Raw genomic sequence first — 71,626 nt, 5'->3', positions numbered from 1 at the left:
GCTGCTGCTGCTGCGTCTTCTTATTCTGCGTCGTCTTCTTAGTCATCTGCTGCTTCTGCTTCTACTCCCCCCCCCTCCTCCACCTCCCCCCGCCGCCTCCTCGTCGTGTCTCGACGCAGCTCACGGAGGCGAGCGCGCCGACAACTTCAGATGGTGGCTTCATCTCGGTGGGAAGCCTTTAGATGGTGACCCCCCCCCCCCCTCCAAGGCTCACAGCAAGTAGCCACCGGCTCTGTGCTGCTCTGACACGCGCGTAGCCTGAGCAGGCAGCGGCAAGTCCATCAACAAGAAGCCCTACTCCGCCGATGAGACCCAGGGCGGTGGAAACCGGTCCCGAGTGTGGCTTGCTTCATGCCAGAGGTCGCAACCGGGTACCCGATACCCGTACCCTACCCTATACCCGGCTACCCGTACCCGGCCGGGTACCGGGTAGCCGTTTGCGACCCTGGTGCGGCCGGGTACGGGTAGGCGGTTAGTCACTGGTGAGTAGCCGTTTGTCACTCATTTCGGGTAGGGTACGGGTACGGGTAGGCCGTTAGTCACTGGTGAGTAGCCGTTTTTCACTCATTTCGGGTAGGGTACGGGTACGGGTAGGCCGTTAGTCACTGGTGAGTAGCTGTTTTTCACTCATTTCGGGTAGGGTATGGGTATGGAACGGGTACCCGTACCCGGCCGGGTACGGGTACCCATTTGCGACCCTGGTGCGGCCGGGTACGGGTACGGGTAAGGAATCAAAACCCGTTTGCGACGTCTGCTTCATGCGTCTGAATGATATCGGTGCGCGAAGCCAACAGGCTTGACGGACCGTGACCCTCTTTTACTTTGCCGCTTGGCCTCACCCGCAGTGAGCTGTGACCGTGCGTGTGGAGACCCACCAATAGGGCAGAGGAGCGACGCTCACAACAACGAGTGGAGCGCCAGGCGTATAAAATGATGAATCCCTGCAGTCACGAAAGCTTTAAATGGGCAATATTGGTGATGGTCCTGGCTGGCTTCCTCGCCTGTGTGTGGTGTCCCGCGCATCTGAATCATTCTCTCATCTCTCTCTCACTCTCTGATTCATTCTTTCTCTCTCTGAATCGTTATCTACTCTCTCTCAAAATTATTCTGTAATCTTTTTTCTGAATCATTCTCTCTCTCCGAATAATTATTTACTCTGTCTCTCTGAATCATTCTCTCTCTTTGAATCATTCTCTCATCTCTCTCTCTGAATCATTATCTCTCTGAATCATTCTCTCTCTGAATCATTCTCTCTCATCTCTCTCTGAATCATTCTCTCTCTGAATCATTCTCTCTCTGAATCATTCTCTCTCATCTCTCTCTGAATCATTCTCTCTCTGAATCATTCTCTCTCATCTCTCTCTGAATCATTCTCTCTCTGAATCATTCTCTCTCTGAATCATTCTCTCATCTCATCCTCTCTGAATCATTCTCTCTCTGAATCATTCTCTCTCTTTGAATCATTCTCTCTCTGAATCATTCTCTCTCTGAATCATTCTCTCTCTGAATCATTCTCTCTCTGAATCATTCTCTCTCTGAATCATTCTCTCTCTGAATCATTCTCTCTCATCTCTCTCTGAATCATTCTCTCTCTTTGAATCATTCTCTCTCTGAATCATTCTCTCTCTGAATCATTCTCTCTCTGAATCATTCTCTCTCATCTCTCTCTGAATCATTCTCTCTCTGAATCATTCTCTCTCTGAATCATTCTCTCTCTGAATCATTCTCTCTCTGAATCATTCTCTCTCTGAATCATTCTCTCTCTGAATCATTCTCTCTCTGAATCATTCTCTCTCTTTGAATCATTCTCTCATCTCTCTCTCTGAATCATTCTCTCTCTGAATCATTCTCTCTCTGAATCATTCTCTCTCTGAATCATTCTCTCTCTGAATCATTCTCTCTCTGAATCATTCTCTCTCTTTGAATCATTCTCTCATCTCTCTCTCTGAATCATTCTCTCTCTGAATCATTTTCTCTCTGAATCATTCTCTCTCTGAATCATTCTCTCTCTGAATCATTCTCTCTCTGAATCATTCTCTCTTTGAATCATTCTCTCTCTGAATCATTCTCTCTCTGAATCATTCTCTCTCTGAATCATTCTCTCTCTGAATCATTCTCTCTCTGAATCATTCTCTCTCTTTGAATCATTCTCTCATCTCTCTCTCTGAATCATTCTCTCTCTGAATCATTCTCTCTCTGAATCATTTTCTCTCTGAATCATTCTCTCTCTGAATCATTCTCTCTCTGAATCATTCTCTCTCTGAATCATTCTCTCTCTGAATCATTCTCTCTCTGAATCATTCTCTCTCTTTGAATCATTCTCTCTCTGAATCATTCTCTCTCTGAATCATTTTCTCTCTGAATCATTCTCTCTCTGAATCATTCTCTCTCTGTGAATAATTCTCTCATCTCTCTCTCTGAATCATTCTCTCTCTGTGAATAATTGTCTCTCATATCTCTCTGAATCATTCTCTCATCTCTCTCTCTGAATCATTCTCTCTCTGAATCATTCTCTCTCTGAATCATTCTCTCTCTGAATCATTCTCTCTCTGAATCATTCTCTCTCTGAATCATTCTCTCTCTGAATCGTTCTCTCTCATCTCTCTCTCTGAATCATGATCTACTATGTCTCTCTGAATAATTCTCTCTCTCTCTGTGAGCATTTATGGAAAACTGTAACCGTTACAAATGGTAAACTATTGTCCATTATTATGATCTATATAATTTTTATTGAGACAATCAGTAGTTGGGGTGGTGGGAGGGAAGGAGGGGAGGGGTTGGGTGGTGGGCACCGATGTGGTGCTGTCACTTCCTTCCAAGCTATCCCCCCCACCCCCTTCCCCGCGAGCATCAAATCCGAGCCGGGGAACGGCGGCGTGAGCGTGCGAGGCCCACGCAACACGTGGGAAGCGAGAGGCGGCTTGCTCGGGGACAATGAAGTGTGAATTGCGTTATTTGTGGGCCCCGCGCCTCCGACTCCTTCCCCATTAACCGGTGCGCGTCAGGTCGTGTGTCCCTTCCGAAAACAAAAAATAAATAAAAATAATGCGACACTACAGAATTGTGAAGCGGATTGGAAGATGTGTGGGGGGGGGGGCGGGGAGGGGGGGGGGGTTGCTGGAGAATTGTCTGTGGTTGCCACCTGTCCGGGTTTTCCCAGGATTGTCTAAGAACTTTTTCATCCCCGCAAGGTGATGAGAGAATCGGTGGGGGGCAGCGAACGGCTCGGAGTTCAGGATCACAATATTGACTCATACCGGAGGAATCCGATGAGCTATAACGCTCTTCTTCTTGGTTCTTTCGGTAAAGTCACGTAGAAGAGAAATAATAAAATAATACAAATAAAACATAATAAAATTCTCACGATGTTTCGGCCACAACGCAAACAGTCGTCCTCAGGTGAAGACACGGAGCTGTCGGGAAGATTGGAGCGTTGTCTTTGCGATGGGTTCCACGGTGGGTACCACGGTGGGTGTCACGGTGGGTGTCACGGTGGGTACCACGGTGGGTGTCACGGTGGGTGTCACGGTGGGTGTCACGGTGGGTACCACGGTGGGTACCACGGTGGGTACCACGGTGGGTGTCACGGTGGGTGTCACGGTGGGTGTCACGGTGGGTGTCACGGTGGGTGTCACGGTGGGTACCACGGTGGGTACCACGGTGGGTGTCACGGTGGGTGTCACGGTGGGTGTCACGGTGGGTGTCACGGTGGGTACCACGGTGGGTTCCACGGTGGGTACCACGGTGGGTGTCACGGTGGGTGTCACGGTGGGTACCACGGTGGGTACCACGGTGGGTGTCACGGTGGGTGTCACGGTGGGTGTCACGGTGGGTGCCACGTTGGGTGTCACGGTGGGTGTCACGGTGGGTGTCACTGTGGGTGCCACGTTGGGTGTCACGGTGGGTGCCACGGTGGGTGCCACGTTGGGTGTCACGGTGGGTGTCACGGTGGGTGTCACGGTGGGTGTCACGGTGGGTGCCACGGTGGGTGCCACGTTGGGTGTCACGGTGGGTGCCACGGTGGGTGCCACGTTGGGTGTCACGGTGGGTGTCACGGTGGGTGTCACGGTGGGTGCCACGGTGGGTGCCACGGTGGGTGTCACGGTGGGTGTCACGGTGGGTGCCACGGTGGGTGCCACGTTGGGTGTCACGGTGGGTGCCACGGTGGGTGCCACGTTGGGTGTCACGGTGGGTGTCACGGTGGGTGCCACGGTGGGTACCACGGTGGGTGTCACGGTGGGTGCCACGGTGGGTGCCACGTTGGGTGTCACGGTGGGTGTCACGGTGGGTGTCACGGTAGGTGTCACGGTGGGTGTCACGGTGGGTGTCACGGTGGGTGTCACGGTAGGTGTCACGGTGGGTGTCACGGTGGGTGTCACGGTGGGTGTCACGGTGGGTGCCACGGTGGGTGCCACGGTGGGTGTCACGGTGGGTGTCACGGTGGTTGTCACGGTGGGTGCCACGGTGGGTGTCACGGTGGGTGTCACGGTGGGTGTCACGGTGGGTGCCACGGTGGGTACCACGGTGGGTGCCACGGTGGGTGTCACGGTGGGTGCCACGGTGGGTGCCACGGTGGGTGTCACGGTGGGTGTCACGGTGGGTGTCACGGTGGGTTCCACGGTGGGTGTCACGGTGGGTGTCACGGTGGGTGTCACGGTGGGTGTCACGGTGGGTGCCACGGTGGGTGTCACGGTGGGTGCCACGGTGGGTGTCACGGTGGGTGTCACGGTGGGCGTCACGGTGGGCGTCACGGTGGGTGTCACGGTGGGTGTCACGGTGGGTGCCACGGTGGGTACCACGGTGGGTGTCACGGTGGGTACCACGGTGGGTGTCACGGTGGGTGCCACGGTGGGTACCACGGTGGGTACCACGGTGGGTACCACGGTGGGTGTCACGGTGGGTGCCACGGTGGGTACCACGGTGGGTGTCACGGTGGGTTCCACGGTGGGTCCCACGGTGGGTATCCACGGTGGGTCCCACGGTGGGTGTCACGGTGGGTGTCACGGTGGGTGTCACGGTGGGTGCCACGGTGGGTACCACGGTGGGTGTCACGGTGGGTGTCACGGTGGGTGTCACGATGGGTGTCACGGTGGGTGCCACGGTGGGTACCACGGTGGGTACCACGGTGGGTGTCACGGTGGGTGCCACGGTGGGTGTCACGGTGGGTGCCACGGTGGGTGCCACGTTGGGTGTCACGGTGGGTGTCACGGTGGGTGTCACGGTGGGTGTCACGGTGGGTGTCACGGTGGGTGTCACGGTGGGTGCCAAGGTGGGTGTCACGGTGGGTGTCACGGTGGGTGTCACGGAGGGTGCCACGGTGGGTGCCACGGTGGGTCCCACGGTGGGTTCCACGGTGGGTGTCACGGTGGGTGTCACGGTGGGTGTCACGGTGGGTGTCACGGTGGGTGTCACGGTGGGTCCCACGGTGGGTGTCACGGTGGGTGTCACGGTGGGTGTCACGGTGGGTGCCACGGTGGGTGTCACGGTGGGTCCCACGGTGGGTTCCACGGTGGGTGTCACGGTGGGTGTCACGGTGGGTGTCACGGTGGGTTCCACGGTGGGTACCACGGTGGGTACCACGGTGGGTACCACGGTGGGTGTCACGGTGGGTGTCACGGTGGGTGTCACGGTGGGTTCCACGGTGGGTGTCACGGTGGGTGTCACGGTGGGTGTCACGGTGGGTTCCACGGTGGCTACCACGGTGGGTACCACGGTGGGTACCACGGTGGGTGTCACGGTGGGTGTCACGGTGGGTGTCACGGTGGGTGTCACGGTGGGTTCCACGGTGGGTACCACGGTGGGTACCACGGTGGGTACCACGGTGGGTGTCACGGTGGGTGTCACGGTGGGTGTCACGGTGGGTTCCACGGTGGGTGTCACGGTGGGTGTCACGGTGGGTGTCACGGTGGGTTCCACGGTGGGTACCACGGTGGGTACCACGGTGGGTGTCACGGTGGGTGTCACGGTGGGTGTCACGGTGGGTGTCACGGTGGGTGTCACGGTGGGTGTCACGGTGGGTGCCACGGTGGGTGCCACGTTGGGTGTCACGGTGGGTGCCACGGTGGGTGCCACGTTGGGTGTCACGGTGGGTGTCACGGTGGGTGTCACGGTGGGTGCCACGGTGGGTGCCACGGTGGGTGTCACGGTGGGTGTCACGGTGGGTGCCACGGTGGGTGCCACGTTGGGTGTCACGGTGGGTGCCACGGTGGGTGCCACGTTGGGTGTCACGGTGGGTGTCACGGTGGGTGCCACGGTGGGTACCACGGTGGGTGTCACGGTGGGTGCCACGGTGGGTGCCACGTTGGGTGTCACGGTGGGTGTCACGGTGGGTGTCACGGTGGGTGTCACGGTGGGTGTCACGGTGGGTGTCACGGTGGGTGTCACGGTGGGTGCCACGGTGGGTGCCACGGTGGGTGTCACGGTGGGTGCCACGGTGGGTGCCACGGTGGGTATCACGGTGGGTGTCACGGTGGGTGTCACGGTGGGTGTCACGGTGGGTGCCACGGTGGGTGCCACGGTGGGTGCCACGGTGGGTGTCACGGTGGGTGCCACGGTGGGTGCCACGGTGGGTGTCACGGTGGGTGTCACGGTGGGTGTCACGGTGGGTTCCACGGTGGGTGTCACGGTGGGTGTCACGGTGGGTGTCACGGTGGGTGTCACGGTGGGTACCACGGTGGGTGTCACGGTGGGTGCCACGGTGGGTGTCACGGTGGGTGTCACGGTGGGCGTCACGGTGGGCGTCACGGTGGGTACCACGGTGGGTGTCACGGTGGGTGCCACGGTGGGTACCACGGTGGGTGTCACGGTGGGTACCACGGTGGGTGTCACGGTGGGTGCCACGGTGGGTACCACGGTGGGTACCACGGTGGGTACCACGGTGGGTGTCACGGTGGGTTCCACGGTGGGTCCCACGGTGGGTATCCACGGTGGGTCCCACGGTGGGTGTCACGGTGGGTGTCACGGTGGGTGTCACGGTGGGTGCCACGGTGGGTACCACGGTGGGTGTCACGGTGGGTGTCACGGTGGGTGTCACGATGGGTGTCACGGTGGGTGCCACGGTGGGTACCACGGTGGGTACCACGGTGGGTGTCACGGTGGGTGCCACGGTGGGTGTCACGGTGGGTGCCACGGTGGGTGCCACGGTGGGTGTCACGGTGGGTGTCACGGTGGGTGTCACGGTGGGTGTCACGGTGGGTGTCACGGTGGGTGTCACGGTGGGTGTCACGGTGGGTACCAAGGTGGGTGTCACGGTGGGTGTCACGGTGGGTGTCACGGTGGGTGCCACGGTGGGTGTCACGGTGGTTCCCACGGTGGGTTCCACGGTGGGTGTCACGGTGGGTGTCACGGTGGGTGTCACGGTGGGTGTCACGGTGGGTGTCACGGTGGGTCCCACGGTGGGTGTCACGGTGGGTGTCACGGTGGGTGTCACGGTGGGTGCCACGGTGGGTGTCACGGTGGGTCCCACGGTGGGTTCCACGGTGGGTGTCACGGTGGGTGTCACGGTGGGTGTCACGGTGGGTGCCACGGTGGGTGCCACGGTGGGTACCACGGTGGGTACCACGGTGGGTGTCACGGTGGGTGTCACGGTGGATGTCACGGTGGGTTCCACGGTGGGTGTCACGGTGGGTGTCACGGTGGGTGTCACGGTGGGTTCCACGGTGGCTACCACGGTGGGTACCACGGTGGGTACCACGGTGGGTGTCACGGTGGGTGTCACGGTGGGTGTCACGGTGGGTTCCACGGTGGGTACCACGGTGGGTACCACGGTGGGTACCACGGTGGGTGTCACGGTGGGTGTCACGGTGGGTGTCACGGTGGGTTCCACGGTGGGTGTCACGGTGGGTGTCACGGTGGGTGTCACGGTGGGTTCCACGGTGGGTACCACGGTGGGTGTCACGGTGGGTGTCACGGTGGGTGTCACGGTGGGTGTCACGGTGGGTTCCACGGTGGGTGTCACGGTGGGTGTCACGGTGGGTGTCACGGTGGGTTCCACGGTGGGTACCACGGTGGGTGTCACGGTGGGTTCCACGGTGGGTACCACGGTGGGTACCACGGTGGGTGTCACGGTGGGTACCACGGTGAGTCCCACGGGGTCACGTGGTTCCGTCCGGCCAGTGGTGCCCTCTCTCCACCCTGCCGATGTAACTCGCGGACCTCTTGTCGCCTGACTGACGGATGGAAAATTACATTTGCTGACTTCTCTCTTTGAGTGTCCGTTGACGTATTTTATTGTGCTAGGTTGCCAAAGGGGAAAAAAAACTCGCTGAACCTCAATATTATTTTTCGTGCCGTGTTTTTTTTTATTTGCACGAGGAGACAATGCCGCTGCTGTGGCATCTAATTGATATTCTTAGGTTTTTCGGTAAAGTCTAGTGACTTTACCGAAAAAATCTAAGAATATGAATCCTTGCAGTCACGAAAGCTTCAAATCTAGCATCTCATTGAGGTCATTGGCAGGTTTTTTTCAGTTTTTGCGTGGCAAAGACCACGTGCGTTTTAATGAACACGTCGGCTTTCGCGACTAATATAATCCATGATAAAAGTTTGTTTCGGTTGAGATCGTGTAAACATGAATGTCTCCTTAAACCCGCCAAATTATGGCTGATCGCCTAATGAAGCTGGTTGTTGTTGATGTTATTGTTATAATCACCAGCGAAACGTCACAGTAACTCGAATTGTAAATGTCGTAGTGGGATTACGATCCAAATCGTAACTAATTGGCACGTTTTGTTTTACGTGACAGACCTTACTCGTTGGCTGTGTCGGTGTGGCGGCGGTTTTAACGACACATTTCTTTAAACGCGATCTAACCCGCTCAAAATTAAAATAAAATTATGGACCAGGCACATTGTACGTTATGTTTACTATTGGAAAATCAGGAGGAAAATCATTGCAGAAAAGGGGTAGAACGTACACACTCTACACATATTATTGGTTCTTTCGGTAAAGTCACGTAGAAGGGAAATAATAAAATAATAAAAATGTAACATAATAAAATATTCTTATTTTATTATTTCCCTTCTACGTGCCTTTACCGAAAGAACCAAGAAGATGAATCCCTGCAGTCACGAAAGCTTTAAATCGAAATTTGAACTCTACACACATAAGTAGTGAATTGAACCCGTGCCCTGGGTTCAATTTGAGTCTCCTTTTTGCACGGCACTTGAAGAGCAACTGCAGCTGCCCGTTGAGTCCATTAGTGCCTTCGATGGCATTTCCAATTGCTTGATGTGCAGCGTTGACGCGTTCTCGGTGAGTGCGTAATGAGCAGTGTCGGGTTCTGTGGCGAACCGATTGCCCCATCGCCACGCTCACAATGGATAGGATGTCTCTTATCATTTCCCCCGTTGTAAAGGAGCGCTGTCCCTAATGTTGTTCTAACACAAACACCACGCCGCGCTAATGCTGCCCGAACACCAATTAGTTTAAGAACAGCGTCCTGCGTAAGTGGACGATGGGCAGTGGTCGTTGATGCGACGAACGGAATGCCCTTCAGGACACGTGCGCGATTGGGCTCGACTCTTTAATTGTGTTCTTAGGTTTTTTCGGTGAAGTCACGTAGTTCTAGATTTGAAGCTTTCGTGACTGCAAGGATTCATACTCTTAGTTCTTTGGGTAAAGTCACGTAGGTAAAAAATAAATTAAATAATACATATTAAAAAAAATCATTTATTATTAGTTATTTATTTATTATTTATTTCATTTTTTACCTACGTGACTTTACTGAAAAAACCTAAGAGTATGATAGAAATAAAAATGAAAGTTAAATTTTTATTATTATTATTTATTATTCTTTATTTTATTTTTTACTCACGTGACTTTACCGAAAAAACTTAAGAGTATAGAAAGTCACGTAGGTAAAAAATGTAAATAAAAAATCACGACGTTTCGGAGGCAACACAAGCTTCCGTCTTCAGGTGGAACCGTCACATCACGATGATGACAGCGAAATTTGGTCCTCTGGCTAGTACTGTTTTCAGATTGTCAGAAATTGGGATGTTACTCTGATTAAACGTCGCGAAAAAAACCTAAGAATATGACCTTGCAGTCACGGAAGCTTCAAATCTAGAATCTTGAATTGTGCTGTTCGAAACACGAGTCTCTGAGCTAGAGCCAAACTATTGTTTACACGCTTTCATTTAACTCACTCTGTCTGTTGTTGTTGTCGTTGTTGTATCCTCAAATCTCAATTTTAATCTACTTCCCAATGTGGTATCGACTGTAAACTTTGTATACTTATGTAATACTGATATCTATATATCTTCTTGGCTTCTTCTTGGTTCTTTCGGTAAAGTCACGTAGAAGGGAAATAATAAAATAATAAAAATAAGCCATTTTATTTTATTATTTCCCTTCTACGTGGCTTTACCGAAAGAACCAAGAAAACGAATAGTCTATACGAATAGGTTTTCACCCTTTCTGGCAATAAAACAGCTGTGTTAAGATGTTAAAACAGCAAACAAGAACATTTCGCAGGGAATCCTGCCTGCATTAACCGCACGTACATGCAAAGAAACAAACATATTAATATATTAATATATACAAATATATTTTAACACGTGGTCAGCTTTCGCGACCAATATCATCCATGATAGAGTTTTTTTTTTGGGTTAGATCGCGTAAATTTATAAATGTGTCGTTAAACCCCCCTCCCCCACACACACACATTGTGCAAGAGCGCAGAAGTGTGGTCACCACATCTACGCCTCTATATAAGGAACGAAGCAGGTGGACTTCTCCACAAATCTGGCTGTCGCCTGATGAAGCTAGTTGCTATTCTGGCGAAACGTCGTACTTAGATTGTAAATGTTGTGGCTTGGCTCTCCAACACACAACCGGTGTGCTGTACTAGTGACGAATTGTCCACTTTCTCTTTACGTGACAACCCCTTACTAGCTGGCTGTGTCGGATGGTGGCGGGTTTTAACGACACATTTATATATTTTTACGCGATCTAACCTAAAAAAACTCTTATGGGAAAAAAAAACCACGCAAAACAAAAAACAACAAATAGTCTGCCTTTTTGTTGTTGCTGTTACTGCTGATATTGTTGTTGTTGTTGTGTGCGCGCATGTGAGGGCAGCAGGTGCGGACCGAGACACGGACGAGAGCCGACACGAGGGCCAGATCGAGAACGCTGCAAGAGACAGCCCAGCTGCTGCTGCTGCTGCTTGCTGCTGTAGTGCCGTGGGCCTCACCTCTCTGCTCCTTCAGCGCATCCGCCCCGAGAGCTTGCACGACCCCGTTGCTAAATTCACATTTGAGGGCAGTGTTCCTCCCTTCTGAAGGAGCATTGCCCGAAACGTCGCATACTATACCCCCCCTCACCCTTTCTCCCCATCCAAAAAAAAAAAAATTAACTTTAAGGGCACCGACACGCAGCGTTATTAAAACTAAACTTTTAAACAACTGAACTATTTTATTTTAAATTTCGATTTAAAGCTTTCGTGACTGCAGAGATTCATCTTCTTGGTTCTTTCGGTAAAGTCACGTAGAAGGGAAATAATAAAATAATAAAAATAAAACATAATAAAATAATTCTCACGACGTTTCGGCCACAACGCAAGCAGCCGTCCTCAGGTGAAGAACAGGTCTGTCGGGGAGACAGTGCAGGCCACACTGAGCTGATGTTTATCTCTTTTTGAGACGCAACCTGGCCAATCACAAGTGACGGCTCAACGAAGCGGACTCATCAGCCTCGTCACGTGGAAATTTACTGCAGCCAAACACTCTGAACGCGTGGTGTTGATTCTAAACGTGGAGGGAGAAAGCCTGAAGACCCCGACAAAAATCCACGCGACCACGGGGAGAGAGACACCGCAAACTCCGAATATACAGCAGCAGGCGTCACGATCCAACCCACGACCTCATGTATACCAGGCGAAGTTGTGTATTTGGAGTTTGCGTGTCTCTCGCTCTCTCTCTCTGTGTTCGCGTGGAATTTTTCTCCGGGCGCCACCGATTTTCCACCTCCTCCACATTTAGAATCAACATCACGCGTTTAGAGTGTCGTTTGGATGCTGCTTACGCATTTCCACGTGATGGTGATGTTGACTTAAAACTTTCGTGACTGCAAGAATTCATATTCTTGGGTCTTTCGTAGCCTATCTACGTGTCTTTACCGAAAGACCCAATAATAATATGATGATGATGATGGTAAGCCATGATAATAGTTTTTTTACCCTTTTATCTGGCAACAAAACTGACACCTTTTTAGTCAGTTTTGTTACCAGGTAAAATGGTAAAAAACCAATTATTATATTTTGTTACTGGCAAATGAGGTTCCAATGGTGATGGTAAGCCATTTCGTTCGAACGATCATTTGCAATTGGCCATGCCTCTTCTCAGTGGGCATTAGCTGGTAAAATAAGAAAACAATGTGTTCACTTTAAGTTTTAATTGAGAACAAAAAAAACACGTGTTTCCTTTCGCGTGTCGCTTCGTGCGTGCGTACGACATCGGCCTCTTTGTGCAGTTACGGGGAGAGAGGAGGAGGAGGAGGGGGTGGTGGTGGTGGTGTAATGGAGGCATTCAACAGGCAAAGCAGGGGAGGAAGGGACATTCGCTCTCCTCCACGATTGTCAGCGGCGAATGATCCGATGTGACATTTCTCATTACGTTCCGCCGAGGCCTGTCTCGTCTATCTTCACGGCTTATCGTTTCCCCTCTGTCTGTCTGTCTCTGTCTCGCTCGCTCTCTCAGTCGCCTCGAGCAACAGAAGAACAGGCACGCACGCACGCACACGTGTGTGTGTGTCTTGTCGCATCCTAAGTGGCAGAGCAGAGGCGCGGAGCTTTTCCTCTTAACGATTGGCGGGGCACTCTGAGAAACAACAACAGAAACGAAACTAATTTTTTTTTAGATTTAAAGCTTCTTTCGTGACTGCAGGGATTCATCTTCTTGGTTCTTTCGGTAAAGTCACGTAGAAGGGAAGTAATAAAATAATAAAAATAAAACATATTTTATTATCTTCTTGGTTCTTTCGGTAAAGTCACGTAGAAGGGAAGTAATAAAATAATAAAAATAAAACATATTTTATTATCTTCTTGGTTCTTTCGGTAAAGTCACGTAGAAGGGAAGTAATAAAATAATAAAAATAAAACATAATAAAATTATTCTCACGACGTTTCGGCCACAACGCAAGCAGCCGTCCTTAGGTGAAAACCAGGTCCGTTGTGACCGAAACGTCGTGAGAATAATTTTATTATGTTTTATTTTTATTATTTTATTACTTCCCTTCTACGTGACTTTACCGAAAGAACCAAGAAGATGAATCCCTGCAGTCACGAAAGCTTTAAATCGAAATATTTTATTATGTTTTATTATTATTTTATTACTTATTTTATTATGTTTTTTTATTATTATTTTATTACTTCCCTTCTACGTGACTTTACCGAAAGAACCAAGAAGATGAAACTAATTTTGTGTTTATTTTACCAGGTAAGGGCCACGCTGAGCTGCTATGTAGCTCTGTTTCAGAAGCGATCTGGCTCGTCATCGTCATCATCATCACCACGTGAATTTTATGAGCAGCAGTGTCAAATACTAGAAACGCGTGACGTTGATTCTCAATCTAGAGGGAAACAACTCCCGGAGGACGTAAAAAAATCACGCGACCACGGGGAGCAGAGAGGGAAACGCGCAAGCTCCAACTACATATACAGCAGCCGTCGGTGGCGTGGGATCGAACCCACGACCTCCTGTGTACCGGGCGAGGTAGTCAACATCTCGCCCACTGTGGCAACTCGTCGGGGCGGATAGGCCGGCGGTGTTGACGATCTTCTTGCAGTGGAATTTAGAAGTCGCTGAAGATTTTCCTGCGTCTATTGTTGGCGTCGATTATCGGTGTCTATTTTAGTTTTTAGTTTTTGTGTCTAATTTTGGTGTCTGTTTTTGGGTGTATTTTTATATATATTTTGGTGTCTAATTTTGCGTCTTATTTTGGTGTCTTTTTTGGTTTCTATTTATTGGTGTCTATTTTCTGTGTCTGTTTTGGTGTCTTTTTTGGTGTCTATTTTTCGTGTCTATGTTTTTTCTCTATTTTTGGCGTCTATTTTTGTGTCTATTTCTCACGTCTATTTTTCGCGTCTATTTTCTGTGTCTGTTTTGGTGTTTATTTTGGTGCCTATTTTAGTGATGTTTTAGTATCTATTTTGTCGTCTATTTTTTGTGTCCATTTTGGTTCTTACATTTTTGGTGTCTATTTCGGTATATTTTTTCGGTGTCTTTTTTTGGTGTCTATTTTTCGTGTCTATGTTTTTTTTCTATTTTTGGCGTCTATTTTTCGTGTCTATTTCTCACGTTTATTTTTCGCGTCTATTTTTCGTGTCTATTTTTCGCGTCTATTTTTCGTGTCTATTTTTCGCGTCTATTTTGCTGAACTGCATCACAGGCTCAACGGGGGAAAATAAAAAAAACTACCGCGATGTTTACTCTTGTCGGTTCTTTCCCCACCAACCCGCCCCCCTCCCCATTTGTGTTTTAATTCAAATGTAGTTCCACGTGGCCCTGCTCCCAATCCCGGCTGCCAGGTGAGCTCCGATAAGCAGTCGTCAAATCCAATTGGGCACGGGCAGAGCGCGGGCGGAGAGCGAGAGACGAAAGAACGACTAAACGAATGCGCTCGCTCTCTCGCTCGCTCGCTCGCCGCTCAGTTAAATGCGAGAGAGAGCGAGCGAGGGATAGCGAGGAAAGAGAGAGAGAGAGTAAATTGTGGCACGTTATATATTTATCTACGCGAACGGGCCCCCCATTATCGCGCAATTGTGGTGTAGAATTGTCGGCAAATGAACACGGATAACTTCACCCCCCCCCCCCCCCCAATTCATCCTCCTGCTCCTCGTTCCGTGGCCACTTTACATACATTGTTGGCTCGGATCGTCTGCCCGGGGGCGCGCCTGGAAAATTATCTCCGTCTCGAGCACCGCAGTGACGGATGAGATCAGATGACCTCGGGCGACTTCAACCCAATTATGTGTGCACTCGCTCAGACGTCTCCTCGGCGTTGAGACATTGCCATTAATTTCGCGACGGCAGATTTGTTGTTGGTATCGTGGTGGTTGTTGTTGTTGTTGGTGGTGGTGGTGTTGTTTTAGAGCCAAATTACAGACGCATCCTACATTCATCATCGTCGTCGTCGTCATCATCGTCGTCGTGGTCGTCGTCATCGTCGTCATCATCATCATCGTCATCATCGTCGTCATCATCATCGTCGTCATCGTCGTCATCATTATCATCATCGTCATCATCGTCGTCATCGTCATCATCATCATCATCGTCGTCGTCATCATCGTCGTCATCGTCGTCGTCGTCATCGTCGTCATCATCAGCCGTGGTCTATCCACTGCTGGGTGAACGCCTCTCCACACGCTGCTTGCACAAGTATCTACATTATTGTTTTTGCCTCTCTGCATATAGTTTACGTTTGTGCAAGATTTTACATTTCTCACGTGACGCAGTGGGGTTTTTTCGTGACAATTTCGATTCACTTAATTTGGGGTTATATCGCGTAAATATAAGAATGTGTCGTTAAACCCGCCACCACCCGACACAGCCAATTAGTAAGGGTTTGTCACGTAAACAGAACGTGGCCAATTCGTCACTAGTACAGCACCACCGCTTGTGTGTTGGAGAGCCAAGCCACAACATTTAAAATCTGAGTGTACGACATTTCGTCAGTAATTACAACCAGCTTCATCAGGCGACAGCCAGATTTGTGGAGAAGTCCATCTGTTTCGTTCCTTATTTAGAGGCGTATATGTGGTGACCGTTTTTGTTGTTGATTTTTGTCAGTTCAAGCCGACCACACTTCTAATCGTAATTATTGTCACTGATGGAGTCATCATGAGTCACGGTCTATCATAATTCTAATTGTAGTTATTGTTACTGATAGAGTCATCATGAGTCACGGTCTATCATAATTCTAATTGTAGTTATTGTCACTGATAGAGTCATCATGAATCACGGTCTATCATAATTCTAATTGTAGTTATTGTCACTGATAGAGTCATCATGAGTCACGGTCTATCATAATTCTAATTGTAGTTATTGTCACTGATAGAGTCATCATGAGTCACGGTCTATCATAATTCTAATTGTAGTTATTGTCACTGATAGAGTCATCATGAGTCACGGTCTATCATAATTCTAATTGTAGTTATTGTCACTGATAGAGTCATAATGAGTCACGGTCTACCATAATTCTAATTGTAGTTATTGTTACTGATAGAGTCATCATGAGTCACGGTCTATCATAATTCTAATTGTAGTTATTGTCACTGATAGAGTCATCATGAGTCACGGTCTATCATATTTCTAATTGTAGTTATTGTCACTGATAGAGTCATCATGAGTCATTGTCTATCATAATTCTAATTGTAGTTATTGTCACTGATAGAGTCATCATGAGTCACGGTCTATCATAATTCTAATTGTAGTTATTGTCACTGATAGAGTCATCATGAGTCACGGTCTATTATAATTCTAATTGTTATTATTGTCACTGATAGAGTCATCATGAGTCTCAGTCTATCATAATTCTAATTGTAGTTATTGTCACTGATAGAGTCATCATGAGTCACGGTCTATCATAATTCTAATTGTAGTTATTGTTACTGATAGAGTCATCATGAGTCATTGTCTATCATAATTCTAATTGTAGTTATTGTTACTGATAGAGTCATCATGAGTCACGGTCTATCATAATTCTAATTGTAGTTATTGTCACTGATAGAGTCATCATGAGTTACGGTCTATCATAATTCTAATTGTAGTTATTGTTACTGATAGAGTCATCATGAGTCACAGTCTATCATAATTCTAATTGTAGTTATTGTCACTGATAGAGTCATCATGAGTCATGGTCTATCATAATTCTAATTGTAGTTATTGTTACTGATATAGTCATCATGAGTCACGGTCTATCCACTGCTATATAATAAACATATTGACTAAGAGCCTCTGTTTAGACTATTGGGGAAAGTAATATTAGTGAGCAGCCTCTCACTCCCGCTTACTCATCCGCCCACCCACTCACCCACCCACCCACTCACTCACTCACCCACTCATCCACCCACCCACCCACTCACTCACTCTCTCACCCACTCACTCACTCACTCACCCGCCTACCCACTCACCCACCTACCCACCCACCCACTCACCCGCCCACCCACTCACCCACCCACCCACCACACCGCAGGTCACATCACATTCACTCTCCTACTCATTTACTCACTCACCATTTACTCACCCATCCACTCACTCACCCACCCACCTACTCTCCCACCAACTTACTCACCATTTACTAACCCACCCACTCACCAACTCACCACATTGCAGGTTACATCACAGTCACTCTCCCACCCACCAACTCACTCACCCACCCCCTCACCCACCCACTCACCGACTCACCACACTGCAGGTTACATCACATTCACTCTCCCACCCACTCACTCACTCACCCGCCCACTCACTCACCCACTCACCCACCCACTCACTCACCCACCCAACCACCCACTCACCCACCCACTCACCACACTGCTGGTCACATCACATCCACTCTCCCACCCACTCACTCACCCACTCACCACACTGCAGGTCACATCATATCCACTCTCCCACCCACTCACTCACCCACCCACTCAGTCACTCACCCACCCACTCACTCACCCACCCACCCACTCACCCATCCACCCACCCACTCACCACACTTCAGGTCTCATCACATTCACTCTCCCACTCACTCACCCACTCACCACACTGCAGGTCACATTACATTCACTCTCCCACCCACTCACCCACTCGTGACTGCAGGGATTCATCTTTTTGGTTCTTTCGGTAAAGTCACGTAGAATGGAAATAATAAAATAATAAAAATAAAACATTATAAAATAATTCTCACGACGTTTCGGCCACAACGCAAGTAGCCGTCCTCAGGTGTCGAGGAGACAGACCTGTTCTCCACCTGAGGACGGCTACTTGCGTTGTGGCCGAAACGTCGTGATAATTATTTTATAATGTTTTATTTTTATTATTTCCATTCTACGTGACTTTACCGAAAGAACCAAGAAGATAACAACTTTGTTACGCAAGCAGGCTTTTGTCCGGATAAGCGCATCGTAAAATAAATAAATACGTTTTGAACCGAAGAAATAGTGTGTCTTGGTTCTTAATGAACGGAAGAATGCGGACAGCCAGGCTCTATGATGGTCACCAAATGGTACCCCCCCCTCCTCCTTTCTCTCTGCCGATCCATTGTCAATCCAAACAGGCCATTAGTCCACTCATGTCTGCTCTACCACCTGCCCCCGTGTCTCACCCCCAGCACTTGCGTACGACAGCCTCAAAAAAATGAAACGGAGAACAACAACAAATCCATGAGGGCTGAATGTTTATTCTGAGGTTTCTTCTCGATGTGCAGGTGCGGGGATGTCACTCTCTCTCGCTCTGTGTGTGTGTTTGTTGTGCTATTGTTCTCTCGTGATGGGATTGTCTGTCCCTTTGCCAGATTTCAAGGATGCCCTTCTGTTGTTTGGGAGATCAAATGAAGGGGGCTCCAATTACGGTACACCACATCTCACTCGTTCCCCATTCATTCCATCCATTCCATTCATTCATCGTTATTTACCGTAATTGATTTCGCTTTTACCGATTTAACGCACCGCAGAATGAGCCCCCATCGCTTCCTCTCATGTATTTAATTCACATCGTCTCGTGTTAATTCTCTGCAGACAAGGCAAGGCGTCACACACGGATTGCGCGTGGTAAACGCATTGCAATTGAATGGCTGGTACTTTGTTTAAAAAGTGAACCGGGCGAATATTTTATGATTGCTACGATCGGTGATTGGGTTTCAGCAATAAATGTTTTGGGAATTATTTTGGCCACGCCAAATCCATTCTCGAATTATTTTACCCTCCCTGTACCCTATAATCCGGTTTATATCAATAAGGGAATATAGACATGGTACAATAATACAGGGTACAATAACATGCATGGGTGTACCTTATACCTTATACTCTCGTGGTAGTGCCTTATGCCGATAACCCATCCTTACTCCAAGGCAGCCTTAGCAGCGTTGTGGAATATATTGAGTGATAAATTAGGACCTGGCTGCAATAATGAAATGAACAAAAATAATATACATTTTCTGCCGTTTGTATTCTTGGTTCTTTCGGTAAAGTCACGTAGTGAGAATTTTATTGTTTTATTGTTTGATATTTTTTTTATTTTATTATTTCCCTTCTACGTGACTTTACCGGAAGAACCAAGAATATGAATCGCTGCAGTCACGAAAGTTTTACATCAAAATTTTTTGCCGTTTGTTAAATTTATTTCTGGGCGAAACCTCCCGCATGGAATTGTGGTCAACGGGTCCTGCTTGGCCATCCTTCACCACGCTGGTCAGTGCACAGGTTGGTGCAAAATTTATTTTTGATAATGGTGGTCGTTAGCCGCGTCCAGGAATTGAACTATACCGGCTGGGTTCATGATGCAGGGCACTAATTTCTGGGCCAGCGCTCCCACCCCCCCGTCCAGCTTGCAACGACACGGTGAATCAGCGGTCGGGAACCTTTTTGACTGGGAGAGCCATAAAAGCCAAATATTTCTAAATATATTGCATTGAGAGCCATATAGTATTTTTAACGTATAATAAATTAAATATGTCTTACTTTTAATGCGACTTCTGGTGCTGCATGGTTTTGCTGATGGCCTTGTAGTCTGGTTCGTACGTGGTGAGGTTGAGCTTCATGCAGGCGTGACCCGTGAAATTTATCTTCAAAACTAATTTCTGTTTACTTTAAAATGACACAGTATTATTAAACAATATCACAAGTATTTTAAAATCAGTTCCAAACTGATTTTTTATTTTTTAATTATTATTTTTATTTTTTTCAACTCAAAATTGTCTGGGAGCCATATATGGCTCGCGAGCCATATATGGCTCGCGAGCCATATATGGCTCGCGAGCCATAGGTTCCCGACCGCTGCCGTAAATAAAAACACACCGCTTCTTGCACACACGCGCAATTCTTACGCATGTATCGTGAACTTAAAAGTCAATACGAATCGATACACCCTCACACCTCTAATGTGTCCTGTGTAGAAAATAGTACAAACCACAGATGCTGCCAACGTGCGATGATTTATACGCACACTGAACTTGCAATCACCGGTTTGATTCTAAACTTAAACTATATACTTCCATTTAAAGCTTTCGTGGCTGCAGGGATTCATCTTCTTTGTTCTTTCGGTAAAGTCACGTAGAAGGGAAATAATAAAATAATAAAAATAAAACATAATTAAATAATTCTCACGACGTTTCGGCCACAACGCAAGCAGCCGTCCTCAGGTCTGTCGGAAAGACGCTGTCTTTCCGACAGACCTGTTATTATGTTAACATTTTATTATTTTATTATTTCCCTTCTACGTGACTTTACCGAAAGAACCAAGAAGATTAAACTAAATACGTTTTAATTTTACCAGATAAGGCCAACTGAACTATACAATGTAGCTCTGTTTCAGAAGTGACCTGTCTATCACAAACGATAGCTTAACGAAGTGGCTTATCAACATCACGCGGAAATTTTCTAAGAAGCCAACTACTCGAAACGCGTGACGTTGATTTTAAAGTGTGGAGGGAAAAGCCCGGAGAACCCGGAGAAAAATGCACACGACCACGGGGAGAGAGCGAGAGACACACAAACTCCAAATATACAACAGGCGTCAGGGTCCAGATCGAACCCACGACCTCCTGTATACCGGGCGAGGTAGTTAACATCTCCTAGCCACCGTGATGATGATGAGAGAGACACGCAGACTCCAAATATACAACAACAGGCGTCAGGATCGATTTGAAGTTTCCGTGACTGCAGGAATCCATACTCTTTGGTTCTTTCGGTAAAGTCACGTGGGTATAAAATAAAACAAAATAAATTAAATCACCACGTTTCGGACGCAACACAAGCGTCCGTCATCAGGTGGGATAACCACAGCAATAGAAACAATTGCTGAAGTGGGCAAAAGGGCTGCTGTAACAAGAGGCTATATAGGTAAGAGAAGGGGGAGGAGCGATAGAGAGGGGGGTGTGGGGTAGGAGGAGGGGATTAGGAAACGAGCAAGGGAATGCTGGGGGGGAGTGGGCGAGGCTGGGAGTGGGCAGGCGACCGGACGGACCCCCTAGAGAACCCAGGCGCATCACGAACCCGTGCGCCAGGGAGCGACCCACACCACGGTACAAACACGCATTGATAGCTACCAGGGACAATGCCCCCCAACCCCTACCACCACCTATTTTGGGGCAGGGTGTACTCACGATTGTAAAATGTTGTGGATTTGCTCTCCAACACACAACCGGTGGTTCTGTACTAGTGACGAATTGGCCACGTTCTGTTCACGTGACAAACCTTTACTAGTTGGCTGTGTCGGGTGGTGGCGGGTTTAACGACACATTTATATATTTACACGCGACCTAACCCAAAAAAAACCTATAGGTTGTTGTTCGTTTGTTAACGCGTGGTACGAATTGAACGCCATGAATGAATGCAGCATTGCAACTTGAAGGAAGGGAGGAAGGAAGCAAGGGGTACATCGATTTATATTTGAATGAATGACCGTCACCCGGGTCGAACTCCATCAGCGCAGCGCGCGACACGAGGCCCGCTGAGAAGCATCAGGGCGGAAGGTGTGCGGCCGTTTGTCGACGCGTGCGTCCCCTCGCTAATGGCAACTTGGCCCCAACGAAGAGTCTGCATTGCCTACTACCTGGGAGATCTTTGTCCGTGTTTTGTGGGATGGAGCGGAAGCAAAGGTTGCCACCCGTCTCAGTTTGACCCGGACAGTCCGGCGTTAATTGGGCAACTGCATTCTTTCCGGAGGCGGTGATCGCTTTATACCAGCGGTTATAAAAGTGTGGTCCACACACCACCAGTGGTTCTCAGAGCGTGGTCCTCACACCACCAGAGGTTTGTGACGTCCTCCAGGGTAGCCCACGGTGGCTGTGATGCAAACGCAGCTTGATCCGGACAATAATGACAACGTTTATTTTATCTTCTGTTTCGGACCTCAATTAATATTTGAATCGTGATATTTAATAAACTACCACTGATTCAACTACCATAACCCTTGATTCAAAGCTTTCGTGACTGCAGGGATTCATATTCTTGGTTCTTTCGGTAAAGTCGCATAGAAGAGAAATAATAAAAGAATATTAATATAAAACAATAAAAATTCTCACGAATTGCCCGATGATGCTGGATGCAATTACCAGCGAAACGTCGTACTCAAATTGTAAATGTTGTGGTTTCACGCTTCAACACACCGGTGGGCTAAAGCAGTGAACTATTTGTCTTTTGTCAACGTGACACTTTTTTACTTATTGGCCGTGTCGGATGGTGGAGGGTTACGACACATTTATAAACAACGCGATCTAAACCCAAAAAGTTGATTATGAAATTGATAGCTTGAAAACATTTAGCGAGGGGCCCTTGAAAGTGCGGGGCCCGTAGCTACTACATATGTAGTAGCTACTACATATGTATCTACTACATATGTAGCTACTTGTGCAACTACGATAATCCGGCACGGTCGAAGAGTGCAATCACAATGATCTCTCAATCACCGACACGAACGAAACACCGCTCCCTCGCCGCTGAACCGTTTCGCACACAGAGCCGAGCGGAACAAAACCAATCAACCAACAAAAAACCCAACCGTGATCCTTCGCCGAAACTTCTGCCGTGTGACAGCAGGCGGTGAAAGGAAGAAGCGGTCCCGTCCCAAGTGTCACGCTGATTTAAAGGCGTCTCGTGAAGACTTTTGGCCCCGGGAGCTCGCGCGCGCGTGCGTCCGGCGGTCTGAAGTCCCCCTCAACTGTTTGTCGCGTCCGTTTGACGCCGACTAATTGTGACATCTTGTCGCGTTGCTTTTGTTTCGTTTGTTTTGTGGCGACGGAAAAAGCACCCCCTGGGATCCGTAGGGGGGGGGGACTTCAACCGAGGCCAGGGTGTGATGAGCTTGATGGGCGACACTGCAAAGGAGCGATCCTGTAGAATGTTTACTTTCTTTATTTCTATCTTATACTTCTCAACACCGAACAACTTTTTGTTCAAATTTGAAAAAAGGTATCAGTAATCCAAGCGTGGTTAGTAACTCTGTATCTATCATACCTTCAACAGAATATTTATTCTGGAGGAATCCGACGAGCTATAATGCTCTTTGTCAAAGATGCCCGGTAGATAGTGCTGTTTGTGGCTGGTTCGCTTGACGTCTGGATTCTTTGGGCCTGTGCTCAGCAACCTTGATAGAAGTACAAACGTATGAATAGTTGAAACATGGCTGAGATAAATCTGGTAGATGAGAGGGAGACAAGAGAGAGAATAACAGTCACGGTGACCGTGATATCAAAGGGAACTGGAAGGGTCTTTGAAATTCAAGACGTCTGCCTGTCTGGCGAAAGCAACTACGTGGTGACATGTTAACTACCTCGCCTGGTATACAGGAGGTCGTGGGTTCGATCCCGACTCTGCCTCCCGCTGTATATTTTTAGTTTGCGTGTCTCTCCGTGGTGAGATGTTAACTACCTCGCCTGGTATACAGGAGGTCGTGGGTTCGATGCCGACCCTGACTCCCGCTGTATATTTTTAGTTCGCGTGTGTCATTCTCTCTCTCCGTGGTGAGATGTTAACTACCTCGCCTGGTATACAGGAGGCCCTGGGTTCGATCCCGATCCTGCCTCCCGCTGTATATTTTTAGTTTGCGTGTCTCTCTCTCTCCGTGGTGAGATGTTAACGACCTCGCCTGGTATACAGGAGGTCGTGGATTCGATGCCGACCCTGCCTCCCGCTATTTATTGTAAGTTTGCGTGTCTCTCTCTCTCTCTGTGGTGAGATGTTAACTACCTCGCCTGGTATACAGGAGGTCGTGGGTTCGATTGCGACCCTGTCTCCCGCTGTATATTTTTAGTTTGCGTGTCTTTCTCTCTCCGTGGTGAGATGTTAACTACCTCTGGCAACAAAACTGACACCTTTTTAAAATGCTTACCCCGAGCTCTCATACTCTGATGGTGCATTGTCTTTGAGTTGTGTGCCTTTTGGCGTCATCTGGTCCAACACCATGTGAGACTCGGCTCTAAGAAAGCTGTCTCGGGTGTGGAACAATCAATTTCAAGGGCAGTGCATACATTATCAGAGTTGTCTTTTTTGTTTGCATTCCGACCGCAGGTATTGTGGTCAATGCAAACATGACTTCTTGACTGATGCTCCTGCTGTTGTGGAGTGACTCATGCAGCCAGCTACGTCGTTTATTGTGAAAATTCGGTCACAGTTCCTATGATCACTGTTTCATTGCTTTTATGGCTTTATTTTGGTGATTTTTAAAAAGTTTTTCGGTTTGGCCATGTTTGTTTGTTGTAGTACAGAGTTAGACTGATGGCCTTAATCTAAGTTGTCTTGTGGTTGTTGTTGTTTGACTTGCATCCCACTGGGATTTTTGCACACAGTGTTGGTGTACGGTGCTTTTTCTGCAATATTTTGCTGTCTTTTCTTGGATTTTCTGTTTGCACATAGTCACTTTAAGATGTTTTCTTGTTCATGTTTTTGTTTTTTTGTTTGTTGCGGTTGCACCCGATTCAAGAGCCGAATGGCTCACAGGGCTATACCTAATAAATGAAAAATGAAAAAAATTAAAAACTTGTAAAAAAGGTGTCAGTTTTGTATAAACATCGTCACTGCGGGAGACAAAGGCGGCCGGGCATGGTGCTGGCCACCGCACCCCCTTCGTCTACAGCGCCGGCCTCAATAGGTGCTGCTGCTCGCTGACAGCCCTTGCCCCAACAGTCTGTTAGAGGCTATACGGGGGATCTTTGTCTTTGCCGTGCCCGGGGCGACTTCAGCACATGGCACCGTGGGGCATCGCGAGTGATGAGTCGGAGTTTCATCGCCGCGGGCTGCAGCAGTGCGCTGTGTTTGACCTTTTCAGCAAGCACGGTCTGAAGACGGCCGTTTGCTGTCAGAAGGTGTCAACCTTCAAGGTACAGAGAGAGGAGGAAGGAGGAGGAGGTAGGATGTGGGGGAGGCTGACGCAGAAAGAGAGAGCAAGAAGATAGACCCAGGATTGATCTTCGCCGTGGAGAAGCACGTGACGTGTCTGTCTCTGCAAGCACGTGCGCGCATGCTCCGGCCGCCCTTGCAAATGTGTCTCAGTGCAGGGTGTATTATCATCTGGTTAGATACAGGATGCAGGCAGGCTGGCTGGCTGACACGTACAAATATATTTTTTTCAACGCGAGCATAATTTTTTCATGTCCCATTGGACGCGGGGTTGGCAAATCGTGGAGAGAGTAAGAGGAGCGATATTTTTGAATGGGAAATAAAAGCCACAGGCCACCGCCGTGCGATTGTGGCTTTGCAACGCCAACTATGGACCCAGAGAGTAAATCCACAGAGACACAGAGATGCATTGACAGAGACCCATAGAGATAAGGAGTAAACCCATAGAGACCCACAGAGATACAATGAAGACACAAGCGACAGCAGTGAATTGTGGCCTTGCAATCCAAACTATGGACCAATATAGTAAAGCCATAGAGACACAGAGATATATTGACACAGAGACCCATAGAGATACGGAGGAAGCCCATAGAGACCCATAGAGATACATTGAAGACAAGCCACAGCAGTGAATTGTGTCCTTGCAATCCAAACTATGGACCCATCGAGTAATCGGCTGTAGCATGCGCTGTCAGCAAGACTCCACGAACGGCGTCTCTCCCGAAGCCCTCTCGTCTTGGCTTGCAGACTTTAACAACGGGTCGCCGAGCTCCTGAACGCAGTTACTGCTGCCGTCACTGCACGAGAATACTAGTGTGGGTCCTCCCGACAGTACAGACAGTCCCCGGGTTACGGAAGGGATAGGTTTCCCGAGAATGATCCGTAACCCGAATTTTCCGTATGCCGGGAACTGGACAATTTCCCCCCAAAATCAAGATAAATTACATTAATCGTTAATCCTAGTGAGGCGTCAGGCTACCCGTCTTACGTCTCGCTCCACGGTTTTAATTCGCAACCTCACCACGATGCACTACTTGCGTTTACGTAACTAACGCAAACATGCTTTATGGGAGCATTTCCTTAGTCTCACCATTGCAGGGCCAGAGAACGCCGCAAAAAGGCGAACAATACAAAGACACAATGCACCATCAGGACATTTATAACTCGGGGTGAGCAGCTACAAAATGAGACTTATTTTTCCTGTATCAAAGTATGAAAAAAATAGGTTTTTATCCTTTCTAGCAAAAAAAACAGATGTTAAGATGTTCAAAGACTAAATAGAAACTTTTTGCAAGGAATCATGTGTAAAGAAGGCTGTCTCTGGTGTAGACCAATTAGTTTCAAAGTCAAATCTAATTTTATCGGAGCATATTTTGTTTGCATGTTCACCACAAGTACGTGTGATTAACGCAGACATTATTTGTTGTTTGAACATATTAACACCTGTTTGATTGCCTCTTGATGTTATAGAACTGGCAAAAAAGGTCCTATTTATTTGTAGCATTTCCATAAGGTCGGGCTTCCGTAGGTCGGACTTCCGTAAGTCGGGTCTCTCGTAACCCGGGGACCGTCAGGATGCTGTTCGCTATTTTACAATCGCGTTCCGCGTGGGTCTCCCCCCCACCCACTCCCCTTCCGACGCGCCGTACACAGCGTGGTAACCACGCTGCTCAACACAGCAGGCGCTGTTTCTCCCGGCTCCTGTTGCCGCCACGACTTCTTCTACTTATCCTCTTCCTCCTCCTCGCTCCTCTTCCTCCACCTCGTCCACCCTCCTCGTCTCTTCCTCTCAATCTCGTCGCAGGAGCAGAAACGCCCCCGTTGGTACGCGGGCCGCGCTCGCATGGGCCTGGTGCAGGCTTCGCTCGGCAACGGTTTCCGCCAAATCGCTCCACCACAAGGATCGGGTTGTTGTAAACAATTAGAGTTATTTTTTTAAGCACACGCTACGGCTTATGGTTAATGTACAAGCCCCGGGGGGTTTGTGGGTTTAAACATAAATACAAAATCAATCCACTGCTGTGTGAAAGGGGGCTTCCGTACGGCCTGAGGGTGGTGGTGTTGTTTGACAGCAAACTCCACTGCGCTGGTCAGTGGTGCGCGGTTTGGTGAATGTGTTTACTTACGGACGAGTGTAGATCGATGTTATTCTTTGGTTCTTTCGGTAAAGTCACGTATAAAGAAAAAATAATAAATTAAATAATAGCATTCGACGTTTCGATTGCAACACGTGCTATTATTTAATTTATTATTTTTTCTTTATACGTGACTTTACCGAAAGAACCAAAGAATAATTCCTGCAGTCACGAAAGCTCCAAAGTTAAGATTGTAGATCGATGTTTGATTCCTTACCCGTACCCGGCCGCACCAGGGTACGGGTACCCGTATTCTACCCGTGCCCTACCCGAAATGATTGACAAACGGTGACTCACCAGTGACTCGGGGCCTACCCGTACCCGGCCGCACCAGGGTACGGGTAGGACCTCATACCCGCACCAGGGTATGGGTATCGGGTACCCGGTAGCGACCTCTGCACGGTAGGCTACGTACGGTGCGAAAGAAGTTCAACATACATCCGCAACTTTGCTGACACTTTGCGCCCGTTTCTCCATTTGTTTTCCATATATTTGCCATTTTTTTTACTTTGTAACCTTTCACTACCTTTTTATGTTTCCATACATCACCCCTTCCCACGTGTGATACATTTCGAATTTTTTACCATGCATTATATGGTGCTATATTATACCGTTCTTACATTATACAACCCAGTATTGCACAATTATTCATTGAATTTTGTGGACAGGCTTGTGTTGCTATTGTGTTATATGAATGGCTAGCACCGGCCATAGAAATATGGAATTCACAAACGAGAGACTGTTACCCAAGAGGCCTCTTGATGTTATAGAACTACAAAATGCTGCTTAAATCCACACAATGTATGCATTCTGTCGATATTGTCAAGTTGTCTGATATTAAAGACTTTGCAGTGCTTTGGCAACTGGCTGTACACTTTGCGATATTGAAGTGATTTAATTATATTATTTGGGTCTTTCGGTAAAGTCACGTAGATAGATTCAAATTAATAAAAATTAAATATGAAAAAAACTGCTACGTTTCGAGGACAACACAAACGATCGTCATTAGGACGACGATCGCTTGTTTTGTGATCGAAACGTCGTAGTTTTTATTCATTTATTTTTATTAATTTGAACCTACCTACGTGACTTTACCGAAAGACCCAAACAATATGAATTCCTGCAGTCACGAAAGCTTTAAGTCAAGATTGAATTTTAGTCGCAGTGCTTTCAATTATAAATAATTTTGTCTCTCTTCACCCATACCCCCTCTCCGCAACTGTAGGGCGTCCTGATTAGCAGCCGCCAGCATGGACACAGACCTCTATGATGAGTTTGGCAATTACATCGGGCCGGAGCTGGACTCGGACGACGAGGAGGATGATGAGGTCGAACGAGATGACCAACCAAGAGACGAGGTAATTGTTAAACTGCATTGAGTGGTGCTGGTGACCAAAGGCAAAGGGCACCACGGTGGTGAGATGTTAACTCCCTCGCCTGGTATACAGGAGGCCGTGGGTTCAATCCCGACCGTGGCGTCTGGTGTATATTGTGAGTTTGCATGTGTCTGTCTCTCTTCCCGTGGTGAAATGTTAATGACCTCGCGCGGTATACAAGAGGTCGTGGGTTCGATTCCGACCCTGCCTCCCGCTGTATGTTTTGAGTTTGCGTGACTCTCTCCCCGTGGTGAGATGTTAACTACCTCGCCTGGTATACAGGAGGCCGTGGGTTCAATCCCGACCGTGGCGTCTGGTGTATATTGTGAGTTTGCATGTGTCTGTCTCTCTTCCCGTGGTGAAATGTTAATGACCTCGCGCGGTATACAAGAGGTCGTGGGTTCGATTCCGACCCTGCCTCCCGCTGTATGTTTTGAGTTTGCGTGACTCTCTCCCCGTGGTGAGATGTTAACTACCTCGCCTGGTATACAGGAGGCCGTGGGTTCAATCCCGACCGTGGCGTCTGGTGTATATTGTGAGTTTGCATGTGTCTGTCTCTCTTCCCGTGGTGAAATGTTAATGACCTCGCGCGGTATACAAGAGGTCGTGGGTTCGATTCCGACCCTGCCTCCCGCTGTATGTTTTGAATTTGCGTGACTCTCCCCGTGGTGAGATGTTAACTACCTTGCCTGGTATACAGGAGGCCGTGGGTTCAATCCTGACCGTGGCATCTGCTGTATATTTTTAGTTTGCGTGTCTTTCTCTCTCCCCGTGGTCGTGTGGATTTTTCTCTGGGTCCTCCCTTGGTTTCCTCTACATTCAGGGTCAACATGTGTTTAAGAGTATTTGGCTGCTATACATTTACACGCGATAAGCCGCTTCGTTGAGCTATCATTTGTGGCCAGGTCGTTTCGGGAAAAAAAAGCTATATTGCTCAGTGGGGCTTTACCTGGTAAAATAATAAGTAAAATAAAAAAAATAGTGTTTTTAAAACACGCTTTAATGAAATGTACCGTACGAGTAATGGCAGAACTCCACGACTCCAGGAAGTGGCCCCGAAACTTGCCACAGCGTAAGCGGCCGTGGTGATTTACAGCCAACGTGGACAATTAGACCCAAGGCGAAACATAACATATAAAAAAGATTGTTTAAAATATATATTTATATATTTTTTAATTATAGAATATAGTATTGTCATCAGTATGACATACGTATACCAAGTTTGCAGCTGATACCACATTGGGAAGTGGGTTAAAATTGAGTTAAACGATTTGAGGATATGACAACAGACAGATTGAGTTTATAAAAAGCGTGTAAAAGAATGTTTTAAAATATATGTTTTTTATGATAGAATGTCGTATTGTCATCAGTATGACATGTATACCAAGTTTGCAGTCGATAGCACATTGGGAAGTGGGTTACAATAGAGTTACAAGATTTGAGGATACGACAACAGATAGAGTGAGTTAAATAAAAGCGTGTAAAAAAAAGTTTAGTTTTTAATTTAGTAAGAGGAGTAACTGGATGAACCATGACCGCCAAAGTGTGATTGATGTGACTGTACAATGGCCATCGATGGTTCCCTCTCTAACCTTGACCACTTTGTTGCTAATTTACAACTGCGTCGTAAGTCGTATATTTTGTCGTGGAATTGGCTGCACGTTGGTCACAAATTGTCGTGTTTTTTTTCATTCAGATTTTGTACAAAAGCTTGTACAAAATCGTAAACCTTTTGAGTCCCCGAGCTGTGATCTGGGCTGGAACTTGAGACATCGCCAGTGCCGACTCAGTGCTCTTGACACTAAGCAACGTAGTAAACATCTTAACGTATAAAAAAAAAAATCTGAGCTACATTAATAAATTCATAATCAACGTTTTTGGGTTAGATCGCGTTATTTATAAATGTGTCGTAACCATCCACCACCCGACACGGCCAATCGGCGGTGTGTTGAAGCATGAAACCACAACATTTACTATTTTTTTGTGATTTCACGCTTCAACACACCGGTGGGCTAAAGCAGTGAACTATTTGTCTTTTGTCAACGTGACACTTTTTTACTGATTGGCCGTGTCTGGTGGTGGAGGGTTACAACACATTTATAATAACGCGGTCTAACACAAAAACGTTGATTATGAATAATATTGGTCGCGAAAGCTTACGTGTTAAAATGACATTATAAACATTCAGCCACAGTAGATTAACAACATGAATGAAATGATAATAGCGTACAGTCATGTGTCAAATCTATAACTTAATTCCAGTAACATACACTTCATCTGTGTAATAGGGTATAGTTCAAAAGCAATTATGTTCCTAATGACCACTCAGGAAATCCAATTTCCCATAAAAGACTGATTGGGAAGGAACCGTTTTTAAATGTCAGGAGAGATGCATGGTTATTACAAGTCCAATGATCATGGCAATAAAAAGAGCAATTTACAAATGTAATATGTACTCTAATATTTTAAGCTGACAGGTGGCTGAGTGGTAGAGGAGATTCCAATCCTGTTGGGTGGGGAGGGGGGTTATAGTCCATCATCCCCCTATGGTCGATAAACTATATACCACTTTGTGGGGAAGTTAACAATGGTTGAGGATGCATGGCCCTTCCAATGCTCATTCGAGCAAAAAAAAAAAACCACTTTCACTTTTTGGACTATATTTTAAGTCTTGTGACCTTTTTTTGTATCATCTCTTTTGGTGGGGCCTTATGATATCCGTGTTGTTCTTGGGTAGTTCTCTGAAGATAATCGCACTTTACCCGCGACAGCCTTTCTGCGTTGAGGTGGTGTAGGCAGAGCACTGGTCCCACGGTTCTATAGCCAGATATTTCACTTGTCCGTACTACCTGAGGTGGCGTGTAACTTCAGGAGTTCCAATTTCCTTTAATGGCCAATAACACTGTAATGACGTGACAGCCATTTGAATTGGGCGGGTTATCATTGCGTCACTCTTGATAGCCATAGAAATAAATTTGTGGTACTAAAGTAGTAGTAGTGATAATAATCTTAACTTGTATAACGCGTACAGTTATTCACTCGCTGTCGAGGAGAGAAAATGACTTGGGAGGCGTGAAAAGTTTTGCCGTTGTTGGCATCACCGATCATTAGGCCTTTGCCTCTGTTTGGCTGTCATACATTTCCACGTGGTGATAAGTCACTTTGTTGAACTCTCATGGCCAGGTCGCTTCTGAAAAAAAAGCGATTAGCTAAAGTGGGCTTTACCTGGTAAAATAAAAAATAGCTCTGTTATTGGGTATTTTAATGAGTGACTTTCCTACCTTTGCTATACTTTGCACGCCAATTGTGTTTTTGCATTGTGTGGCGTTGTAACTTTTTGACCCGCCCCGACTGGACATGTGTGAAAAAGAGCCTCATAGTTCAGCGGATTCCTCTGCAGTGTAAATAAAGACTCTGATTCTGTATTCGCCGTGTTGGCGGTTCGCACACCACACGCACAACGGCGACACGACAGGGGGCCGCTGTGGCAAGGTCGTCACCCCCTTCACCCCCTTTGCCCTTGGGACGCAACGCAGCATCTTTGAAAGCGCCTTGCGCGTCCGTTTCTACACGTCGCGGTCGGAAAACCCGGCATTAAAACGGAAACTTAACGACAACACAAACACAAACCTCACGGGCAATTACGTCCCGTGTCCCGTTCTGCATGATGACGGTTACAACAACAACAACAAACTCGGGCAGCTGCTGTTGTGTACAAGTTTCGCTGCGCGAGACAGCAGGTGGGTGTGTGTGTGCGCAAGCGGGCTCCGCGGGACATTATGCGTGGCGTGTCGTGCATGCCCGGGGTAGGGGGGGGCGTATGGAGGGGGGGGCGCGGGGGCGGTCGCATCCGTTATCCACCTCCCCATGACTCCGTTCCCCCCCAAGGCAGATGCTCCGCAGCTTCCAGCTCCCAGCATCATCAACGTTTCCTGCCCCCCACTCAAGGGCTGCTGCCCCCCCCCCCCACCGCCGCACATATCCCAGCAGATGTCCCCTCACTGCTTCTGCATCATCATAATAATAATACAAATCCAAGCGATTTCTTGCTTACGTTAGCGTTAAGGCCGGGTGCTCGTCACCTGTGTATAATACAGCCCTGGGCCAGTAAACAAAAAAAATTGTGGGAAAATGCTGATTAATAACGTCCCCGTTGTTTCGTCTTTAGGCTGAAGAGGATGAGGAGGAGGCAGGTGACGGTGAAGAGGAGCCCGTGGGAATGGAGGTGGTGCTGCATGAGGATAAGAAGTACTACCCCACTGCTGAAGAGGTGTACGGACCAGAGGTGGAGACTGTGGTGCAGGAAGAGGACACGCAGCCGCTCACTGGTTAGTGATGTTAGCGATCGCTGGTTAGTGATGTTAGCGATCGCTGGTTAGTGATGTTAGCGATCGCTGGTTAGTGGCGGTTAGCGATCGCTGGTTAGTGATGTTAGCGATCGCTGGTTAGTGGCGGTTAGCGATCGCTGGTTAGTGATGTTAGCGATCGCTGGTTAGTGATGTTAGCGATCGCTGGTTAGTGATGTTAGCGATCGCTGGTTAGTGATGTTAGCGATCGCTGGTTAGTGATGTTAGCGATCGCTGGTTAGTGATGTTAGCGATCGCTGGTTAGTGATGTTAGCGATCGCTGGTTAGTGATGTTAGCGATCGCTGGTTAGTGATGTTAGCGATCGCTGGTTAGTGATGTTAGCGATCGCTGGTTAGTGATGTTAGCGATCGCTGGTTAGTGAGGTTAGCGATCGCTGGTTAGTGATGTTAGCGATCGCTGGTTAGTGATGTTAGCGATCGCTGGTTAGTGATGCTAGCGATCGCTGGTTAGTGATGCTAGCGATCGCTGGTTAGTGATGCTAGCGATCGCTGGTTAGTGATGCTAGCGATCGCTGGTTAGTGATGCTAGCGATCGCTGGTTAGTGATGCTAGCGATCGCTGGTTAGTGATGTTAGCGATCGCTGGTTAGTGATGTTATCGATCGCTGGTTAGTGATGTTAGCGATCGCTGGTTAGTGATGTTAGCGATCGCTGGTTAGTGGCGGTTAGCGATCGCTGGTTAGTGATGTTAGCGATCGCTGGTTAGTGATGTTAGCGATCGCTGGTTAGTGATGTTAGCGATCGCTGGTTAGTGGCGGTTAGCGATCGCTGGTTAGTGATGTTAGCGATCGCTGGTTAGTGATGTTAGCGATCGCTGGTTAGTGATGTTAGCGATCGCTGGTTAGTGATGTTAGCGATCGCTGGTTAGTGGCGGTTAGCGATCGCTGGTTGGTGGCGGTTAGCGATCGCTGGTTAGTGATGTTAGCAATCAAACAGGGGCATGCAAGGTGTGAGGAATGGGTGACCACAGAGGGTGCGTAGGGGGTAGCGGAGGGGATAGAGAGGGGTAGAGGAGGTGGTCATGATGGAGGGGTGCGTTGGGGTAGGGAGGGAAGGGGGGGGGTCAACGATGGAGGGGTGCCTAGAGGGTAGGGAAGGGGAGGGAAGATGTTTAGGGGCTCCGGTCGTGTTGTGGTGGTTCATGCGTGCGTACGTGCGTGCCTTTGCGCTTGTGCAATGTGCCCTGCAGAGCCAATCATCAAACCCGTGAAAACGAAGAAATTCAGCATGGTGGAGCAGGAGCTGCCACCCACAGTCTACGAAATGGAGTAAGGCTCTGCTTTAAAGACTCAATTTACCGGGTTTCCACTTCAATCTTTTAATCATTTTTCCTTCCCAATTCCATCCGGATTGTGCTGTCGACGGCACATGAAGAGGCGATGTGTGACGCATTTGCACGAATCGATGAAATGGGCGCGTGGTTGTCTCCCTCGCTGTCGGTTAGCAGTGGAAATTTTCAAGAATTTAGATTTAAAGCTTTCGTGACTGCAGGGATTCATCTTCTTGGTTCTTTCGGTAAAGTCACGTAGAAGGGAAAAAATAAAATGATAAAAATAAAACAATAAAATAATTCTGACGACGTTTCGGCCACAACGCAAGCAGCCGTCTTCAGGTGAAGAACAGGTCTGTTGGACTTCAGACGCTGTCTTTCCAACAGACCTGTTCTTCACCTGAGGACGGCTGCTTGCGTGCTGGCCGAAACGTCGTGAGAATTATTTTATTATGTTTTATTTTTATTATTTCCCTTCTACGTGATTTTACCGAAAGAACCAAGAAGATTTCTCAAGAATGTCATTTAATTGTGCAAAGCCTCACCTGACAATCCGTTTGGATCGTTTGCAGCGTCCTCCGCGCGTTCGAGTAAACGTGCTCGCGGAAGTGGATATCCACAGACATTCACCGCCCCATCTCTCCACGTGGCCTCTGGTTGTACGCAGGAGGGGGTGGTGGTTTTGAAAGTCGAACTGATGTTTTCCTTTCTGGAAATTAAACCGGGTGTTCAGATGTCCAAATACCAAATTGGAAGCGTTGGCCGTATGCTCGATTGCTCTTCTTAGCGAGTTGCGATCGGACATGAACTTGTCCATTTTACAAAAAAAATATTTGCGTGTTGAAAATGTTTTTTTATTGTTAATATTCCCTCGGAGGTGGGGGGGGAAGGTGGGGGGGGGGGACGCTCTTGACAGTTCCCTCTTAAAGAGGCCGTTCCGCCAGCAGTGGCACGAGCGAGCAGTCGCCTTTGTAAGTCGAGGCAATTCTCCTACTCCGTGTTGGAAACCAAGCAGAAGGCGGGCGGGGGGGCGCGTGGGTTTTTCTCTCTCCTCGGCGAGTTAATGCGAGCCGCACGTCGTCCCTTTTGAGCGTTGGGCTCGTGCGCGGTCACCAGATGGCAGCGGTCTCTCAATAATGAATCTCATGGCGTGTGTGTGTGTACACGCTTCGCCTGACCATATTATGGATAGATATATATTTTTTATTGTACCAGGTAAGGCCCACTCAGCTGGCTGCATAGCTGTTTTTTAGAGAAATCCACGCTACCACTGGGAGAGAGAGAGAGAGACACGCAAACTTAAAAATATACAGCAGACGTCGGGGTCCCGGTTGAGATCAAACCCACGACCTCCTGTATACCAGGCGAGGTCGTTAACATCTCACCACGGAGAAAGAGAGAGACACGCAAACTCAAAATATACAGCGGGAGGCAGGGTCGGGATCGAACCCACGACCTCCTGTATACCAGGCGAGGTTGTTAACATCTCACCACGGAGAGAGAGAGAGACACGCAAACTCAAAATATACATCGGGAGGCAGGGTCGGGATCGAACCCACGACCTCGTGTATCCAAGGCGAGGTCGTTAACATCTTGCCACGGTGGCAAAAAAAAAACGCTCGTTCGTATTATGAATCACACAGACGCTAGTGACAGATGTAAAAGGGATCACGCTGGCTTTGAAAACCCCCAAAAAACTCCACTTAAATGCATGATTTTCCCCTGGGGCAGCGTGGTGGTGGTGGTGTGTGGGCGGGTGGTGTGTAGATTATTGTGTTGGAAATTGTGCCTAGAGGCCACAAAACAATTGCGTGGCTTTCTCGCGAGACGAGACATTTGGGGCTTGTGTCTCTCGCTTAAACTGTTGACAGCTTGGGGAGAGCCTCGGCTGGTGGGGGGGGGGGGGTGAGTAGGAAGAAATTCAACGGGACGGCGCGTGCGTGCTTGTATGTTAATGTCGTTGAAAGCGACATTTTTAATAACATTGAATTTAGCCAAAAAGTCGTGCTTTGCCGCCCGGCAATAATTTGGTTTGGTTCGCGGATCAATAACGCCCTGCTGGGAAATCCAATTTGCAGATAATTTTATTGCGTGTACTCGGAATTGCAAGTTGATGTGTGTGGTGGGTGTGTGCGCGCCCTCGTATATATGGGGAGCGGTTGTGCTGCACTACGACCCGGGTTCGATTCCCGCACATGGCCAACACCAGTGACGATTATCTGAGCCGGTCCCAGGCCCTCTCCTAGGTCAACACAGCCTCAAATGAGTACCTGGTGCGGTGTAAACATCGCCACTGGGGAGACAAAGGCGGTCTGGCGTGGTGCTGGCCACCCACCCCCTCGTGTGCCGTGCCGGCCTTCATAGGTGCTCGCTAACAGCACTTGCCCCGATAGTCTATTAAGGCTATACGGGGGATAATTGCCTTTCTTTGTTGATATATCGCTCTACCAATTGATCAATTAAAGAGACGCCGCATTGTTATATGGAAGGTGTGTGATCGGGATTTAGAGTGCAGTTCACTGATGTGTGAAGGCGTGTTTGCGCCTCGCTCGTCCCTGGCCCAGTAGATTAATATTGAAGGCATCTTTAGGATCATCATGTTGAGCATAAAGTGGAGTTTGCTCACGTTCGTGATTTAGCTTTTAACGTCCTTGCGGTAGATTTTGGCTTCGCCCTTCTTGCGTCGTTCTCGTGACCCGGGTTCGACTCACCTCCGGTCCCTTTTGAAGTTCTCCACAGTTCAATTCTCACAGCTGTTTGGCAGCGCCACTATCTCCCCCCCCCCCACCCCCCCGACTTGGACTCCACTTCCAACGACACAAAGTTTCCCGTCCGCTCGTGCCGTGTCCGCGAGCGCGAGGTGCAAGGTGCACTGTGCGGGCTCTGCTTTCTTAGCCGGCGTTTAATTACCTGCAAGATGAGGCTTCCCGTGCGCAGCGAGCGGAACTCTGTGGACCCGCGATGGTCATGATGTGCCCTTTGCTTTGAAATCTGCCTTCTGTGCATTGGGGAGAAAGTTGCGATCGCCGAAGCAACGGCGTTTTTTTTTATTACCGAGCGCTGCCACGGTTGTTGGATCGTGCGCGATAAATCGACCGGCTCGTCGCCTTCGCCAGTGCCTGTGTTTTTTTTCAATGCCAGTTGATTTAACAACCATTTATTACTCACAATCCCTTCCGCCCCCCCCCCACCATTTTTTGGAGAATTTTCCTACCCGATCTTTGTCGGAGCTCGGAAGCCCGGCAGGATTTTGTTAGCGCCTGGATAGCGTTTTGGACTGTCGTGAGACGTCTCTCTTTGTTTCGACGAGGCTAGAACCTCGAGAGTGCCAGGATGAAGTCCCCGCCGCTGGTCGACGGGTGAACCCCGTGGTCGCCAACATGACGAAAGCAAACAATAAACAGGCAATAAAGTCAAGCGCATGCTCCTGAAGCAAATGGCAGTCCGAGCAAAAAAGCAACTGCCGTCACGTACGTAACAGCGGGTTGTCTTCGGCGCGTACTTCCTGTGCTTTACATGTCTACGCTACGCTCCCCCCCCCCACCACCTGCCTTTGGTAGCACACGCTGACCGATGCGTGAAGTACGATTGCGTAACCCCCGCGCAGGCAGATGACAGCACCCAGTCGGGCTAACGCGGTAGAGTGTAGAGTTGCGTGACGAGCAAACGGTTGGGCACACGACCGCCCTGAACGACAGACGCTGCGCGGAACAACACATGCTGCTGCAGAGTGTTTGTACGTCAATATATATGTATATTTTTTGTGCGTGTCCGTTTGGGATTGATTCGTGACGTGAGCAGCGGTTCGCAAGCACCGGTCCGGTTAAAAGGAAAGTGCAGTCCTGTGCATAGATTAACCGCGCTGGTTGTGGGTGATTCTTTCCTGCAGGTTTTTGGCCGATCTGATGGACAGCCCTGACCTCATCAGGAACATAGCGGTGTGCGGGCACCTGCATCACGGAAAGGTAACACTCCCCCCCCCACCACCACCCACCTCCACCCACCATCCCCCACCGTCCACAAACCCTCGGCTCTCCCCACTTTTATGTCGTTTCTGCAAACACGTGTCGTCACTTTATTAACAGTGAAGACGTATTTGGACGCCTGCATCATGGAAAAGTAACACCACCCCCCCACCCAACACAAACCCTCGGCTAGGGAAATTCAGTAGTACCGCAGATTTACGTCTCTCCCCTTTTTTTTAACGTCCGTTTCGCCAACACGTCGCCGCTTGATTAACACCGCGACCCGATTTTGCCGTCGCCTCAACCCGCCCCACCCTTCCCCAACACTCACGTAGCCGAAAACGTCGTCGTCCGTCCTTTCCCGTTATCCGTCGGGACGTTAACTCCGGTTAAGTTGCGAGGCCGCGGCTGACGGCGCCACCGTTGCCTCGCGGCGTTACTGGCCGACGTTGCAAATGTCAGTCGATTATCACGATGCGTCAATTGCATTGGGAGAACAGTGAAGTTGGCTTGGGCAGGACATAAAGGTTTCTTTTTGGGTTCGATGGCGTGAGTATAAATGTGTCGTTAATCCGCCACCACCCGACGCAGCCAACCGATAAGATTTGTCACGTAAAGAAGACGTGCCAATTAGTTACCAGTTCAGCCCCACCGGTTGGTTGTGTGTTGGAGAGTATATCTACAACATTTACAATTTGAGTACTGTTACATTTCGCCGGTAATTACATCCAGCATCATCGGGCGACTTTGCCAGAATTGACCGACATGTTCTGGATTTACTCTCCAACGCACCGCTGTGCTGAAGTAAATTTTGTTTACGTGACAAACCCTTAATCTGGTTGGCTGTGGTGGGCGAGTGACACATTTATACTTACGTGACCTAACCCAAAAAAAAAACCTTGATTATGAATAATATTGCACGCGAAAGCCTACTAGGTGTCAAATTGGGCAGGACACTTTTTAAATCCTTTATATTAAGTTCGCTTGCTTGCGTGCTTGCTTGGTTACGACCGTGCAAATCTTTCGGTCGTTTTTTAACCCACTTCCCGTGATCCAATCGAGCTGACATTTTGCACACAGACTCGTTGTGCGAGACAATTAATGTTCGTGAAATTTTTTTTCCAAAATTTTACACTGTTTAGGGAAAACAAATTAAATATTTAATTAGCAATTGCTTAATACTGGCAGACAATCATCTGACCCATAGGTGGCAGCCATCTCAAGCCAGAGGACGAGAGGACTCTAGCCGCCACGCATATAAAGGATTTATAGTGAAAAACTTTGTTTTTACGGGTTATACTTATTAGGAGATGGCGTAAACGGTGGACGATGAGTCGAGGATAATAACTAGTTGCAGCCAAGGCATGGAACGTGTCCTGAGAGGGCATGCAACTGTGTCAAGATGAGGCGGTGAAATGGGCCCACTTTGCAGGTGCTCCGTGGATTAATGACATGGCAGGATGGCGAGAGATGGCGGGCAGCTTGAGAGGGGGGCCTTTCATCCAGCAGTGGATTGACGACGATCATAATGATGACATATGTATGAGTGATCTTCTTGGTTCTTTCGGTAAAGTCACGTAGAAGGGGAATAATGAGACGCTGTCCCATTCAGACGCTGTCTTTCCGACAGACCTGTTCTTCGCCTGAGGACGGCTGCTTGCGTTGTGGCCGTAACGTCGTGAGAATTGTATTTAATTGTTTTATTTTTATTATTTTATTATTTCCCTTCTACGTGACTTTACCAGAAGATGAATCCCTGCAGTCAGGAAAGCTTTAAATCGAAATGTATGAGCTACTTATGAGATGGTCTGCTTATGATGCCCCTGGGTTGCGATTAGATTTACATGGCGTGATGTTGGTAAGGAGCTGTTAAGGGCAGCAATGAGTTTGTTGAGTTGTGTCTTTTTTCATTCCCCGCATCCTTCATTGATTGTCGTGTTGTTACGCAGCGGGCAATATTTTAATCTGCCTACGTTGGGCAATGTCGTTCGAGCCGCCAGATTAACAACGGGGTCTGGCACTCGCCATCTCTTGTAACGTTCGGCCCGTTGCTTTTCATCAGGATTTCCTAGGAAAATTAAGCGCTTCGAATAATTGATTTTGCGGTAACATTTTTCTACTTGTGTTGTTGCCCGTGGTTTTTGTTCGTTAATTGCTTAGCACGGTGTATGGAATTAATCAAGCCGTACCAATAACAATTTACATTTGCAAGGCGCGTTCCATCCGTAAGATCCCAACGATCTCAGGGCAGGAATTGGCCGGCATAGAAATTGTACCATCGTCGGCTCGCGTAACATTCTGTTGACCTGTGCGGAGCGCGCGTCACAACCTTCCCTCTCGTTTGCAGACGTCGTTCGTGGACTGCTTGATCGAGCAAACGCATCCTGAAATCCGCAAGAGAGATGACAAAGATGTGAGTGCCCTCGATATTTGCCGCATTAGAACGCTTGAGCCCAGCATCCTCGTTTGGCTACAGAAGTCAGAGGTTTAGTCGGGTGGTGGGGTGGAGGGGTGCTGGTGGTGGTAGGGTGGGGTGGGTCGGGGGGTGGGGGAAGTAGGGCAGTTTGTTCCAGGGCTCAGGTCCGAAGGGGGCCTCAGAAAAGGCGCCAAGGGGACTTGAGAAGAGGACACATTTGGCATATTGCCCTGCGCCTCCGCAAACATTTTGATGGCCCTACGCAACACCCTGGTCCCTGAAGGCAGCCATAACACCCTGGGGGCAGCGTAGGGCGATCGTTGCCAGGAGGTCGTCACTTCCAATGGCCGTCACGCATTTTTTGTTACTCTTTAACGATTTCAGTTTCCCATATGCGGGCAAATCTGGTTTGTTGCTGTTCCTGGTGAGCAACTGGGACGGACGCTTTCCGGTTCAGGGGGCGGGAACCTGCGGCTCCGGAGCCGAATGCGGCTCTTTGAGCAACGGCTTTGTCACTGTTGTTCATGAAGCAGAACACAGTGCAATGCAGCTCTTGGAATGTTTAGGTTTTTTTTGCGAATTCCCCCAAAAATTGCCCTCATTATTTCGTTTGCCGACCCATGTTTTGCGTCGGATCACGGAGGTCATGTGACCGCCCCCACAGGTTTCAGTGAGCCGACCGATCACTTTTGATCATCGAACTAAGTCTTCAACAAACTTTTTATTTTTTCCATTGATCAGACAGAACTTAGGCCACGCTGTGACGTTGCCCTTCCAATTCTCCCCGTGGTTTCTCCGAGTAATTGTGTTTGCCGGAGAGGTGCCGTGTGCCGTTAAGGCTTGTGATAAAATTGGACCGTAGATCACCAAGTTGACCCCCCCAGAGTTTGGCAGCGTGCGTGCTCGCTCTCACCTGTCTCGGGTCTCGTTAAGATAACCCAGTTGGAGTGTTGTTGGTAGCTGATTGTCTCACCCCGGTCACCTATGATTGCGCCAAAATACCTAGCGCGTTACATTTTCTTTGGCGCGTAATTTGGCTCATTTCCAGCTCTTTGAGAATGACGCGATCGGTTTTGCCGTCGTGAGACGGGGCGTTGCTGCCATTCGCAGAGCGGGCGATGAAGCATGCCACCCCCCCCCCACCCCCCCGACTGTATGCACTGGAGGTCACATGAAGGCATGCGAGCGGTAGCTCTGATATTCTCTTCTGTGGGCCCTTCTACCCTAGCGCGAAGGGCTGCCACTGCTCTCGTAGAGGTGAATTGATTCTAGATTTGAATTTTTCGTGACTGCAAGGATCCATACTTGGTTTTTTTCGGGAAAAATTACGTAGGTAAAAAATAAAATAAACTTAAAATGAAAACAACTAAATTAAATCACGATGTTTTGGAGGCAACACAAGCTTCCGTCTTCAGGTGGAACCGTCACAGCACGATAGCTGTATCAAGGTGCTATCGTGCTGTGACGGTTCCACCTGAAGACGGAAGCTTGTGTTTTCTCCGAAACTTCGTGATTTTTATTTTATTTTACTTTTATTAATTTACATTTTTTACCTACGTGACTTTACCGAAAAAAACCTAAGAATATTTATTTTTTACCTACGTGACTTTACCGAAAAAACCAAAGAGTGGGTGAATTGATTCTTCTTCTCGGCGCGTGTGAAGCCGATCGCACAATCGGGATAAACGTGTTTGGGTGCTGAACAAATGTCCACAAGAGAATTGAGTAAAAACAACAGCACTCTGCTGGAGTCGTGGAATACGAGGCACGTGAGGGTGGAGTTTGCTTTCATCCGTATGTTTTATTAATAGTGAAACAAATAAAATCTTTAAAACGTTAGGCGTAAATCTTTTTAGATTTGAAACTTTCGTGACTGCAAGGATTCATACTCTTTGTATTTTTCGGTAAAGTCACGTAGGCAATTTTTTTTTTTTATAAATAACATAAACGTAGCGAACGCGCACCGTGCTTTCGCTACATTGTCGCGATGTAATTTAGTTTTCATTTCTTTTATTTAAAAAAAAAAAATTACCTACGTGACTTTACCGGGGGCAAAAAAAAGAGTGTATTTATTTTTTCCCTTCGGGCAGTATCATCACACCGCATAGCAATTTGTGCGTCAGTTGACGTGGCTATATGTGCCACGTCAAACTGCAGTCCTTTAATCGATGTTGAAATGGTTTGTATTGACGCGTTTGTGTGCGTGTGTCTTTGCGTGCAGCTGCGGTACACCGACACGCTGTTCACGGAGCAAGAGGTAACGATCGCGCACGCCCCCGATTGCCTTTTCACAACCACCGACAGACACCCCGCGGAGATTTTCACCACCCAGAGCTTTGGTTCAAATCTTATCGTCTCCCCCTCCAGCGTTTCGATTAGCACGGTTGACTACGTGCGGTGCAAAAGAAGTTCAACATACACCGCACCTCCGATTAGCACGGTTGGATCCGTACGGTGCGAAAGAATAGTAATAGGTTTTTACCCTTTTATTTGGCAACAAAACTGAAGGAGGTCTCATCATGTAAATGCTTACCCCGAGCTCTCAATACTCTGATGGTGCGTTGTCTTTGATTTGTGCGCCTTTTGGCGTCATCTGATCCAACACCATGTGAGACTGGGCTCTAAGAAAAGTTGTCTCGGGTGTGGACCAATCAACTTCAAGGACAGTGCATACATTATCAGAGTTGTGTTTTTTGTTTGCATTTTGACCGCAAGTGTTGTGGTTAAATTTCGATTTAAAGCTTTCGTGACTGCAGGGATTCATCTTCTTGGTTCTTTCGGTAAAGTCACGTAGAAGGGAAGTAATAAAATAATAAAAATAAAATTGAGAATTGTTTTATTATGTTTTATTTTTATTATTTTATTACTTCCCTTCTACGTGACTTTACCGAAAGAACCAAGAAGAGTGTTGTGGTTAATGCAAACATGATCCCTTGTATAAAGGTGTCAGTTTTGTTGCCAGATTAAAGGGTTAAAACCTATTACTAAATGAACATATTTTTCAATCACATATATATGATTGATTACGCATGTTAATTTAACTCGAGAGGTTCTTGCCAGGGTTTAGCAGTAGGTGTTGGCGATTGCTAAGCGTCAAGAGGTCGCAACCGGGTACCCGATACCCGTACCCTACCCGATACCCGGCTACCCGTACCCGGCCGGGTATGGGTACGGGTACCCGTTTGCGACCCTGGTGCGGCCGGGTACGGGTAAGCCGTGAGTCACTGGTGAGTAACCGTTTGTCACTCATTTCCCAACGTCTTGTCTCTTCTCACAATTCAAGTTCCTAGAATCAACCCACCCGCGCCTGCAACATAGCTTCATCCCAGAGGTCACAATCGGGTACCCGATACCCGGCCGGGTACGGGTAGCCGGGTATCGGGTAGGGTACGGGTACGGGTACCCGTTTTCGACCCTGGTGCGGCCGGGTATGGGTAAGAAATCAAAACCCGTTTGCGACCTCTGCTAAGCGATTCCCAATTTATTGATTTGCGGGTTCATTTTTCGAATTTGGAAAATGCCGCCACCGCCGCTGCACAATCACCTGCTCCCTCTTGCAATGACACCACTGCAATTTTAACGTCCTCTGCTAAGTGCACGGAGCGTATTTGTTTAGTGTTTTTGATGGTTGGTGCACGGCCAGTATTAACCTGGGCCGATTCGTATGGCGAACCTCTGCGACTAAGCTAGACTTTTTATTTTACCAGGTAAGGCCCACTGAGCTATGAAGCTCTTTCTCCGAAGCGGCCTGGCTATCACAAATGATAGCTCAACGAAGTGGGCTTATCGTCACGTGGAAATTTATAGCAGCAGCCAAATACTCTAAACGCATGGTGTTGATTCTAAACGTGGAAGAAATGACGGAGGACCCAGAGAAAAAATCCACGCAACCACGGGGAGAGAGAGAAAGAGACACTCAAACTCAAAATATACAGCAGGCATCGGGGTCGGAATCGAACCGACGACCTCCCGTATACCAGGCGAGGTAGTTAACATCTCTTAGCCACCGTGGTGATGATGATGATGAGAGAGAGACACGCAAACTCCAAATATACAGCAGCAGGCGTCAGGGTCGGGATCGAACCGACGACCTCCCGTATACCAGGCGAGGTAGTTAACATCTCTTAGCCACCGTGGTGATGATGATGATGAGAGAGAGACACGCAAACTCCAAATATACACAAGCAGGCGTCAGGGTCAGGATCGAACCGACGACCTCCCGTATACCAAGCGAGGTAGTTAACATCTCTTAGCCACCGTGGTGATGATGATGATGAGAGAGAGACACGCAAACTCCAAATATACACAAGCAGGCGTCAGGGTCAGGATCGAACCGACGACCTCCCGTATACCAGGCGAGGTAGTTAACATCTCTTAGCCACCGTGGTGATGATGATGATGAGAGAGAGAGACACGCAAACTCCAAATATACAGCAGCAGGCGTCAGGGTCGGGATCGAACCGACGACCTCCCGTATACCAGGCGAGGTAGTTAACATCTCATGGCCACCGTGATAATGATGAGAGAGAGAGACACGCAAACTACAAATATACAGCAGCAGGCGTCAGGGTCGGGATCGAACCGACGACCTCCCGTATACCAGGCGAGGTAGTTAACATCTCTTAGCCACCGTGGCGCCCCTGTGACAAGCAGCGGGGACTCGGCCACCGCCGGGTCGTGACGTCACCACCCCACACGATTGTCACGAATCAGGAAGCGTGACGATCGATTTTGAACGGGCCATTAGGTGCTTTGGTCTACGCCCGTAATTTGTTCACAGTTCGTCACATTTGTGTCGGGCAGTCTGGGACACGGCCTAGAAAGACGACGAGAGATGTTTCCCCTTTGGGTTTGCGTCTTGCTATCATCCGTCTTCGTGGTCCTATTTCTATGGGACCCTTTTGACAGGATCAAAAAATGGGCTTTACCCCTTTCTGGCAATAAAACAGGTTTTGAAATTTTGATTTAAAGCTTTCGTGACTGCAGGGATTCATATTATTGGTTCTTTCGGTAAAGTCACGTAGAAGGGAAAAAATAAAATAATACAAATATAAAACAATACAATTCTCACGACGTTTCGACTGCAACACAAGCAATCATCATCAGGTGTGAAATCCACAAATTTTCTTGCTGTGGATTTCACACCTGAGTATGATTGCTTGTGTTGCAGTCGAAACGTCGTGAGAATTTTATTGTTTTATTTTATTATTTCCCTTCTACGTGACTTTACCGGAAGAACCAAGAATAGGTTTTAAAATGTTCACACACTAAACAGACACCTATTGCAAGACGACAAGCCCCCCCCCGCATGAACCACACAGGTACTTGTGGCGAAACATGCGAGCAGAAATGCTCTCTGATAATACACGCGTTGCCTTTTAAACTGATTAGCTTACGCCAGAGTTACAGACTTCTTTATGGCCTAGTCTGCACCAGTGTTAGATCAGAGAACAAAGGCGAAAGGCGATCCCCATAGCCGATGTTGACGACGACGACGCCGGCGACGATTTTTCTGTGTCGTGGTGCAACGCATTGGGGTAGTCGTTTGAAGTGTTTCGCGTGGCCGTGCCGCTCTCTGCGCAGAGAGGGGTGAGCATCAAGAGCACTCCGGTGACCATGGTGCTGCCCGACTCGAAAGGGAAATCCTTCCTCTTCAACATCATGGACACGCCGGGTGAGTGATGCGGTCACCGCCGCCTGTGCTTGCCCGCGTTGTCGCGGTTCGCGAAACTCAGCGGTGCGCGCTACAAATGTGAATGGCTTTTTTCAATTCCGCGTGTGGTGCGCGGTTGTTTTTTGTGTTCCGGTTTTGTTTTTCTACGGGACTTTCTTTTGGCGGAAGGGCAGTTTGCTCGTCAAAACGATGAGAAATGAATCGGCTTTATCCTGTCCGGCAACAATTACAGGTGTTAGGATATGTTCAAATATTTGCTCAATCCACGCTAGTAATACCTTGATATTTCCAACCTTTATGCTGTTTGCCTTTTGGCGTTCTCTCATCTAACGCTGGTGGTGAGACAAGGCTATGAAGGGGAGGCTGTCTCTGGTGTAGGCCGATCCGTTTCAAAGTCAATGCGAATGTATGGGGCACAGGCGGTGCATCGGCCAGTTATCTCAGTCAGTCGACCCGTGGCACCTGGGTCTGCCCCGTGACCTCTCCTGCCAGCGGGCGTTCGACACTTCACGTGGTCTCAACGTGCACATAGCCTGGCACAAGCGCCGTGGGGACGTCACCGCCACTTAGTGGCGAATGGCGGTTGTTGTTGTGTGGGATTTGAAGTTGACGATGGCATTTTCTTCTTTCAGGGCACGTCAATTTCTCCGACGAAGCCACGGCCTCCTTCAGGCTGTGCGACGGCGTTGTGCTCTTCATTGACGCAGCAGAGGGGGTGAGGTTCATTTATTTTTGTTACACACCCTGTATTCTATTGCGTGTTTAATTAACTCGCCTTCGTGAAGCAACGTTAGCCAGCCATTAAACAGTACTTGACAACGTGAAAAACAAAAGGCATGCTCGCAAACGGTCATAAGGCGGCGCGACTCCCATCATGCCTTGCGTGCCACTGTCCACGTGACCACCAAATGGCACGTGCAACGCTCTGCCTCGTCTGCTTTTATCAACGCCGATTTGTTTGAGGCCCGCACGCATTTTCCTGTTGCGATAACGTTTTTCCTCATCAGTTTAACATAACGCGTAGTCCTTCGCGACCAATATCCATAATAGAGGGGGTTTTTCGGGGTTAGATCACGTAAATATACAAATTGCCGTTGAACCACCACCACCAGACACAACCAATTAGTAAAGGTTTATCTTCCTGGTTCTTTTGGTAAAGTCACGTAGAATGGAAATAATAAAATAATAAAAAGAAAACATAATAAAGTTTTTTCACATAAACAAAACATGCCAATTGGTTACTTGTTCAGCACACCGCTTGTGTGTTGGAGAGTAAACCCACTACAACATTTACAATCATTTACAGAAAGCGGTCGATTTGGATTATTATCATTCGGAGTATTTGGATGCCTCTCTAACATATAGCTCTGGATGTACCTGCAGCACACTGATTAGAAGTACTCCAATACTTGATTCAATCTTGATTTGAAGCTTTCGTGACTGCAGGAATCCACACTCTTTGGTTCTTTTGGTAAAGTCACGTAGGTAGAAAAATAAAATAAATGACGACGTTTCGGGCGCAACACAAGTGTCCGTCATCAGGTGGGAAAGCATGGCCTGCTGCTGATGCAGACTGTTTGCATCATCAGCAGGCCTTACTTTCCCACTTGATTCAGTGCATACCGCCTGCTATGGCATTATGGTTCAGCAGCACAGTCTTTAACACGGCTGGTGAAGTATGTCGTATATAACGCCCCGATGGCAGCCTGTGAATGGAAGATGAGCGCCACCTTGGGTGCTCGTTTGAGCAGCAAATCACTGACGCCTTGGTGCCCCGTGTGAACTGCAAGCAACCGTGTTGAGCAACTGGTTGCACGGGCATCCACATGTAAGCGATTCGGTTTTAAGCAACTCGCAAGCCGAGCAAACGCTCGCTTCGGAGTGGACACGGCCCAGCGTTTGGCTTGTCCATCGTGGTCTCGACACAAAGATAAAGATCCCCCGTATAGCCTGTAACGGACTGTTGAGGCGAGTGCTGTTAGCGAGCAGCACCTACGAAGGCCGACGACACGGCACACGACGGGCTGGGTGGCCGGCACCGCGCCCGGCCGCCTTTGTCTCCCCAGTGCCGATGTTTACCACGCATCGCACCGGGTGCTCATTTGAGGCCGAGTCGATCTAGGGGCGGCCGCGAGCGGGAATCGATCTCGGGCCCCCCCCCCCCCCGCCGGCTTTCGTAGCGCCAGCAGACGCGCCAACACCGCTCCGCCGCCCGCCCGCCCCCAGGTGATGCTCAACACCGAGCGGCTGATCAAGCACGCGGTCCAGGAGCGCCTCGCCATCACCGTGTGCATCAACAAGATCGACCGGCTGGTGCTGGAGCTCAAGCTGCCGCCCACCGACGCCTACTTCAAGTTGCGACACATTGTGGACGAGGTCAACAGCCTGTTGAGGTTCGTAGCGCCGTGCGCGCGCGTCGAACCCGCTCGCTCGCTCGCTCGCCCGCCCGCCCGCCCCGAGCAAATGGTTCGGAGGTGAACGGAGGACCCACCTTGCAACTTGCAGACGTCACGGAGCGGGAAAGGGGTCCGGGTGTGCTCGGACGGTCTCGCGCGCCGATCTTTCGTCGTGTCTCTCTCTGCATTGCGCCCGTTGCAACGCGTTGACCTGGACCCCGTGCGTTTACGCCGCCGCAGCTTGTACTCGGAGAGCGAGGACGGCCTCGTGGTGTCGCCACTGCTGGGCAACGTCTGCTTCGCCAGCTCGGAGTACAGCGTCTGCTTCACGCTCGGCTCCTTCGCCAAGATCTACTCCGACGTCTACGGTGAGAAAACTGACACCTTTTTACAAGGAGTCAAGTTTGCATAGACCGCAATACCTGCAGTCATAATGCAAACAAAAAACACAACTCTGATAATGTATGCACTGTCCTTGAAGTTGATTGGTCCACACCCGAGACAGCTTTCCTTAGAGCCTAGTCTCACATGGGTTGGACCAGATGACGCCAAAAGGCGCACATAGAAGGGTAAAAAAACCAATTATCATATTTTTACTGGCAAATGAGGTTCCCATAGTGTCTACGGTGAGCTTTTGTTAAAAAAACGAACGTTGCTTGCGCAAGGTTGGGTGGGGTGGGGGGGGGGTCCGTCCGTGGCCTTGTTGCCACGCTGCTGTAAGTTTAAGGCGCTGCTGCTGACGAATGTAGCCGAGTGCGTGTGTGGTGGCGTAGCGGTGGGGGGGTAGCGGTTGGCGTGCTGAGTCTACGAACCCGGCGACCACGAGTTCGATTCCCACTCACGGTCAACGCCTGTGACGAAATATCTGAACCGGTCCTGGGCCTCCCCTAGGTCGACTCGGCCTCAAATGAGTACCCGGTGAGGTGTGTAAACATCGCCGCTGGGGAGACAAAGGCGGTCGGACGTGGTGCTGGCCACCCACCCCCCCTCGTGTGCAGTGCCGACCTTCATAGGTGCTCGTTAACAGAACTTTCCCCAACAGTCTGTGCCACTGCCAATGGGGCCCTCAACTTTGGGCCTGTGACGCGCAGGCCCGTTGTAAATACAACACGGTGCCCGTCGTGCGTTTGCATCCCGTTAAAAACCGTCTTGTTTGATTTTTACAGGCGATGTCAGTTACCAAGAGTTTGCCAGACGCCTCTGGGGAGACGTTTACTTCAACCCCAAGACGTGAGTCCTTTGTCAACGGTGCAGCCGGCAGAGCGTGCAGGGCTGGTGACGGGGGGGGGTGGGGGGGTGGTGGGGAACAGTGTCTTTGTTCACTGCTTTCGATTACTTTGCGGCTATTACTGTCCAATTGATAAGCGACTTTGTTGAGCTATCGTCTGTGGTCAGGTCGCTTTTGGAAAATAAGTGAATAGCGCAGTGGGGGGCATTGTCTGGCAGGGTGGGGATGGTTTAGTTGTTGTATTTGTTTGTGTTTGGGTGATCCGTTTACCTTTCTTGTATCGTGTTCTTGTACTGTTTGTTCTCGTAGCGTTCTTACCGCGTGGCCCCGACTGGACATCTGTGAACAAAGAGCTTCATAGCTCATCGGATTCCTCCTGCAGTATAAATAAATGTTATGAATCTGATCGTTTGGAAAGGAGAGGGACGGGCGTTTCTCCGCAACGAATTGTGGTGGCTGTCACCTGCTTGGCTGCTGGTCATCGTTTCTCACTTTGAATGGGGGGGGAGGGAGAGGTTGGTGTGGCTTGGTAACTTAAACTGGCAGAGAAAGGACATCTTTGCTTCTGTCACCTTGCTAGACATCACTTCTGCTGGTGGGCCAGAGGTCGCAATCGGGTACCCGATACCCGTACCCTACCCGATACCAGGCTACCCGTACCCGGCCGGGTACGGGTACCCGTTTGCGACCCTGGTGCGGCCGGGTACGGGTGAGTCACCATTTGTCACTCATTTCCCAACGTCTTGTCTCGTCTCACAATTCAAGTTCCTAGAATCAACCCACCCGCGCTTGCAACATGGCTTCATCCCAGAGGTCGCAATCGGGTACCCGTTTGTGTCCCTGGTGCGGCCGGGTACGGGTAAGGAATCAAAACTGGTTTGCGACCTCTGTGGTGGGCCCTGCATTTGACAGGTATTGCTTTTCAGGGGCTCTTGGCTTTGAGGCTTTAAAGGGGTCCTCGGTGGTATGCTGGTCGCAGGCTGTGTTCCGTGCAGTTGTGATGCCCCTTGCCGCTCGTCAAAATTTCGAGCGAGCGGACACTGATCCGTTGCCGATCCCCGTGCCAGGCGGCGCTTCACCAAGAAGCAGCCGGACACCAACGCTCAGCGCAGTTTCGTGGAGTTCGTCCTCGAGCCGGTCTACAAGATCTTCTCGCAGGTGCCCGCCCCGCTCGCCCGCTCGCCCGGCCGGCCGCGACCGCCGCTGGCGCGCAGGGTCTTCCCCATCGCTCTGTGCAACCCATCCGAGTCAGTGGGCCGCGCGAGAGCGGCGCTCCTGGGTGGCTCTCCTGAGTGCTCGTGCACCGTCTGCGTCCCCACGACCACACGCGTCGCCCCCTGGAGCCAGGGGCCCTGCGCCCAAAATGACAAGAAGGGCCTTTTTTTAAAGCCACGCGGTGAATACAAGTGACACGATGGTCTTTGATAAATAACGTCACGGAGCGGTCCTGAAAGAGCCTTGTGCTGGATTTGAAGCTTTCGTGACTGCAAGGATTCATACTCTTAGTTCTTTCGGTAAAGTCACGTAGGTAAAAATGAAATTAAAATTAATAAAAATAAAATAATAAAATCACGACGTTTCGGAGGCAACACAAGTCTCCGTCATCAGGTGGGACCGTCGCAGCCCTTGATGCAGCAAATCTGGCTGTGACGGTCCCACCTGATGACGGAGACTTGTGTTGCCTCCGAAACGTTGTGATTTTATTGTTTTATTTTTATTAATTTTAATTAAATTTTTTACCTACATGGTGACTTTACCGAAAGAACTAAGAGTATGAAGCCTTGTGCTGCTCCGGAGCCGCATGTTGGGGACCGCTGTCCTAGAGACGCTTAGACCAGGCCGCCATGGGCTGCATTATTCGATTTTATCTTTACCAGGTAAGGCCCCACTGAGCTATATAGCTTCAATTTTTTCAGAAGCGACCCGGCCGCAAACGATAGCTCGACAAAGTGGCTTATCGCGTGGAAATGTACAGCGGGCAAATTCTCCAAAACGCACGTCGATTCTAAATGGGGAGGGAAAAACGGGGAGGGCCCCCTGGGCAGGGAGTCTGTGGCGCCGTCTCGAGAGGGTCACGCGTTTGGCACAACGGTCCCTCACTGACGGTGTTGCGACGAACGATTGAGTGAATGTGATGCGAATGCTGCCCAGGTGGTGGGGGACGTGGATGTGCTGCTTCCACGGACGCTGGAGGAGCTCGGCGTGCATCTCACGAAGGAAGAGCTCAAGATGAACATCCGCCCCCTCCTGCGCCTCGTCTGCAAGCGCTTCTTCGGCGACATGACCGGTAACGCTTGTGATGAGTGTCCGCGTGCTCTGTTCCCCAGTGTGTAACGAAATACGTAATAACCGGTACCTTATACAGCAGGGCCATACTATGGTACGTGACAACCTCTTCGACTGCAGAACCTGAGCCGTGCCGCTGACGTCGCGCGCACTGAACGAGGCGCGCGTCGGTGACGCGGTGACGCCGTGTCCTCGTGGTGTACCGACTGTCGTGCCACTCTGTGAACGTGCCGAGGTGTGCGTCGGTGCCGCGGTGACGCGGTGACGCCGTGTGCTCGCTGTGTACCGACTGAACAAATTGAGATGCCTGTAGCTGGCACAATCACGCCGCGTCCTCGCGGCTCGCCGACCGACCAAACGGAGACGCGTGTGGGGGCGACGGGACGTCGCTGGCGTTGCGAGTGAGCCGGCGTTACGCGTTGACCGTGCGCGCAGGGCTGGTGGACATGTGCGTGGAGCACGTGCCGTCGCCGCAAGCCGGCGCGCGCACCAAGATTGAGCACACCTACACGGGCCCCCTGGACTCGGAGCTGGCCGACGCCATGCTGGACTGTGACCCCGACGTGAGTGCGCTTGAGTTTCACGCATCGTCATTGTCGTCGTCATCTTTGTCGTCATCTTCACCGTCGTCATCTTCGTCATCATCATCTTCATCGTCGTCATCTTCGTCGTCATCTTCATCGTCGTCGTCGTCGTCATCTTCGTCATCATCGTCGTCATCGTCGTCATCTTCATTGTCATCGTCGTCATCATCTTCGTCATCCTCGTCGTCGTCGTTATGCGGATGTTCAGAAATAAAACGTCGTTCAAGACGCAAGCGTCTCACCTCCTGCGTTTGACGTTCATCATTTCTTTAGATACGTCAACTCGTTTATTCATAACTGCTCATTGTGTGTGTAGTTTGCTGTCCTTCCCCCGTTCCTCCGATTATCATGGTCAGCTACGTATGGTGCAAAATAATTTAAAAATACACACTCGTGTGTGTGTGTCTCCCTTCCTGACGGCAGGGGCCTCTCATGTGCCACACGACCAAGATGTACAGCACGGAGGACGGCGTGCACTTCCACGCGTTTGGCCGTGTGCTCGGCGGCACGCTGCACGCGGGGCAGGACGCCCGCGTGCTCGGGGAGAACTACACGCTGGAGGACGAGGAGGACTCGCGCATCTGCGCCGTCGGGCGCCTCTGGATCTCCGTGGCGAGGTTGGTGGGCGCTGGAGGCGGCGGGGAATTGGTGTGTGTCTGTGTGGGTGTAGTGTAGGGGTTAGCGCGCTGCGCTGTGAACCCGGCAACCCGAGTTCGATTCCCGCTCACGGCCAACACCAGTGACGATTAGCTTAACCGGTCCTGGGCCTCCCCTAGGTCGACTCAACCTCAAATGAGTACCTGGTGCGATGCGTAAACATTGTCACCACTGGGGAGACAAAGGCGGTCGTGCGTGGTGTTGGCCACCCACTCCCTCGCGTACCGTTTCGGCCTTTATAGGTGCTCGCTCACAGCACTTGCCCCTATACTCATTTAAGGCTACACGGGGGATATTTATCTTCGTGTGTGGGTGGGTGTGTGTGGGTGTAGTGTAGCGGTTAGCGCGCTGGGCTACGAATCCGAAGACCCAGGTTCGATTCCCGCTTACGGTCAACGCCAGTACTGGGTCTGCCGTAGGTCAACTCGGCATCAAATGAGTACCTGGTACGGCGTGTAAACATCGGCACTCGGGAGATAAATTCGGCCAGGCGTGGTGCTGGCCACCCACCCCCTCGTCTGCCGTGCAGGCCTTCATAGGTGCTCGCTAACAGCACTTGCCCCAAGAGTCTCTGAAGGCTATACGGGGGGGGGGGGGGGGTTCTTTTGCCTTTATCTTTGTGCGCGCAATGTTGACCATGGGTTGCCGTGTCCAGGTACCGCATTGAAGTGAGCAGAGTCCCGGCTGGAAACTGGGTGCTCATCGAAGGCGTGGATCAGCCCATTGTGAAGACGGCTACAATCACAGAGCCCACAGGCACCGACGAGGTGAACCACCGCATTGTTTTCATCGCAGTGCTCTCTGAAATTTAGCTTTGCTATATTCTTTCTCTTTCTTCTTTCTCCACCGCTGGTTGCTTTAATGGCTTTATTTTGGTGATTTGGAAAAGTTTTTTTTGGTTTGGCCATATTTGTTTGTTGTAGTACGGAGTTAGAATGATGGCTTTAATCTATGTTGTCTTGTGGTTGTTGTTGTTGTTTGACTTGCATCCCACTGGGATTTTTGCACACGGCGTTGTTGTACGGTGCTTTTTTTTCTGGCAGTTATTTCCTGGATTTTTCTTTTCGCGCATAGTCACATAGTCACTGTAAGATGTTTTCTTGTTCATGTATTTTTCTTTGTTGCGGTTGCACCCGATTCAAGAGCCGAATGGCTCACAGGGCTATACCAAAGTTTCACCTGCACTCATCACACACAAAGTGGCTTGCCACGAGTGAACCACAACACCTTGCCGATCTGGTCATCGCGCCAGCTCCGGGCATCCCTCGCAGCAGCAGCAGCGGTGGTTTTAGGCTGGCCATCAAACAAAGACGGTGACGACCGCATCGCCCGCTTTCAGATGCGCTTCTGCGGCCGATGTTCGGAAGCCACTGGGAGCCATGCACTTTGAAATCTAGAATGAAAACCCATTTCTTTAGAACCTGCTTTTTGTGTTTAGTTTGTTGTCCCGCCCGCCCCGCGCCTCCGATTCTCACGGTTGGCTACATAAATACATTCATACATATCACGGCCGTACCACAAAGGTCGAGAACCCCCATTGCAATTAAGGGGGGCGAGGGTTGTCTGCGAAGGGCTTTGGTCGTGAGGATACGATCCCTTTCCCCCCCTTGTGCTCGCGCGAACAGGCCCAGATCTTCCGACCGCTCAAGTTCAACACGTCGTCTGTCATCAAGATTGCCGTCGAGCCCGTGAACCCGTCGGAGCTGCCGAAGATGTTGGACGGCCTGCGTAAGGTCAACAAGAGTTATCCCGTCCTCACGACCAAGGTACACCTCCTCACTCGGCGGGAGAGGGCGCTTGCTGCTCTTCCAACGGCATTCTCCGCTAAATGTAAAGCTCCTCCCACCCTCAACCAGTATATATACAAATATGGTGTTCTTGGAATTTCTCTCACTTGATACAGCTATCGTGCTGTGACGGTTCCACCTGAAGACGGAAGCTTGTGTTGCCTCCGAAACGTCGTGATTTTTATTTTATTTTTATTTTACTTTTATTCATTTAATTTTTTCACCTACGTGACTTTACCAGAAAAAACCTAAGAATATGAATCCTTGCAGTCACGAAAGCTTCAAATCTAGAAATGTAAAGCTGTCGTTTTTCTTTCACATCTCTTTTTCCACTACATAACAACCGAACCGCTCCAGGCCCGTGCCGAGCCCAAGCCCGGTTGTAGCTCAGTCGGCGCCAGGTTTGTTTTTCCACTTGAAGAATGCCGAGCCGTGCCACCGCCGTCACCCGCGATAAACGACCGGGGACGCGCGGCTGAAGCGGTCGCGCCTTGTCCTCGCCACCGTACAGGCTGTGACGTCGCTCGCGACGAACCCGTCAGTAGCCTGCCTCCTGGCCCTGCTTGGCCCCATCCCCGAGTCAGAATCGATTGTCTCGCGAAGCCATTGAACCGCAGCTCGATGCCTGACGTCGCTCGCGACAAACCTGTCATTAGCCTCCCTCCTGCCCTGCTTGGCCCCACACCACCACCTTGAGCCAGATTTGAATATCTGGCGAAGCCATTGAATCATGGCCTAGTTCTGGCCCTCGGGACATGGTAGGTGGCCAGTGGAAAACCCACTCCCCCCCCGCCCCCTCCCTCGTTACCGTGAGCGCCCTGCGCTGGCTCGGCTCGGCTTGACTCGGATGTGCCAGTGGAAAAGCGGGATCGCGCGTGCCGACGTGAGTTGACAGCTCTGCTCGTTCGCGCGCGCAGGTGGAGGAATCGGGGGAGCACATCATCCTGGGCACGGGGGAGCTCTACCTGGACTGCGTGATGCACGACCTTCGCAAGATGTACTCCGAGATCGACATCAAGGTTTGTGCTTTGGCGACCGTCGCACCGCTGGCTGTGTGAACGGAAGCCTCTTTAAGATGCGGGGATCCGAATCTTCGCTGCGTTTTGCCGGGTCAGAGGCTTCGGTCGATGGCGTGGGGGGGGGGATTCAAGCTGTTTCCTGTCGGTGTAACAGACCCCAGAATCTGGGACAAGTACCCAGGGTCTCAAGTTTGCTGTGGGCATAACTTGTCTATTCAACGTGCAGCTGAATCAGCAAAAGGCTTATAGTGTTTATTTTATAATTTTACCGATTGCACCAAGCCCATTGGTCCCGGCGCTCCGAGAGCGATCGGACCAGTGTGAGGGGGTAAATCGTTACATTCACGATCATCGCCATGCATTAACAAGTTTAAGTGTTCTCCACGCAATAAATTTCACTGTGTGCGTGTAATTTTAAGCTCATATCTCCTCTGGTCTGTTGCCCGCACCAATCGCGGTGGCTCGGAGATGTTAACTACCTCGCCCGGTATACAGGAGGTCGTGTGTTCGATCCCAACCCTGACGCCTGCTGCTGTATATTTGGAGTTTGCACGTTCTCCCGGTGGTCGTGTGGATTCTTTTTTTCCCCTCCACGTTTAGAATCGACATCACGTGTTTAGAGCATTTGGCTGCTTCAAATTTCCACGCGATGATAAGCCACTTGGTTGAGCTATCGCTTGTGACGGACAGCTTCTGACACGGAGCTTATGTAGCTCAGAAGTGGGCCTTACCTGTGTAATGGGTTCCGGAGACACTTGTAGAGGTAACTTCTTTATTACAATACAACACTCCCAACAGTCCTGATACTCTGTTACAGCCTAGGTACACAGCCTAGGTACACAGCCTAGATACACTACTCTGGCTACGCTCTGGGGTCCTCCGGCTACAATTACCCTCGGGGAGGCTACCTGACCCGACTCAGCCAAGGTGCGGGTCTGGACTCTGGCTTCCTCGGAACTCGCCCTCACAAGGACGTAGAGCCGGGAGTCCCAGAGTCCCACCACTGGCCCTCACAGCGTCCCGGCCCTTACAAGGACAAGCGGGACGAGGGGGTCCAGGGTCCTAAGCTGGCTGGCTGGCGGGTCTTGGGTCTTGAGCTGCGACTGGCCCCGATCGGCCAGGGAGCTGCCCTTTTATGCCTCGTCCCCAACTAGGGGTGGGGTTGTGTGCGCCCCCAGGTATCCCACAGAGCACATACAGCCCCCCCCCCCGTTGGTGGCGCCAAGGGGCTTAACTGTCTGGGGTGCCTGGGATCCTGGTGCCGAGGGCTTATCTGTCTATGGTCCCAGAGCCCCCAGCAGCCCCTCCCCTCTTATGGTACTACACCTGGTTAAATAAAAATAAAAATGTTTTAGATCTCCTGTGCTGCGTGATGAAGGTTATGTCCCCACGTCCTTCCGCAGGTTGCTGACCCTGTCGTGTCTTTCTGTGAGACCGTGGTGGAGACCTCCTCCTTGAAGTGCTTTGCTGAGACTCCCAACAAGAAGTAAGTCCCCTAAATAACAATAATAATCTGAACTTAGTATTATTCGTTCGCTCTCGAAGAAAGAGAGAGAGCAACGACTCGGGCGCGCAAGGGGTTAGGAACCGCAGGCGAGTGGGAAGGCGGCAGCCTGACGATGAGCCGGCACCAACAAATTGCCCAAACTCTGCGGTCCACTGTGTATATGTTCAGCTGTAATTATCGGACAATTAAACACGTTCCTTCGGAGGGGGCAGGTAGCAACTTGGTTGGACGGCGCATTCGTGCGATCCGTGTCACGCGGCGCAAGCTGCGTGGGGCGGCGCGTCACGTGGTGCTGAGCCCGCCCGAAGCGCTCTAAGAAATACAAATCGAGGGCGTGGCTATGCACGACAGACAGACGGACAAATAATCCCTGGTGGGCAGTGTGGAACTGTTGTTACTACCTGTATGAGTGCTTTAGGTGTGGGGAGGAAACCGGAGGAGCATCTGGAGCAACTCCGGTTGTTTGTTGACGTGTGTGGATCGTTGCTTTCGCAGGAACAAGATCACAATGATTGCCGAGCCGCTGGAGAAAGGCTTGGCCGAGGACATCGAGAACGAGGTGGTGCAAATCACCTGGAACAGGTAACGCGCTTGCCGAAGGCGGTCTGGGTTTCAGAATCAAAGTCAGAATATTTGTTTATGCTGGAGGAATCCGATGAGCTATGAAGCTCTTTTTCACAGATGTCCAGTCAGGTCACGGGGGTCAGAGCGTTATAAAGTGTAGGAAAGGTTAGCAAATCGTAAAAAAAAATTATTGAACCAAAACTATATTTATTTTACACAATTGGAACCTCATTTGCCAGTAAAAATATGATAATTGGTTTTTTACCCTTCTATCTGGCAACAAAACTGACGCCTTTTTTTTACAAGGAGTCATGTTTACATCGACCACAATACCTGCAGTCATAATGCGCCTTTTGGCATCATCTGGTCCAACCCATGTGAGACTAGGCTCTAAGGAAAGCTGTCTCGGGTGTGGACCAATCAACTTCAAGGACAGTGCATACATTATCAGAGTTGTGTTTTTGTTTGCATTATGACTGCAGGTATTGTGGTCAATGTAAACATGACTCCTTGTAAAAAAGGTGTCAGTTTTGTTGCCAGATAGAAGGGTAAAAAAACAATTATTATATTTATTTTACCAGGTAAAAGCCGACTGGAGCTATCAGTTATTTTTCAGGAGCGACCTGGCCACAAACGATAGCCCGACGAAGTGGCTTATCGTCACGTGACCGTTTATAGCGGCAGCCAAATCGTCTAAACGACGCGCGGTTAGTACGACCAGAAAGCGCATCGGAGAGCCGCGCAGTACGACCACGAAACCCGCGCAGTGGAATTCTCTCTCGCTCTCTCGCACGCATGCTCGCTCGCTTCACTTTTTTTTCACTTTAAGAAAATCTATGCCAATAAAACAAACATTTTTTTTTACCTTACCTGCCCCAAAGCCCACTGAGGTATTAACTTATTTTTCAGTAGCGACCTGGCCACAAATGATAGGGTTTACTGTGTGCGTGCTAACCCCCGCGGTAGCGGGAACGCCACCATGTCTCCCCCAGTGGCGATGTTTACACACCACACCACTGGTTACTCATTTGAGTCTGAGTCGAGCTAGAGAAGTGCCCAGGACTGGTTCAGATAAGCGTTACTGCTGTTGGTGGCCGCGAGCGGGAATCGAACGGCGGGTCGACCGGGTTCGTAGCGCAGCGCGCTAACCGCTGCACTACCGCTCCCTACACGCACACGTGCAACAACAACAACTGCTGTTCGCCACGATGTGGCGGTGACATCACCACAGTGCTTTGTGCCAGGCTATGTGCACTTTAAGGCCACGTGAAGTGTCGAACAGCCGCTGGCAGGAGGTCACGGAACAGAACCAGGCGCCATGGCTCGACTGAGATGACTGACCGATGCACCATCTGTGCCCTCTGCACACGCACGCACACGCACGTATACAACAACAACAACTGCCATTCACCACTAAGTGGTGGTGACGTCACCATGACGCTTGTGCCAGGCCATGTGCACCTTGAGGCCACGTACACACACACGTATACACACACACGTATACACACATGTGTACACACAACAACAACCGACATTCTCCACTAAGTGGCGGTGACGTCACCACGACGCTTGTGCCAGGCCATGTGCACCTTGAGGCCACGTACACACACACACGTATACACACACACACGTATACACACACGCGTACACACAACAACCGACATTCGCCACTAAGTGGCGGTGACGTCACCACGACGCTTGTGCCAGGCCATGTGCACCTTGAGGCCACGTGAAGTTTCGAACGCCCGCTGGCAGGAGGTCACGGGGCAGACCCAGGTGCCACGGGTCGACTGATCGAGATGACTGAGATGACTGGCTGATGACATATACACACACACGCGTACACACAACAACAACAACCGCCATTCGCCACTAAGTGGCGGTGACGTCACCACGACGCTTGTGCCAGGCCATGTGCACCTTGAGGCCTGCAGGTGATTAACCGTCGCCTCCTGGCTTCCCCCCCCCCCCCTCGCAGGAAGAAGCTCGGAGAGTTTTTCCAGACCAAGTACGACTGGGATCTGCTCGCCGCCCGGTCCATCTGGGCCTTCGGCCCCGACACCACTGGGCCCAACATCCTGGTGGACGACACCCTGCCTTCAGAGGTGCTGCGTCCGCTTGTGTTCAGAGTCAAAATTCGACATTTCCACTTCTAGATTTGAAGCTTTCGTGACTGCAAGGATTCATATTCTTAGGTTTTTTTCGGTAAGGTCACGTAGGTAAAAAATTTTAATTAATAAAAGTTAAATAAAAATCACGACGTTTCGGAGGCAACATAAGCTTCTGTCTTCAGGTGGCACCGTCTTTTATTAATTTAAATGTTTTACCTACGTGACTTTACCGAAAAAACCTAAGAATATTTCCACTTTTGCGCATGCGCACGTGAAGAAGACACGCGCGTTTATTCTGTGACTCGGGGCGTACCGGCGCAGAAGTGGCGAAACCCTCCCCCACCGTATTGAGCCATCGGTTTTGGTTTTGGATGATGTTCAGGCCTGGGCTGAGGTTGCTACGAATATTCGTTTAAACAGGCTGTATTCCAAAAGCCGGTTGGCGATTAACGGCGCAATGCAGTGCCGTAGTTTTTATTTTTATTTTACCAGGTAAGGCCCACTGAGCTATCTACATAACTGTTTTTCAGAACCGACCTGGCTATCACAAATAATGGTTCAACGAAGTGGCTCGTCGCCGTGTGGAAATTTACAGCAGCCAAATACTCTACTACCCTGTCCCACACAGCTGCAGATTGACGCCGTCATTCAGCGCGAGTGTGTTCGTACTTGCAGGGCTGTACCTGGCCTAGGTGTGGCGCACAGTGGGTTGTTGTAGGGCATGGCACGTGATGGCAATACAGTTGGTTCACCCATGTGAATTCTACGGGGGTGTGTATGTATATCTGTCTATGGGTCTCTATGGGTCTCGATGTGGTCTGTGGGCCAGAGCGTGACTCTATGGGTCTGTGTGAGTCTTTGGGTCTCTGTGTGAGTCTATGTATGTATGTATGTTGAACTTATTTCACACCGTATGTCGCCAACCGTGCTAATCGGAGGTGCGGGGGAAGGACAACGAACTAAATACAAAAAGCAGTTGTAAAGAAATTAGTTTTTAAGCGTCGCCACTCGGGAGGCAAAGGCGGCCGTGGCGCGGTGCCGGCCAACACCGCCATTTGGCGTGCCGTGCCCCCGCCCTTGGCAGTTGCTCTCTTAACAGCACTTGCCCCCACACCGCGGGGAGTGGGGGAGGGTGGTTATCTATTCTTGGTTCTTTCGGTAAAGTCACGTAGAAGGGAAATAATAAACTAAAACAATAAAATTCTCGCGACGTTTCAACTGCAACACAAGCAATCATCATCAGGTGTGAAAACCACAGCAAGAAACATTTTCAACACGAAACATTTTCTTGCTGTGGTTTTCACCCCTGATGATGATTGCTTGTGTTGCAGTGGAAATGTGAGAATATTGTTGTTCTATTTGTATTATTTCCCTTCTACGTGACTTTACCGAAAGAACCAAGAATATGAATCCGTGCGGTCACGAAAGCTTTCAACCGAGGGTGGTTATCTTGACCTTTGACCTGTGTCTGTGGTTCCGCATGTGCGCAGGTGGACAAGGCGCTGCTGGGCTCGGTGAAGGACAGCATCGTGCAGGGCTTTCAGTGGGGCACTCGCGAGGGCCCACTGTGCGATGAGCGTGAGTCCACCCACCTCCTCCTCATCCTCCTCCGCCCCGTCCAGCCGAGAGCCGTCCCACCTCACCGGGCACCTCTCCTGCACCCCCCCATCAGTTAGACTGATGGCCTTAATCTAAGTTGTCTTATGGTTGTTGTTGTTTGACTTGCATCCCACTGGGATTTTTGCACACAGGGTTGGTGTACGGTGCTTTTTTCTGCAATATTTTGCTGTCTTTTCTTGGATTTTCTGTTTGTACTTAGTCACTTTAAGATGTTTTCTTGTTCATGTTTTTGTTTGTTGCGCTTGCACCCGTTACCATTCGCCGCATTGCTAGAGAGGAGGAGTCCATCCTTTGACTTAAATCGCGACCCTCCCCCCCCCCCGAATCGCGACGATTTGTCGAGGCAGTTGGCGGGGGGGGGGGTCGATTCGCCCACTTCACGGCCGACATCGGTGCGATAATAACACTGGTCAGCAACAAAAAAAATTCTGGCCTGGACTTTTGCAGCTGTTTTAGACTAATTTCAAGGTGCTGATTCCAAATCTGATCTCAGATTTTCTCTATCACATCTCATTTTTAAATCCTTTATATTAAGTTCGCTTGCTTGCGTGCTTGCGACCGTGCAAATCTTTCGGTCGTTTTTTAACCCACTTCCCGTGATCCAATCGAGCTGACATTTTCCACACAGACTCGTTGTGCGAGACAATTAGTGTTCGTGAAAAATGTTTTCCAAAATTTTACACTGTTTAGGGAAAACAAATTAAATATTTAATTACCAATTGTTTAATACTGCAGACAATCATCTGACCCATAGGTGGCAGCCATCTCAAGCCAGAGGACGAGAGGACTCTAGCCGCCACGCATATAAAGGATTTAGAGTGAAAAACTTTGTTTTTACGGGTTATACTTATTATGCTATCGGCAAACCCCATTTTCATTGATTTTACCCGAAATTAACTCTGTCACTTATGATTGCAAGTTGTTACGAGTCAGTGACTGCTTTAGTGTTAAAATATGGTGCTGTATTTTTAGAATAGTGTGTTTATATTATCATTTTATGTAGATATCCACATTTATGTAATATTTTTCTTCTGCAGTTTTTATTGAAAATGCAATATTTGATATCTGATGTGATGGACAAAAACTGATGCCAGATTTGGAATCGGCACCACAAAATTACCTTAAAACCGTTGGAATACCTTATGCCAGAACAAGTGTGTTGACCAGTGTTATCTGAACTGGCCCTCTGGGCTCCCCCCCTCCCCTCGGTTGACTCGGCAGCAGTCTTCATTGTCACCTTTCGTTTTGTCCGTGGCGAAGATGAGCCGCTGGTTTTTGGGACGGCAACAAATGTAAATAAATGAATCGGTGACTAGGAGCTTTAGCCATTCATTGGTGGGGTTTTTTATCGTCATCATTATTTGAAATTCTAGATTTGAAGCTTTCGTGACTGCAAGGATTCATATTCTTAGGGTTTTTTTTCTTTTTTCGGTAAAGTCACGTAGGTAAAAAATTTAAATTAATAAAATAAAAAATCACGATGTTTCGGAGGCAACACAAGCTTCCGTCTTCAGGTGGAACCGTCACAGCCACGATAGCTGTATTTTTTTAATTTTATTTAACTTTTATTAATTTTAATTTTTTACCTACGTGACTTTACCGAAGAAAAAAAACCTAAGAATATTATTTGAAATGCTTGTTTCACGCAGGCTTTGCTTGAACCGTACGCTACGCGTAAAAACAGCCCTTTGGGTCGGAGCGGCGACCCAAAGGAGCACCCAGCGGCAACGAAGAAAGCGATGCTAACGCCGTGTCGCGTGCCGCGTGCCGTGTGCCGTGTGTGTGTGTGTGCTGCTCGCGCGCTTGTCTGGCGCTCAGCAATCCGCAATGTGAAGTTCAAGATCCTGGACGCGGTCATCGCCAATGAGCCGCTGCACCGGGGCGGCGGTCAGATCATCCCGACGGCACGCCGGGTTGTCTACTCGGCGTTCCTCATGGTGCGTGCCCGCGTGCGCGTGTCCCCTCCCCTGCCGAATAAGTCGTCCGCGCCAACCTGACGTTGGACGCTGCCCTCGGCGCGACGCTCGGCGCGGCTTGTTGTTGCTGTTGTTGCTATCGTCGTTTGTGCTTTTTTTTATGCTATTTCTTCATTTGTTGATTGATTTTTTTATTTCACTTGGTCGTAGCCGGGTTTTCATTTTGCTTGGTTGTGGCCGCATACGGGATTTGGTCCTCGTATATAATTAACGTACAGCGTTGTGGCATGCTTATTAGCACACTAATGACGCCGTATCAAATGAAAGTGTTATGATTATTACAACCCGCACCGTGTTCTGCGAGAGCACCGCTGCTGCGGCCGTCTGGAACGCTCTTTCGATATTAGGAATCCCCTGGGAGCCATGCACTTGGAAATCATCTCGATTGAAAACTCATTTCTTGATAACTACTTTGCGTGTGTTAGTTTGTTGTCCTTCCCCCCGCACCTGCGATTAGCACGGCTGGCTACGTGTACGGTGCGAGAGAAGATCAACACACACGCAGGTCACGTGCGCGAGTTTGAAGTGCGATAACTCGCGCGTTGGGCGGCCCTGTAACCCGCGGCTCGCCCGCGTCTGTTGCAGGCGACGCCGCGTCTCATGGAGCCCTACTACTTCGTGGAGGTGCAGGCCCCGGCCGACTGCGTGTCTGCCGTCTACACCGTGCTGGCTCGGCGAAGGCATGTACCACCGCGGCGGCACAGTGTGGCGGCGGTGGCCCAGGAATTCGGGACGCGGTGGTGCCGCGTTTATTTTCACGAACGTTAAAAAACTGGCTTTCAGTCATAGGTTTTTACCCTTTCAACTGGTACAAAACTGACACCTTTATACAAGGCATCATGTTTGCAATAATCACAACACAAGTGGTCAAAATGCAAACAAAAAGAAACAAGTCTGATAATGATATGCACTGTCCTTGGAAGTTGATCGGTCCACACCCGAGACAGCTTTCCTTAGAGCCTAGTCTCACATGGGTTGGACCAGATGACGCCAAAAGGCACACAACTCAAAGACAATGCACCATCAGAGTATGAGAACTCGGGGTAAGCATTTACACCATTGGAACCTCATTTGCCAGTAAAAAATATGATAATTGTTATGTTTTTTGTTTGCATTATGACTGCAGGTATTGTGCTCTATGCAAACATGACTCCTTGTAAAAAAGGTGCCGGGTACGGGTAGGGTACGGGTACGGCCGGGTACGGGTACCCGTTTGCGACGCTGGTGCGGCCGGGTACGGGTAAGGAATCAAAACCCGTTTGCGACCTCTGCTCAGCGTGGTTTGCTTTGTTTATTGATGTGCCTCCGCCGTGTGCAGCCGGGCGATTGTTTTTTCCGTCGTCGTGAAAGTTATCGCTTTAATTGAATGGGAGTTTAAATAGAAACCGCATTCCATCGGGATCTCCCCTGGGTGCGGAGGGTTGGCACAATGACTCGTTTTCACATGGGGGTGGGGGGGGGTACAACAACCCCTCCCGCTAAAACCCAACGACCCGGGCCTTCTCATTCGTCGCTTGCTCGATATATTTCTGCGACGTCGCTAGAAGGGGGGGCGGGGGGCGGCCCGGGCTCGAGAGTAGCAATGCCGCTCGCCCCAGCAGCCCTTACCACTCGAGGACCACTAGGTCTCCCCCCCCCTTCCACCCCGCGTGATCCAGGGCAACCGCGGTCCGAGGTTAAAAAAAACGCCCGTTTCGTTTTTGCCCACCGCGCGCAGAGGCCACGTGACTCAGGACGCGCCCATCCCCGGCTCGCCGCTCTACACCATCAAGGCTTTCATCCCCGCCATCGACTCGTTCGGGTTCGAGACCGACCTTCGGACGCACACGCAGGGGCAGGCCTTCTGCCTGTCCGTGTTCCACCACTGGCAGGTAACGGTCGTGCTGCGTCGGCGCGTGTCGTTTGTGCGCGCACGGGCACCGTGTGGCGCGCCGGATGTTTCGTCGCGTCCGTCGCGCCGCTGGTCTGAACCGCCGCGTGCCGGCAGGTCGCGACGCGTTCCCTATTTCCGACAGCCCTGTTCTTCACCTGAGGACGGCTGCTTGCGTTGTGGCCGAAACGTCGTGAGAATTATTTTATTATGTTTTATTTTTATTATTTTATTATTTCCATTCTACGTGACTTTACCGAAAGAACCAAGAAGGTGTTCCCTCGTCTTTGCTGCACTGCTCCACTTTGGAATTCCCTCCTCCCGTCGTTTCTCGTCTCCCAAGTTATCATGATGACGACGGTGCTCGACAAACAAAAATCTTTGGCACTCGTTACACGCAAAGTTCTCGCCGCAAGTGAACCACGATACCTTTGATGATCTCGTCAAGGAGCATTAAACCGTCACGCGAACTCCGGTCATCCTCGCAGCAACAGCAGCTTTTGGCTGGCCATCGAACACAGACGGTGGTCACCGCATCGCGCTGCGCTTTCAGATGCGCTTCTGCGGCCGTCTGGAACGCTCTTCCGATTTTAGGAGCTGTGCACTGAAATAATCGAGATTGAGAACTCGTTTTTTTAGAGCTGATTTTTGTGTTTAGTGTGTTGTCCTTCCCCCCGCACCTACGATTAGCACGTTTGCCTACGTACGGCGCGAAAGAAGTTCAACATATATACACACATACAACAGCTTTCGTCGGATTTGTGAACACCTACGGAAAATGACACACCACCGCGTGAAAATAGGTTACTGCCAGCAAGCTGCCCTAGTTCTCGCTGTTTGTGCATTTAGCTGAAATGCACAACCGTCTGTTTCACAGTGGACATTAAAGATCCCCTTGACATCATTTGAAAACATTGCAGGACGTGGGACAACATTTGTACTGTGTGTGTACTGTATGTGAACCGTGTGTGTACCCTGTGTGTACTGCTTGTACTGTGTGTGTACCGTGTTTACTCTTTATGTTATGTGTATGTGTACTGTGTGTGTACCGTGTGTGTACTGCTTGTACTCTGTGTACTGTATTTACTCTATGTTTTGTGTATGTGTACCGTGTGTGTACTGTGTGTGTGTACTGTATGTATGCTGTGTGTGTACTGTGTGTGTACTGTGTATGTGTACTGTGTGCGCTACTCGCCAGGCAGCTGTCTTCCTTTGGAACGCATCTACTACTACTAACTATTACTGCCGCATACATCGTAGGGGAAACCCCTACTTTGTTTTCGATCAACTGATGTCTTATTTAATGGCCAGTTAAGTAGGCAAGCACCAAGTCCAGCATAAAGCTTTTTGGGTTAGATGGCGTTAGTATAAATGTGTCGTTAACCCACCACCACCACCCGACAGCCATCCAGTAAGGTTTGTCACGTAAACAGAACGTGGCTCAATTGGTTACTAGTTCAGCCCACCGCTTGTGTGTTCGGAGAGCGAATCCACAACATTTACAATTTGAGTACTCTGAAGTTTCGCTGGTAATCACATCCAGCGATTTTGCCAGAATTCTGGCCGAACGACACATTTGTACTCGCGCGATCGAATAATATTGGTCGCGAAAGCCTACGTGTCAGACTCGGCGCCAAGTGTTTGTCGTTTTTTTTCGCGCACACGCGAAGATCGTGCCAGGAGATCCCTTGGACAAGAGCATTGTGATCCGTCCACTGGAGCCGCAGCCGGCCCCTCACCTCGCCAGGGAATTCATGATCAAGACTCGTCGCCGAAAGGTACACGCGCGGGGCGTCTTGTGGGTTTTATTTTTCGATCACCGCCTTTGGGCGTCTTCATTCACACGGTGGTCTACGCCAGCGGTCTTCACTACGTTTTCAAAAGGTGGGGGTGGGTGGGGGGGAGTGGCGGTGGGGGGCACTTTCGCCGATGAGGCGTCATCAGTGCGAGTGAGGAGGGCCTGCCACACCATTTGAAACCATTGCGGGGTTTGTGACCGCAGCACGATGACGATGATGGGGGTGGGGTGGGGTGTTGTCGCTGTGTATTGTCGGGAGGGGGGGGGCGCACTAAAGGCCACCAGGGGCTGCTAGTGAGCCCTGGGCCCTTGTCATGAACAACACTGGTCTACGCTTACAGCTGAGTGTCCTTGATCGGGTAAGGGGGCAGGACTGCAATTGCTTGCGCACACCACCACTGGCTGAAGGGCCTCTTGAGCATTATGTGGCCTACTCTTCCTCGAGGGAGAGGTAGGCTCGTTTGTATCAACCTGCCGCGCCAGGAGGTTGAACCGGTGCCTAAATCCCTTCCCCCGGTGTAAGCACGGGTGCACCCGCGTGCCCCGTGCTCAAATTGTATTATCGGTGATTTACCTTCTGAAAAAAATTTGGCCACGTCTCGCTAACCCCCCCCCCGGAAAGGGGCATCTCACACCCCCGGGCGGGGTTGGTGGCACGAACGACACGCCGGTTAAGAAGAAGAAGAACCACTGCTCTAGCGGTTCTGGGATGGCGGGGTGGAGGGAGGACCGCTCTTGTTCCCTTGCGTTTTCTAACCCCACTGTGCCCCACGGCACGTCCCCTCCGCTTTCCGCAGGGGCTGAGCGAGGACGTAAGCATCAGCAAGTTCTTCGACGACCCCATGTTGCTGGAGCTGGCCAAACAGGACGTCATGTTCAACTACCCGATGTGATTGGCCGTGGGTAGGCCTACATGCGGTGCGAAAGAAGTTCAACTTGCGTGCGTGCGGCCCGCGTCATCCGCCCCCTAAACCGCCCCCCCCCCCCCCGGCCCCTCTTTCCGCCAGACTCGTTTTTTCCCACGGCAGCACAACGGTCGCTCGCTTGTAAATCGGTGCGTGTCGTTACCGTAGCCGTTGTCGCGCGGTCATCCGGCGATGCGAATTGCCTCGTCATACGGTAAACCAAACCCCCCCCCCCCCTCCCGTACGTAGCCTCTGATTCCAGTCCATCATCGTTTCGCTCGATCGCGCAAAGTAGCAACCGCAGTGAAATAGATCCACAAGGTGAGCGTAGGTTTAGCCCCTCCGATTGTTGATTTGGGGGGCTGTGTTGTATCGCGTGTTGTGGGCGCCGCGGTGGCTAGGTGATGTTAACTACCTCGCCTTGTATACAGGAAGGTCGTGGGTTCGATCCCGACCCTGACACCTGCTGTATATTTGGAGTTTGCGTCTCTCTCTCATCATCATCACGGTGGCTAGGAGATGTTAACTCTCTCGCCTGGTGTACAGGAGGTCGTGGGTTCAATCCCAACCCTGCTGTATATTTGGAGTTTGCGTGTCTCTCTCTCTCCCCCCTGATCGCAGTTTTCCCCTCCACATTTAGAATCGACGTGCGCTCAGACATCACGCATTATTTAGATTATTTGGCTGCGATAATTTTCCACACGATGACGATGAGCCACTTTGTTGTTGAGCTGCCATTTGTGATCGCCAGGTCGCGTCTGCAAGAAGAGCTATTGTAGCTCAGCGGGCCTCGCCTGGGAAAATAAAAATAGTTTCGTTTTTAGTCGTTCTTGCGTGGTGTCGGTTTCTCGATAAAAGTGCCCGGCGCGTGGAGCGGAACGTCGGACATCGTGGCCGGAACGACACAACGGCTACGCGGAGCGATCGATTCGACTGCCCGGCATCGTGGACCAAACATCGGAAGCTGTCGCCGTAAATACAAATAGCCGCTGCGTTTACACACACACGTGCGTGCGTGCGTCACCGGCGTTATTTACCCGCGAGCGGGGGGGGGGTGTCGAACCAGGGAATTGTGGTGCGGTCATCGGCTCGGCAAAGGTCGCAAACGGGTTTTGATTCCTTACCCGTACCCGGCCGCACCAGGGTCGCAAATGGGTACGGGTACCCGTTCCCTACCCGTACCCTACCCGAAATGAGTGACAAACAGTTACTCACCAGTGACTCACGGCCTACCCGTACCCGGCCGCACCAGGGTCGCAAACGGCTACCCGTACCCGGCCGGGTATGGGTAGCCGGGTATCGGGTAGGGTACGGGTATCGGGTACCCGGTTGCGACCTTTGCGGCTCGGTCTCGCGCGACGGTCTTTTTTTTACGTTTTGCGCGCCGGTACGCCCCACGTGGGTTGAGGTTTGCGAAGGTGACATTTGTTGAGCGTTTTTACGCAATTAAATGCATTCTCTTTTTGAGAAACGGATGCGTTGGAACCGTTGCCTCCTCTTTGTCGATCCTGTCTTACAGTGTGAAGGTTTTAACTCGTGCTGTTCAAGCGGGTGTGGTGTGGTTCCACTTTTTTTTTAATACGTAAAACATGAATCGCAAGCGCCATTATTTCTGCCGACCCGCTTGCTTTATTTTCTCGACGTGCGCTGCATCGGCAAGTTCTACGACGACCCAATGCTGCCACGTTTTCTCGCGTACGCCAAGTTCCTCGCTTAATGCTCAGTGTTCACGCCGCAACGCGTCTTAGCGAGCACGGGGTTCTTCCATTCGGGAAGGCTTTTCGTGCAACGTGGAACGACGTAATACGACCCCAAAACCACTAACAACTGAAAAAATTACCCCAAAACCACTAAAAACCAAAAAATACCAAAAAAACACAAAAAACTAAATTAAACGAAAAAAAAACTATAAATAAAAAAATGAAAAAATACCGTAAAACCATTTAAAATTATGGAAATACCCCAAAACCACTAACAACTGAAAAAATTACCCCAAAACCACTAAAAACCGAAAAATACCAAAAAAAAACTAAATAAAACGAAAAAAAATCTATAAATAAAAAAAAAAACTGAAAAAATACGGCAAAACCATTAAAAATTGTGTAAATACCCCAAAACCACTAACAACTGAAAAAATTACCCCAAAACCACTAAAAACCGAAAAATACCAAAAAAACTAAAAAAAACACGAAAAAAGAAATAAAACGAAAATAAAAACTTTAAATAAAAAAAACACAAATAACCGAGAGTACGCCGCAACTGCATTACTGTTAATTTTCGATTTAAAGCTTTCGTGACTGCAGGGATTCATATTCTTGGTTCTTTCGGTAAAGTGAGAATTAGATTTTTTTATATATTTTTATTACTTTATTATTTCCCTTCTACGTGACTTTACCGACAGAACCAAGAATATGCATTACTGTTATAACGTTTCGCGTTCCGCGTTGTACGAAAAGCGTTCCCCCGAATGGAAAAAAACACACCGCGAGAACGCGTCGCAAGAGTGAACGCCGCTGCGAGCGATGCGAAGCCGGAGGGACTTGGCCCCCGTGTGCGGACTGTCGTTGAGTGGCTTCTGTGCCTTGGTTGCTTGGGGCTTTCTCGGATTCCTGCTCCCTCTGCCACGGTTTCTTGCGTTTCTCCCGAAGGTTCTTACCAGAAGGGGGTGGGGTTGGGGGTCTGGCTGATGTTTGGAACCCCAGGGGTTCACGTGGGTGTCGATTTAAATATCAAGGCACATTTTGTCGTACGGTAATTTTATACATGTTTTGTTTTATTAAATAGCGGTTTATTGAAATGTCACAAAACGGCCTTAGCTAGTTTAACACCGAGTAGTAGCAGGAGGCTCGCGAAGAATATCCATAATAAGAGGTTTTTTTGGGGGTTAGAGCGTGTAAATATAAATGTGTTCTTAAAACCGCCACCACCCGACACAGCCAATTCTTAAGGGTTGGCATGTAAACAGAACGTGCCCATGTGCTGTACGAGCAACACATCGGTGTGCTGTACTAGTGACGAATTGGCACGTTCTGTTCACGTGACGAACATTACTGATCGGCTGTCGGGTGGTG

At 49.6% G+C, this 71,626-nt stretch overlaps 1 protein-coding gene across 3 annotated transcripts; it reads left to right on the top strand.

Annotated features, from left to right (window-relative positions):
- The first annotated feature begins 22,991 nt into the window (after nt 1-22,991).
- On the top strand, nt 22,992-70,040 carry LOC133358327 (116 kDa U5 small nuclear ribonucleoprotein component). 3 transcript variants are annotated; one of them, XM_061576594.1, is made up of 28 exons: nt 22,992-23,119; nt 28,406-28,538; nt 32,725-32,884; nt 34,112-34,190; nt 38,082-38,157; nt 40,505-40,570; nt 42,795-42,830; nt 46,157-46,247; nt 46,880-46,962; nt 48,474-48,640; nt 48,884-49,011; nt 49,810-49,873; nt 50,939-51,029; nt 52,023-52,158; nt 52,593-52,720; nt 53,165-53,358; nt 54,054-54,165; nt 55,024-55,164; nt 56,103-56,204; nt 57,608-57,690; nt 58,207-58,293; nt 60,254-60,380; nt 61,877-61,964; nt 63,825-63,943; nt 64,568-64,662; nt 65,700-65,853; nt 67,523-67,630; nt 68,448-70,040. In XM_061576594.1, the coding sequence occupies exons 2-28, from the start codon at nt 28,431-28,433 to the stop codon at nt 68,541-68,543; spliced, it is 2,919 nt and encodes a 972-aa protein (XP_061432578.1). In that variant the 5' UTR covers nt 22,992-23,119; nt 28,406-28,430; the 3' UTR covers nt 68,544-70,040. The 3 variants fall into 3 exon arrangements, with proteins under 3 accessions (XP_061432578.1, XP_061432577.1, XP_061432576.1); XM_061576593.1 differs by lacking the exon at nt 22,992-23,119 and adding an exon at nt 26,678-26,702; XM_061576592.1 differs by lacking the exon at nt 22,992-23,119 and adding an exon at nt 26,684-26,869.
- Nucleotides 70,041-71,626: the final 1,586 nt, after the last annotated feature.

This window comes from Lethenteron reissneri, chromosome 61 (assembly GCF_015708825.2).
Source record: "Lethenteron reissneri isolate LAM-NWPU_2019-01 chromosome 61, ASM1570882v1, whole genome shotgun sequence".
In the NCBI taxonomy this organism is placed as follows: Eukaryota; Metazoa; Chordata; class Hyperoartia; order Petromyzontiformes; family Petromyzontidae; genus Lethenteron; species Lethenteron reissneri.
The sequence above is the reverse complement of the archived record's forward strand: the minus strand, read 5'-3'. Positions and strand labels throughout refer to the sequence as shown.

Coding starts and splice junctions, on each gene's coding strand:
- LOC133358327 (XM_061576594.1), top strand. CDS start 28,431: ATGGACACAGACCTCTATGATGAGTTTGGCAATTACATCGGGCCGGAG. Junction 40,571..42,794: donor GCAAGAGAGATGACAAAGAT/GTGAGTGCCCTC, acceptor CTTTGCGTGCAG/CTGCGGTACACCGACACGCT. Junction 56,205..57,607: donor ACTCCGAGATCGACATCAAG/GTTTGTGCTTTG, acceptor GTCCTTCCGCAG/GTTGCTGACCCTGTCGTGTC.